This window comes from Saccoglossus kowalevskii, chromosome 17, assembly GCF_978046115.1.
Source record: "Saccoglossus kowalevskii chromosome 17, keSacKowa6.1, whole genome shotgun sequence".
NCBI classification, from domain to species: Eukaryota; Metazoa; Hemichordata; class Enteropneusta; family Harrimaniidae; genus Saccoglossus; species Saccoglossus kowalevskii.
Genome location: NC_140657.1, coordinates 13011390 through 13075328, shown reverse-complemented (window position 1 = coordinate 13075328; position 63939 = coordinate 13011390). Strand labels below are relative to the sequence as shown.

Sequence of the window (63939 nt, the reverse complement as noted above, 5' to 3'; positions counted from 1 at the left end):
CACATGACTTGTGGTTTGTTAATTTATGACCCCCTTGGCCTTAAATTGTTCTGCTTTTGGGGATTCCGGGATTATAATGGTATTAAATAGAGCGATAAGCATTATACCCACTCCAATCTGGTCATCGCGAACACTTGAATCCGAGTCCTTAACTTATCTAAAATAACCATGCCTGTCAAATTTTAAAATATAATATATCACCATATTGAAAACATGTTGCTGAATCGAAAAATTAATATTCCGATGCTGGTTCAAATAAATGAACTTTAAACACCGCAAAGTACTTTTACCTATACCGAAATTAGAAAGTATTTTTCCCGCCAATTTGTTTGCTGGAATTGATCGTCTGAGGAGCATGTGGATGTCGTATTTCATGCCCGGGGGAATAACATGCGATAAGAAGAGATCGTTCACAAATGATGGCTGTTATGGAACCAACCAACTGGGTTTGTGTACAAAACACAAGTGAAAATTGAGCAGAATTGGTGTAAAGAATACTGAAAGCTGAACGAAGTGAATTCACACGCCCAACTGCACAGATGAATGAAAGCAGCCTGAAATCACTCATCACCCCCTTTGCTTAGTGGACTGTTCCAAACAGGCAAAACAAAATACGATACACCAAACAAGGCAGGAAGGTGAAAACATTTCTGACAATTTACAGAACACGGCCGGGCTTGATGTATAAAACTGGATCAGACGACGATTCCCAATTATAAAAGCAGATGGGTTTTACGTGACATGTCAATAAATGACTTCATATGAACGATTATTCCCTCGAACAATAGATTTTAGAGAAAATTAAAAAAAATACAATCATCTTCGTTAACGTGGCTCTATTGCACGTCAATCTCAGATAACGATGCATAGTCAGGATTGTTGCAGCGACCAGTTTATTTACTTTATCGTGGCATGTTGAGATGTGTTCACGTCGACCCCGAGAATTGATATCATCAACTTGTCTCTACCTCCGTCCCAAAATGGCCCAAAATATCCAGTAGTTGATGCGGAAAGTACGACTTTTCAGCACTTATCTCAGAAAATGTTAAAATAATACCCTGTAGGGGACGACTGTGAAATATACAATAGGGGCAACTTTCGCCCAGAGGGTTACCATACAAACGTGACCTTTGTATAAAAAGACATCGACTTTGCCAGTGTAAGATATGTGCGCTATTTCTCAAAATACAACTTATAATGACTCTTTCAAATGTCAATAAATTCATTCCCGAACGAGCCAGACATATGGTAATGAGGTCATTCAGTAAGTCGTGACATTGGAGGTACGGTCAATATCTAATTACCGTACACAAATGTATACATTGGAGTAAACAAATGTGCAATAAATAACAAATAAACACACACGCGTCACTCTTTGGGTGATTTGACGTCAGTGACAGTTGTCCTCCGTGGGTCTACAACGTCTTCATTTCTACTTCAACAAACAAGATTATTTTCTTCATCTCTCGTATGTTTTTGTTCTCGAAACTTGAACTCCCGAAACCCGGGGTATTTATCTTACCCTTTTTGCTGATGGTGCACTTTTTCTTAACATTTGAAAACAATGTAATTGGGAAATGAATCATGATTATATAATCATTGATATCAGAGAAAAAAAGTAGCAGCAATTGTTTGTACTGAATTTCACATAGATTTAGAGTTAAAATATCGTCTTATCTACAAAAACCCGATGCTGATATTAGGACACCCTAACTTGTTTGACTTTAATCGTACATCACTATTCTTCGGTTAAGTTTCGACCGCCCAGGCTTTTGACACAAGTCATGATTTAAATCACGGAAAAAAAATGAAGCTCAAGATCATATTTGTAAGTCAAATAGATATTTAATTATTGGAATCACCGCCCAATAATAGGTTATATTCGACTTTGATGTCTAGATTATGGGAGCATGAAATGTAACACTTGTTGTTGATTCGCAGGTGTAATGAACCATGTATAACGACTTATCTGTATCACAATGTTTTTGAATTTGCTTGTCATGTACATGGGATAGCCTTCTCCACGTCCTTGTTAAACATGACCGTCAATCTAATCGTATTTGCAGGGTGAATGATGTGGGTGTTCTTTGTTTCTTTTTTTAAATAAAGAATTGTCTTATAAATAAATAAATAAATAAATAAATAAATAAATAAATAAATAAATAAATAAATAAATAAATAAATAAATAAATAAATAAATAAATAAATCAGAATAATATAATGAGGCTGATATAGAGAACGTTTAACCCTAGAAAGTACCCGGATGTTTGTACTTTATGGTTCGATTTATTGAAATCATTTTATTTAACCATGAACAAAGATTATATAAAAATAATCAAAAAGTATAATGATGCTAAAGTACATATGACACTAGAAGGAGAACAAAGATTTCTTATTTCCATAATAGTAATCAAAGTATTAGCTTCATGGCGGTGCTACAGATCAGCAACGCCACATGTAGTAGACGTAATAGCATGTCGTCAACCTTATGCCCTCCAATCGACTGACAAATTTAAAATACTTCTGATATGGTAAATGTAAAACCTCAGTATGTGAATTGACACACAGTTTCTCGACTCAAATTGTGAACATTTTTTTGTTAATTCACATGCGCTGTATACCTTGCATGGTACGAATGTTAAGCCCCACGCAGTGCGACGACTGCATCGCTTTAAACACATGCAAATCAAAAGCCTTTTAATGATACATGACCGTGAATCAAGCGAAGTTGGGATGTTATATATCGGTTGGTTCATAATATTTTTTTAACTTGATGTCTAATATTCAAACAGCCTAATCCTTCGAGAACGTGACGTGATACAAATTATCTATAACGAGTTTTAAAAATGTGCATTCAGGTAACAAGAGAACATCTATACACTTGTGGGTTGTCTCAAGTTAGAGCGACAAAACAATTGGGTACATTATTTGTACCTGATTGAAGTGGGTCATAAAAAAACGAGACAAAAACGAAGTCATAGATTTATGGTCGCCAAAATCAAGTACATGCATAATCTGCACGGTTGAATTAAATGAATAGAGCATTTTGAAATTCAGGTATTTGGGTAATATATGCTGGCCTGCATCTCCGTGCATTACATCTACGGAACTTTGCAAGTTAGTAGCAGTGCTATGAACTGAATCATAATTTATATATATATATATATATATATGTGTGTGTATCTTACGTGGGGCTCTGTATATTCACTGTGAGGAACGACTGCGAGAATTCTGTGTGAACTGGTCACTTTTAAACAGTTTACGTGCCTGTTTTTTCGATCTCATTTTTGTTGGGGAGAAAAAGATATTCATACGTATCAATCAGTGAGAATGGAAGTTCTGTATTGTATCGTCACGGTGTTAATACCGTCACTGAACCATTCTCACCAGGAACATGTTGGAAACATGTTTTCTTGGTGAGAATTCAGTAGCAGGATTGTATTTCACCAACAAGTAGTGGAAATGAAAACACATTTGCGTCAACTGCTACAGAGTGTCTAGTTAAGGCCAAAATGAACTTTAGGCGGAAATGGCCGCGGAGATCTCGTTGAGAGTGAGAGTGCCACGAGACTTGTGTTTGCACCTCGAATAATGTTTTACTTTTTCTCATCATACTGTTAACCTAACCCATCGCGTCCACTCTTCCAAATACCTTGAATACATTTTAGAAAAAACCTAGGGTTTGATATGCCGGACTGATACATTCAGGGTGGGTAGTCAAGTAGATAATGTTTTTCTTGCCATTACATGCCATTACTTTCACATCTATGTTGATGCTGTTTACAGTTTGGTTTTAACAAATGGACAAGTAACTCTTGTAAATATTTTTAACTTATTATTTTAACAACTTAACTTAATGTGTAAAATAGCCTTTCTTTACGAGTATTTACATTGTCGTATATGGGAGTTTAAAGCGGGAGGGTCGCCACCTGCGCACGCGCGGGAATTAAGTCCCAAGCGACGATAACAACACACGCTAAAAACCCAAAGGCTCATGGTTAGACGCTTGTTTGGAAACAATGACACGCTACGGCCATCTGACGCATGCGCAGGTGACGACTCCCCCGCTTTAATTACAGTATCTATCTGCAAGCTATATTCTAGTCGACATGCTTTTCTCTATTCCTGGCATCACATGACATGCTGCAACACAAGATCAATGTGTATCTTATGTTTACAGATCAAGTTGTCATAACAGCGAAGATCGGGTGTACTAATATTTTGGGACTTCAACAGATCTAGAAGAAATATTTATACATAAAGGAAGGAGAAAGAGATGTGGTTGATTACACGCAATTCACAACAATTGAACGAACTCCTGTTTTTATTCATATCGAATTTTTTTTGCATATCGATCAGAGATTGTGTGTGAGGGGTGGCTTGGAATTAAGTATAACACGATTTCAGATTCAAATATCCCTTGGATAGATCGGTAACATTGCTTAAAATTTCTCCAAATGGCTCTACACAACGTGCAAAACACACAGTACAAAACTCGATAGCGACGTTGAAGAGAAAACAGAATACATTTTGTCAACCATTATCAATAACAAACATGAACTAATGCCGGCTTTGAATTATGTTACAGCTTAGAAACCAATATTGACTAATAAGTACAATACAACATTAGAAAACTACGGCATCAACATTTATGGGAACATATACTCCTAACCCATCATTACATCATACACATTACATCATTACTTCATTGCCGTTTTGAAATTCTAGAAAGTATATACGTTTAGTAATTCGTCCTGTATACATGTATTGGAATCGAATATCGACGTTGATGTCCCCTCTACTGCATCTCACCCCGGTATTGTATCAGTACAATATTTACAATATTTTTTTCCAACTTGAATTAGTTAGAACTTGTACATCTTCACGCTAATTATGATGTCCTTATGTTCGCATAGGTTGTGGTGAGTGTTATTTACCACTCCACACTCATTCATAACAATGAACCTTGATACAATGTAAGGTCCCATCACCCGTAGTACAAACAAGTTACTCGGGAATTCACACCTTTGAAATTAAACTGACTAAGCGTCAGAATAAAGATAAGTTAAAAACACTACAAATTCTTTCTGAGCAAAAAGTTTTATAAAAAAGGAGGTGACTGAACTTGTTTCCATGGGAACAGTGACTGCGATTTCTCCATGACGTAAATCCATTTTTAAATAAGCCAGTCAAAACAAATAACTACAAGTATTTTGCAAAGTCTCTTCTCGCGGGATTATACCACGGGATTTGACTGCATTCTGTTAATTATCAAACTTATAAAATAGTCTCCACACCGTAAAATAGCCAATGGTACAACCCCTACTATGAAGACGAAGATATTTATAAACACACCACGTGTGTATCATGCTAAAATGTCGTCTACACACCGTGGAGTTATGACAGAGGGGACTTGATTGCTTGGCGATCCGGTGTGTGTTGTTGTAAACAATATTACTCCTTTGTGCATTTTTGTTTTATAGCTTTGTATATTTTGATGACATAAGGTGACTGAAGTCCCAATTGACCACGTCTTTGGTGGTCTGTGCTGCGTATTTAAATAAAATGACCGATGGCGAATACCTAGTATATTGTCATGGGGTGAGTTTTACAAAGATATGAAGTAGATATCAATGGATTGGAAATTGTTAATTTAAAAGCAGTACAAATATTTTAACCGATTTCGTACGGAAGTTAAAATTCCCAAATCCAACCGATACCTGATAATGTAATTAATGTAATGAACTGTAGTAATGCATGGACTGTTATGTAAAGATCCGAATGTGATGTGATGTACTGTAATGTGATGTGATGTGATGTGATGTGATGAACTGTACTAATGCATAAACTGTTATGTAAAGATCCGAATGTGATGTGATGTGTTGTGATGTGTTGTGATGTATGTGATGTGATGTGATGTGATGTGATGTGATGTGATGTGATGTGATGTGATGTGATGTGATGTGATGTGATGTAATGCAATGTACTGTAATGTAATGCAATGCAATGCAATAAACTACTAATGCATAAACTGTTATGTAAAGATCCGAATGTGATGTGATGTAATGTGAAGTGATGTAATGTATAGTTTTTAGACAAAAAAGTCACGAAACTATAAAGTGTTTTAAACATGGTCATATCAAAATCATGCGCGTCATATTTGACGTGTAAAACATTAAAGGTTTCCATGATGACGCAGGCGGTTAATATTAGAACTTCATATCTTGAGCGTATTTGTTTGTATAAAATCCATTTGAAAAACCTTCCACGATGTTTGTGTTTTTAGGTCACCCTGTTATTCAATTCTATACAGGAAATGGTATGTAGCTGACGTTTTATTAAAACATTGTTTTGACATTTTTTCAGTTTAGACTAAAAACATTGTTGTTGTCTACGATGCGTTCTAAATTTATAATAATTTCAATATTTTTTTTTTTTTGTGAATCACGGAGAAAACAATAACAATTGACAATGAGTATTTGTTATTAGAAGCTTATATTACAGTGGGTAAATTGAATAACAAGAAAAACTGACACCAGAACGATGGATAGACTATGATCTGTTGTTTGTATAAAGTAGTCAGAAAAATTAGCGATGGAATGTTTCTTGGGAATAGAAGACATAACCTAAACCAGTGCTTGGCCAAACTACTTCCCAGTGAGGCACGCTATATTCGGCATACCAGTGCGTTCCAAGAGCAGTGTTTATAAACGAAAGCGGTGAGTGTTTGGTATATTGGTGTAGGGCAGCACTGTTTATTGGGTTCTTAACAATATGTTTTTGGTCTTGGGATTTTAATTTTATACCGACAGTATATGGTGTAGCGCTATAGGTTTCAGTAAACGTTTACTAAAATAACTAGAATGTAATCCCATGTTAACCAATGATCAATGAATGGTCCATTGTTGTTTGCGTTTTATGTGAGAAATAAAACATTGTTCTACAGTGTATAACAATTGGGTGGAAAAGTTCAAAAACTCGAATCGTGGTCGAAATCCCATATACAGTTGTATAGGTTAAATTGAAATTTATGTGAAAGAAAGTGATTGCATGGTAGATTTAGAATGACAATATCTGTGGGTGATTTTCCTAGTGAAATGTTACTAAGTACGACTTTTTTTATACACTCGTCCGCTAAATCGCCGCGATGGTTTCATTTGTCTGGCAAGTTTTCCCAGTAAAGGCATCAGTGTCCTGACGATTGAGTGTCATGGCAACGTATCCATTTCTCGACGATTAGGTTTCATGTCTCGGGTCTCGGAGGAGCAGTAAGTAATCGACAATCCAAACGTTTCCCAGGAACCGAGAAACTAATTACATACAAATAACACGAGATGATGACCATGTGGCCAGCGTTGACAAGATACATCAGCAGATGGACAGGATTCACGGGAGATACCGGTGCCAAAGGATTTAGAAGACACAGTCATCACAGGGGTGCACATAAATCACCAAACTAGATGACATCACACGAGGGAGAACGTTTCCGCGGCTCTGGTCATGTCACGCTATTGTTAGGGAAAGGAATGCCCTAGTAATTACTTTACGAAGTGAGATCCTTTCCAGATTCTCTGGAGATCATACCAACTGTCTATTTCGTGTTGGGCAATTATACATCACCCACAAACCAAGAAAATGCCAGTAACATGAGTGTCGTCGTACACGAACTTAGACACGGCCAATAATTTTAAATGAAATGAGCAAAAATAACACAATACAAAATATATCATATCACGTGGTCCGTGTTAATGCAAATACAAGCACAGTTTTCCAGCTGTTGTACCCCTGCATATCCTGACGTTGTACCCTATGTATAAACGCTTCCTTCGTAGAATATGTATTTTATAATGTAGTAACTTCTTGAATGCATACCGTGGGTTTAATGAAACTGGTTTGTCGAAGCCATTCTTACTTTTGGGGGTGTCAATCGTTGATTAATAACAAATAATTATAAATAAAATATACAGGGGCGGAACACTGGCGACACAGTGGCGAAACCTTAAAAAAACATGTTTGAAAATGCATCCGTTTTGTTCAATGTGATTACAGCATACATTTCCGCGTAAAAGAAATGTCAAGCGATGATTGTTAAACCGGGCGCCTGGACTGGGCGTTTCCATTAGTATGGTTTTCGATTTCTCTGCTAAGTGACCTGATTTAAGTCCAGTAGTGAACGTGTTTACTGATTGCAGATTTTATCCCTAAATGAACAAATCCCATGTTTTTACTTAATTCGTTAAATGTGTAGTTTTGTTACGAACTCAAGCATGTCTCCAGGGTACGAAGGGTGGTATCACTGGCGGTAAATCTCAGTCAACCTGAATGGGAGCGCGTCCCCGGAATGTTTGTATGGACATATGTTGGGATATTGTGCAACTATACACAGTATGCGACGCATTGGCTTGTGGGCGTTACTCCGGCTACGGATGACGTCTTGGTGTATAGAAGCAACTGTGCTAGAGGTGCGGACCGTTGTGGTGTATGTCCGGATGGGCGCGGGGGTGCGATTGAATGTCTGTTTTAGTTAGAATCATGGTAACACTCAGAGCGATGAAACTGGTAGAACCCTGTCCACTGACAATTTACACACGTAACAATAGTGCTTCGAAGTTGTTGTATTGCTATGTTTTAACAACTTACTATATACAGTAAGCCAATTGCTGCTAGACTCCATGCGAAAGACTGTTAAATTACGTTCTCGTTAAATAACTTATGGCTCGATCACCTCCGATTTCAAAATGAGTCATTGTACTTTAAAGCGCGGTGGTCGTCGCGCAGCGCGCGTTCGAATTTCATGTAAATAAACAATGTATTTTACACGCGTTGTATACGTCACTATGAGTCCCATATCGAACGGGACGCAGCACGGCGACTGCCGCCCTTTAAACAAGGAGCGAATGAAGAACGCCGAAAATCATATGGAGGGGCGGGGGTTCTGGTGTTTGGTTGCGATTAGCCGATTGTTTTACCTTTTTACACTGTTCTCCAGCGCAGTTGGCATGTTGGAGAAGTCACTTTGCCCCGTATATTAACGATAAAATGTGTTACAATTTCTCCCAAATATTGACATCACGTGTCGAGGTCGATACACTTTCCATATTTTTTTTTCTCAGCAACTCGTGAGCAATACCAACCAGGTGTTACTAATTATACGGCTACAGTAACGGCTTAGAAGGGGACGGTTTGTTTTGTCTACAACACAAGTATACAACGGAGAAGAAACGAGTTTTGCCATGGCGAAGGGTGTTAGATTCTCCATATGCGCGTGTTCTGACTGCACATTTTCATTTGTGGATGCCGTATAAAATTCCATTCCCATGCATATGTTGCCAAATTTCTGTTCCCTCTGCAAAATTAGCGTTGTAGTCTCACGGTCAACCACGTTATTGGCATTTTCGATGAGGCGTCATGTTGATATTGCTGCCTCGCTTTAAAACAAGTTGTGTTCTAATGACGATTTGAACGAAGGAAGAGTTGGAATGAAACCCTAATAATAAATGGCCAGCCAGGTATATAACACTGTGGCGTTTCTTTTGAACCACGGACAGTGATTTCGACATTTTTACCCGAAGGTTGAAGACTTCTAAATAATTAATTGCTTTTGTAGTGTCGGATTTGCTATAGATGTGCCCGGTGTTTTACTTCGCTTCAAGTAAACTGTCGGTGATTCTTTTTAAAGAGATCGTACTTTGCCAAATCACATATAAATATTGTTTTGTTTAGAAAAGGGATTACGAAGTAATTTCAAAGAGTTTTCAAGACGCGAAGCGTAAGAAATTATAAGGATTACACACCGCTATGGGCCAGATGAAGGAGCGCTTGAAAGACCATCATTTGTTCGATGAAAGTCTTGCCTCGCAGCCCTCTGCTACTTTCTCCGCGCACAAATGAGTTTAGCATACACGGACCATTATGACTATTGTTGATATTCCCCACTAATATGCCACTAGGCTCAATTAAATGGCGTTCATCCGAAACACTGTATTTTCCCTTCAAATCTTGAATTTCCGATGTTTGTACTGTGGTAAAGTGGCTGTTCTGTTTTTTCAAAAACAACACAGACAAAGGGGTCTATTTTACTCCGGTACGACGGGGACACTGAGAAGCTGTTGTTCCACGCACACTTCGCAGTCGCGGCCCTGAATCGGACACGCACGACGTGTGCTGCATAGGAAATCAGCGGGTACCTCACCCCGAGTCATCTACAAGAATTCGTGAAACAAAATGTATCAGTATGATTATTCCTAATTAATTGTAAATTATCTATATGACACACGAGGTTACGTTTTACAATTTGCTACAAATATTCAAAAAACGAAAAATATATTATTTTCTTACAGTGTCTTTGGTTCTTGTACTGAATTTGTTTGAAAATTTTAAGTTTAAGAAAATTTTCAAGATATTTAGATATAGTGTAAGTAAAACAGTGCGAAATAGGGGGTCACAATATATAGCATGATTCGAACAAGAAAATGGAAAATGGCAAAAGTTTGAGTCAACGCCAATAACTTAGAGGAGATCAAGGCCAGTAAACGTCATGGAATGGTCTGATGATCAACACTAAGTCATTTGTGTCATCATAAAAAGTTTTTATATGGCAATAAATTCTCTTATTGTTTGTCAGTTTCAGAGTTTGTGTGAAATAAGAAAGCAATCAAGGAATAAACATGTTATAGTGTTGTGCAATTACCGTGTAACGTGTGACACCTGGGTACAGACCCATGGCCAGTGAATGTGTTAGTTTGCGTAGGCTGACAATCACGGTGCTGTCAGCCTAAGGTGGGACTAGTCTTTCTACGTTAACATTAAATATAGTTTGGACACAATGAAGAGAGTGAAATTATGATTCAAATGTTGAAAAAAATTCAATTATTTATGAGTCTTAACTTTTTTGCTAAAAAGTTTAAGTTATATTGAAAAGCTTGGTGGTAAAAAGCAATCCCCAGGCGCCCCCTCCAACTTCAGCCCACAAACAAATGACACATCACGTCAGTAGGAGTGCGCCCCCCCCTTACCGAATTTCTGGATCCGCCGGTCCGAGTGTTCCCTCTATGCATATACATACTATTGCACCACTACCCAGCATTTATTGAGTAAAAATGTTTGTAGTAGAATGTAAATTCAGATATGATTTTTAATCTAGTGTATAGATTGGATGCATTGTTGTCAATTTTGCCGTTGTTGTATTCCGCAACGTGTTTTTAATTTGGTACATTGAGATCAAAGTACAGATTAATTAATCTGTGGCTTGATTTGTAGAAAACTCAATTTTGACAATTATGGCGGGTAAATATTTGATCATTCATGACCACCAACATACACGTACTATATATTCTACGATATACATCACTGCCATTTTCTGAGTCATCTTGTACACTTTCTGTTATATGTTTCCAGTACATGTTGGTTTGCAGAGGGAAGGCAAGGGGCGATAGCTGGTACAGGTTACAGGAAATGATAAAAACGGCATTTTACGTTTTCACGGGAAATAAAATAAAAGTTCCATTTAGGCCACACCGACTTAATTGTATGGATGACATCCACGCGCGCTTTAGTTTTCGCCTTTTCTCAAAAAAAAAAATCTCCGACGACGAGACTCCACAGATCGGTTTTCTGTCCGGAACTTGCCGACTCATATTGTCGCAAAGCGTCGGCTTGTCGTAAAACTCTTTTTGGACTATCTAAAAACGTTCCAATTTTGTCGTAAATGATCTTCTGCACATGCGTATTGCGTTGCCGGGAATACGTGAGCATAACAGTTCAGAGGAAAAACTGAGGGATTGTTGTAGACTGGTACGTAATTGACGTCGGCCAGGGAGATATGACGTTTACACAGCTATACGAGAGATTGGTTAAAGCTAACCCCTACTGTGTAGAGAGGAGCAAGCAAGGACATTACTGTATCATTGCAATGTTTTGTTAGTCATTGTCATAAAGTAGTGATTGAAGGTACTTCATCATGACTACATGTACTAGAGTTTGTCTGAAATGGTTATACCTGTGACAGTAATACAGTACGAGATGTGTATATCAACATGTGCCTCCTACAAATAAAGACTTCTTGTTGTTTTTTGATACATTGTGTTCTGTGGTCCAATTCGTAATAGCAGCTCCGTAGTCCTGTGGTTTTAGCAGGGTTTTTTTTTTGGCAGGATTTTTTTTCGCCCTCTCGCATTAGTTTTGGGGTCTCCAGAGGATGTCATCCATAAAATTAAATCAGTGTGGCCTTACAGTAAAAAAATAGGTTTTTACACTTTACAGATAAAGCAAATTCCTAATTACATTTCACATTTTTATAATATTTTTGATAATTTGTGTTTAAGAATCAACATTGGAAATTGAGTATGAATTACGACATTTCATTTGAAAAAATGCTTTATACGCTTACACAAAATAAGATCTTTGTACAAATTACGGAATAATAAAATAGCTGATTACATTTTTATCCGTGTCTACGAATTTACGTTTTTATTTAATGACAAATTTTCACTGGGTTTAAATTTCGCTGATTTACCATTTCAATCATATTCAGTGAGTTTTAAATTCATGGTTTTATCATTTAGATAATGTGTTCTATGCTAAATTTCACATATTCACTGGGTTTAAATTTAGCGCATTTTCCAGTCAGCGAAATAAGCAAAATTAAAACCCAGTGAATAATTAATCCTTTTACAGTACCCCATTGCCGACCATCTTTACATAGAGGGCGCTAGCATGCGTACTCTGCACCACAACAGCACTGTACATTGACATCACAGAGTTAAGAAAACTTCGCGACGCATAAATCACTGAACCCAACTTTAAAGAAACAGTGACCAGAGTGCACGCGCGTGTGTGAGTGTCGCAATCGTGTGGTCTGCAATGCTACACTAAACATTGACACGTTCGCCAACCCCTGGCGGCAACGGCAAAGTTTCTTACACCGGGGTCCTACATGTAAAACAGCACGACATCGACAATAAATCACAAGTCAGTTATTCAAACACGCACGTTCGACACTAACCACTGTATGTAAAATAAATCAAGGCGAATTGCAATAGACAGTAGTGACCCTGGAGTAACCTTTAACTTCGTATAAATTTGAAATCTTCCAGCAAGATTTCACGTCAGACTGAGTTGACACTGCGGCCATTAACAGATGCCACGAGCTTGAACTTACGAAGAAGAGTCAAGATATTCGACTCGGTTCAGGCGTTCAGTTTCATTCATTGGGTACCGGGTAACGGTGAAGACGGTGTTGAAATGGGGGAAATTGAAACAAATGGTTACAACTGTGGCTGTTAATAAAAAGTATATATTTACAAGAATGAGCAGTAAAATTAGGCAACCACGATTTAGCCATATAAAAAGTGGACAAACAGTACTACCGAAGAATGGGCATAAATTGTAACAAACACACTATTTGAGAAATCAAGAAATAATTTCCTAGAAAAAATCCTCCATCATGATGAAATATTTAAGTATAGAAATCCATGTAATTTCCAGCATAGAGACATCCATTATGATCAAGATAAAGAATTGGCTAACGGTATTTAAAATACATCTAGTGCTTTTCGTCCGAATGCTTCATTGCAGAACTTGACATTTTATCTTTGGTCGGACTCCTCGTAGTCGTACTGCTTGCTATACTTATGAGATATATATTTATATACGTGTTCAACGAGAAAAGAACAGTCAAACAAACATTTAAAATCAGTCTTATTTGATTTGAATCAAGACGATTGTTGTTTGAGTTTATAGCGTACACGTTTTTTTTTTGTTGACTTCAGTGTGTATTGATTTTACTACACTCAATATTGAAAACAATGTACACAAACTTGTTTACAATTGACAACTAAAAGTACGTGCGACATTATCTTTGTGCTTTTCTATCTACTGTGAAAGTATCATATCTCGAAATGATGTTCTATGACCTGAAATGAATCATAGTAATGTTAGCTATATGTCTAAAAAAAAGTCACTTAATCTAGCGATTGTGTTTAATGTGATTTAATTGCTAAACTCACGTGTATTATTAATTTGGCACAAACTCTCACTTAAATATATTTCGAGGTGAAACAAACATGTGCGTGCATTTTAAATTGGACTTCATTGGACTATTGAACTATTCGTGAAGTATAGCATGTCAGACCATAGACCCATCTGTCACAGTAAGATCCAGACATCCCAGGGCAATCAGCCACTCAATACGACAAGGATACTGAGGACAAGAAAAGCACATGGGACCAACAGTTCTACGCCCCCTCTGATTGGATGTTATATTCCTGGCAAGCGGGGCAGTGTGTTCTTTTTCTTCACTTCATGAGGCAAATGGTAAGACGCATCCACTATCTTCCTTGTAAGTGTACTCGATGCTCCTCTTGTCCATACTCAAGGTCCCGTCCAAATTGAATGAATTTGCATTTCAGTTTATATAAGTGAGTTAAATTGCGCACTTTGTACACCTAGAGAATGCGCCGTGTAAAGGTATCTCACCTTCCGTTTCTCCATGCTATATATATATATATATATATATATATATATATATATATATATATATATATATATATATATATATAATTATTATTTCCTAACGCCACAAATAATGGATGAATTTGGTCACCTTAAAAACTTCAGTAAAGATTAATACGCGTTTATGGCAATGTTTTATAATCATTGATATATCCAATGGCAGTCAAACAAACGCACACTTTGCACAATCCGAAATTCAAATTTAAAATTTAGTTATGTAGCTTATATAGTATTTGTTTTCGACGTGTAGAATATATTAAGACGCAAGCACGTTTTGGGTGAGGGGGAGGGGCTAGCAAAATATATCACCTATCCTAACAGTTTAACTGATCGAAAAAATGACACGAACGATCCGAATTATATATCGTAACACCATTCGTATGTATTACGTTTCCGGTCACCACTGCACGATTACCAGCATATCGTTAGTCTTCTAGCAGCAATACCGATGACTGTACTCCGAATTAAAAAACTCACTTATTTTTTATTTCCCCATTTGGCATATGCTATCGCTCATTTTTTGTGACCATTGCAGACAAACACTCGTAAGAGTCCCACGACCAGGGTGGGCCATAACACCGTAAAAACCCATAGGTTTTTCAATTTAACACTTTTTACAAGTATTCGACCTAAACATATCATATAATTTTAGGAGACGAATCTGTTATAGATCGCCACCATTATAATCTGAGTCGGATTTGCCAGTGGGAACACGTACGACATGCAATATCTGTTCCTATTAGGAAATGCTTAAGGGATGAAGATTTCCAGTATGTTGCACAATTAGGCCGCGTCTACATAAATCATCGTATTTACGGTCACTCTGACAACGTGATGACAGCGAAGTGTCGGTAGATGTAAAGACTTGCAACGCGTTCAGGTCTCGGGAGGAAGGAAGTGTGTGCAAGCAATACATCACCCACTGATCATCGAAATAACTTACCAAAGTCACTTTTAGAAAAACTTTAAAGGGTAAATTGCTCTATGGATACTAAATACTTTTCATTACCACGATGACCCACTTCTTTTTAATGCCATTTTTACCATTTTCTTCAATGCTGAGAAGGTTGTCTGTTGTACCAAAAATTAGGGACCACATGGCAGGGCTGTGTGGCCATCTTTCTATCATAATGGCAATGCATTCCGATAGACCCAGTTGAACAGGAGCACCTTATGAGAGAAGTAGATGTCACCTGCGTACAGTGGCTAAAGCGCGGCTCCGCAGTCCCAGGGATTGTACCAGTGCGCCATGGGAAATGTAATTTGCATGGTACGGCCAGTTGTGTACTTGATGTTTGTTTCGCATCAGAGAGGTTTTTTTTTTACATTTGACTAGCTATCTACCATTAATGTAATATCCTTTTTTTTTGCTTTTAAAACTAAATTCTTGAAAACAACAAAAAACAGTTCAGTTTAGATCTTTATTTACTAATTCAAGACCATCGGCCCATAAAAGTATTTACATGTACAAGAAGAATATTTAAATAAAATCACATATCTCGTTTCTAGGAAAACACCAAAAAATGCTGCGCTATAAATGCAAACAAGCAAGCAGCTTCTCTCAACTCAAATACTACCAAGAACAAAATACATAGATGTTCATTGGTCAAATAATTCAAGGGTGTCCCCTGGCCAATCACAACGTCACTCTCTTGGGCACCTTTCGACGATCCCTATTGATCCATTGAGTCGGTGCGTATAAAAAGGCAGACTTCGATACGTCGAAATGTCACCAACTCACTGATTGGTCAGACTATTGGGTTGGATAGCCAATCAGGTACACTTTTGTAAATAGCTTCGCATTAACTGATTATTGGTGGTGGCACAATTCACTGAACACCGTAAATTATTACGTTTTACGTTTTGTCCTTTGACATAAAATGCTGGCGACGCCAACACTTTTACAATGACTTGGCAGGTATACGAAAGAAAATTCAGCCACTATTCACAAGATTTCAATCTCTCATCACTGAAAAGTGTCCCACGGTGCCGACATTTCTGCATGTCATCGACATAGCCCCTATAATATCGAAGGCATGTTGACAATGTTTCAAATAGTTTGGAGTCATTTTAACAGCTGTTATTCGACCTATACACGCACTTCATTCCAACTTTTACGAAAGAGTTTCAGTGTGGCCGTGTACAGTCACTGTCAGTGCCGCGTTATGGGTCCCATGTGACAGTACAGCACTGGCATTATAAATTGTTTGTTTCGAACACGGGTTGTATGGCTGTGGTGCGTTACGGTACATGCGTACTCATAAATGAAAACACTCACTATTTGTTCATTTTGTGTTCCCGGTCAATAAGGATATTGACTTAACGATTAGGAGGTCATCGGCCGATTTTTGAGAAAATAATATTTGTATTTTGGCATCTTCGCCAGCCAAGGACCATTTATTTGGCCGAAGCCTCAACAATCAAATGACTCAATTTAACTGCAGTGAAATACAGCTTATCCTAACACGATCACGCACGGGTTCGTGGGCCGGTTATGAATGACCGGCTTTATACATTTTTCAATAATCATTTTTTTATAGTTAAACAAACTAAACATACCAAAAAGTCAATCAAGACAATCATTTTTATGGGTAATTAATTACAATCAGCGATTAAATGACATTTTTCTGTGTATATTCCATTTAAACTGTAAAGATAAAGGTAAAGGCAAAGTAGCAGGAAGTTCAAATAAAAACAAAGGCACTGTTGAATTAATTCCATGTTGGCGCTATACTTGTGACGTGGGACTGAGCACACGCAATACTCCATATAGTTGTTAAAGTGCCTGAGAAATGCCTACTATCAACTTTTGTTTTTAAGCCCTGACTATCAGTTTCTCTTGAAATACTGTAAATATAATTTCTGAAGACTAGTTTGTTTTGAATTTCAACCCTAAAAGCCGGTGCCCCTTGGCACCAGGGGCGGTGGGTATTTATTTATTTAGCTCCGCTGTCGACTTTGTCGAGCCACCGCCGGTGTTGAGGGACGGTGGTCGAGCGGAGCTTATCATATGAGTGATTGTCCGTCGTCGTCCGTCGTCCGTGTCAATGTTTTGTTTTTTCGACTTCTTCTTGAAAACTACAAGCCTGAATGCTTTGATACTTGGTGTATATGTACTTTGGGTAGACCTCTCTTAGGTTTGTTCATTTCGTGATGATATCTTCAATTCTCTAACTTCGGTGAATATTTTTGTCATTTTTGGTAAAAAGTGATATTTTAGACTTCTTGTCGGAAACCGCAAGTCCAATTGCTTTGATATTACATATTTAGGTACTACATGTGGACCTTTCTCAGATTTGTTCATTTTGTAATGATATCTTTAATTATCTAATTTTGGTGAATATTTTTGTCATTTTTGGTAAAAAGTGATATTTTCAACTTCTTGTTAAAAACCGCAAGTCCAATTGATTCGATATTACATATATAGGTACTACATGTGGACCTCTCTCAGATTTGTTCATTTTGTAATGATATCTTTAATTCTCTAATTTTGATGAATATTTTTGTCATTTTCGGTAAAAAGTGATATTTTCAACTTCTTGTTAAAAACCGCAAGTCCAATTGATTCGATATTACATATATAGGTACTACATGTGGACCTCTCTCAGATTTATTCATTTTGTAATGATATCTTTAATTATCTAATTTTGGTGAATATTTTTGTCATTTTTGGTAAAAAGTAATATTTTCGACTTGTTAAAAACCTCAAGTCTGATTGCTTTGATATTACACATATGTAGGTACATGTGGACCTCTTTCAGTTTTGTTAATTTCGTGGTGAAATCTTCAATGATTATTTTGATCATTTTCTAATGTTATCTTCTGTTCTTGAAATTGAAATGTGCATTGCTAACAGCGGAGCTATCTCAGCCGACAGGCTGCTTGTTCAATTTTATTCTTACCCACGTAGCATCATGTGGAGCTTCGCTTCCCACTAGGTCCACTCCCCTGACTTTTATGCCTATGATGTGGGCTCCCCATCCTACTTTCAGGGCGTATATGATCAGTGGAGTCGATGGGTCGATAGGAGCTACCCATATTATATTGGTAAATTCTGACCACCACTTAAGAGTGGTCGGGCTCTTTAGGGTCCATCCTCAACAGAGTCTTGCACCACTGGGATTAGAGTACTAACACCTGAGCCTACTGCTTGGTCACAAGAAAGTCATTAGTGTTCCGAGCTGTACAGTTGATCTGGAGCATATGTAGACTGCTAGGTCTCTGATGTTGAAGCACTGGGACATGGCTGACTGCCGGGTGGAGGTGGGGGGTACTTGCAAAAAATACTGACAGGGGTGTGTAGTTGGTTGTTTGAAACCCCTACCCCTTATCAGACAGAAATAAATTCTATTGCCTACCCCCTTTCAGACAAACTGTGGAAATTTGACACCCGGGGATAGACTTTGATGATTGAAATGAAGTTACAGAAGGAAAAAATCAGCTTTATTCTCCTGATTGTTGGATCACTCGAGCTCTAGAGACAGGCTTTGAAAAATATGGCCCTCTTTTCAGACAGAAATAATGAAAAAAGTATACCCCTTTTCAGACAGACAGGGTAAAATAACATACCCCTTTTCAGACTGAAGTGGTGAATTTGGGACCCCTTTTGGTGGCACATATACATATAGTACTTTAATGCGAGTACCCCCCTCAAACAACCAGCTACACCCTGACTGCATCTGAACAAGCATTAAAATCCATATCGATCTGGTGAACCAGCACATTCAGATATGCATCCTGCAGATCAAGATAATCAAGCTGTGACGTACATAGGCTGGAGTTACCATTTTCAAGTGATCTGTGGGTTTAATCAGATGGAGCATAGGCGAGTATTGAGAGGGGTGAAAGTTTGACACCACTGTGACTGTGCCCTTCGCCACAAGTATCACGGGTAAGCTTCGCAGAGCTTTTGGCATATTAACAATTAACATTAACAAATTCTAAGATTAGCACGCTTTTGTTCTGTGATGTCCTCTCTTCCTACAAAGTTCTGCATTATATGATTGGAAACTTCTTCTAATGCATTATTGAATACAGCCTTTTGAGTCGATAACAACAGCCTGGCTTAAAGTAGAATAAATCGCCCATAAATCTTATCAAACATATAGGACAGCGCCCTCAAACATATTTAAGTATTATCAACCAATTCTTGATTTCGAAATCCAACAATTTATGCAATTCCCATGGCTAGGTAGTCTCCTCTTGTCACATGGCTCTGGATTACAATATTCTGGTTTGTCACCAGTAATTAGGCAGTATTGTCCTGCTTATGTGTAGACTATAATAGTGATATAGCCTCGGTCAGAACCTGTAGGGGTAGATGATCGTTACTGGGATGTAGAATTCATTGACCACCTCTCATAACTTTTTTTGTACTCCTAAAAGCCTTGATTGTTAATGACAATTTGCTTGTCCTCCTACACTGTTTATTGCCTCCGCAACCTGCTATATGAAGACCTTAGCTGTTGGTATTTACTCTGATCTGGGCGTAGCAAAAACTTCATGTACCTCCATCAATGTTAGACTCGCTTAAATCTGTGGCTTGACGACTGAGCTGTATTTTATCAGGCATCGCCGAGCAGGTTCAATTTGTAGACTTATGGATAACGCAACGTCTGATATTTAGTATGTAACTCGTCAAACAACGTTTATTGTCAACTGAATAAAGTTTAGAACAATCCAAAAAAATTACACTCTTGAGGTCGTGAAAACTTCAAAAGAAGAACGTAATCAAACAGTGATAAAGTTGATGCACTGAAACTCATATGCAGCCTCTTTCTGGTACCGGTCTCAGATTGGTCATATTTATCGGTAATATTTAGCGTTCTTGCTGCATCCAGCAACAAAATCTACATAGCTTGGTTGATTGCCAACGTCACTGCTTCTGAAAGCTCTTAGAAGACGCAATATTTGTATTGTTATGTGGCAGACACAATAGCTGAACCCATAGTTCTTATTCAAGTCATCTAGAATTTGCATGCTACCAGGTTACTCCTCACCACAATAATAGAACCAGAATATGAATTACCCACTTGCGACCAATAGAGTCTGTCCAAGTCTTGTTTATCTTGCCTAATTGCACTCTTACATTACTATTTCTCAACTCCCGAATAAACTTGTAATTTCTTCATGTCGATATGCCAAACTAGGTGTAGCACGCACAAGCAGACTCAATTTCATTACAGCCAAATACCAGGGCTCTTGATATTGACATAGAACACTGGGAGGACCTTGCAAACGACAGATCCAACTGGAGATGTACACTGTCCAGGCAACTAAAATCAGGTGAAACCAGACTGATGAGCACAGCGGAAGAAAAGCGAATCTTGCGAAAAGAACTCTGTAACAGACCTGAGTCAGTTTACAGATGTGTCGTATGTGGCAGGGACTGTCATTCTCGTATAGGAATGTTTAGCCACAGTCGACGCTGTAGGGCTGATGTCAATTAGGATTTTACCATGGTCAATATTGACAGACCGAGGCTGAAACCCAACAGGCAAACCCGATTTATGGATACCCCCTTCGTAACTCTTAATGCCTCATGCACAAATGCCCTCTCAGTAGAACACTTCAATCACTGTGACAAGTCTTGTGTAAGTTTGAGCACTCTCTCCTCTTTCTCAGTATCGATAGTGTGAGAACTCCTGTTTTCTCCAGATGCAAAATTTGTACTTTTTAGACAGATTATCAGACATGTGACGCAATTCTGTTACTGGAAGGGGATTCCAATTTGGACAATCCATATACAGATTTATAGTTAAGCATGAACAAAATATGCATATAAATTGATAGCACCATAACACAGACTATTTTCAAACAAACACTACAAAATTTAGTATAACAATCTTTCAAGCTTACATGTATTTACAGACATCTCTAATTCCTAGCAAATAGCTAGCTCATCAAAGAATATTAAACCTGGAGTTAGGGGGCAATGTGCCACCCAGGTGGTTTTTATTGCTAGCTGAGGGTGCTAATTTCCCAAACTGAGGCCAAACTCAGATGGTTAGCGCATTGAGTTTATCCCCTGCTCAACATAGGATAATAGTAAGGTAAGTATATGACTGAAAAACGATATGTGTACCCAAACAAGTTTTCAAGTTGTGAGCAATTATATAAACACCACTTTACAAAGTGGTGTTTATTTAATTGCTCACAACTTGAGCAATTTTGAGCAGAATTGTTGACATGATATATATGCAATGGACAGCTCCTAATAGATGGCATGTCAACCATTAGTATATACGCTGCTTCCTATTTTAAATTCATGAAAATCTTTAAATTGAAATGACTGTTTAAGGTTTATTTTAAAAATCAATTCTTGTAAGTTGTTCAAAAATTCGATGAAAATGTCTGTAATTTGGATAATACATCATGTCCATAATTTTATATCATGTTTTGCACACTTTCCTGCTACATACAAACTGACATCCAGTGATCGTATGTCGTGTCAATATCTTGGTAATTTTTTATGCCATCATTGCCACCAGAAGCTGACAGAGAAACTGAAATCCAGTGATCGTATGAATGGTAGCGTCAATATCTTGGTTATCATTGCCACCAGAAACTGACAGAGAAACTGACATCCAGTGATCGTATGAACTGTAGCGTCAATATCTTGGTTATCATTGCCACCAGAAACTGACAGAGAAACTGACATCCAGTGATCGTATGTACGGTAGTGTCAATATCTTGGTTATCATTGCCACCAGAAACTGACAGAGAAACTGACATCCAGTGATCGTATGAACGGTAGTGTCATTATCTTGGTTATCATTGCCACCAGAAACTGACAGAGAAACTGACATCCAGTGATCGTATGAACGGTAGCGTCAATATCTTGGTTATCATTGCCACCAGAAACTGACAGAGAAACTGACATCCAGTGATAGTATGAGCGGTAGCGTCAATATCTTGGTTATCATTGCCACCAGAAACTGACAGAGAAACTGACATCCAGTGATCGTATGAACGGTAGCGTCAATATCTTGGTTATCATTGCCACCAGAAACTGACAGAGAAACTGACATCCAGTGATCGTATGAATGGTAGCGTCAATATCTTGGTTATCATTGCCACCAGAAACTGACAGAGAAACTGACATCCAGTGATCGTATGAACGGTAGCGTCAATATCTTGGTTATCATTGCCACCAGAAACTGACAGAGAAACTGACATCCAGTGATCGTATGAACGGTAGCGTCAATATCTTGGGTATCATTGCCACCAGAAACTGACAGAGAAACTGACATCCAGTGATCGTATGTAGTGCCAATATTTTGGTGGTATGTATAACATTTCGCCGGGCTGTAATATGCAATCCATATATGGTGTTGTGGCAAATAACGGGAATCGATGCAAATCAGGGTTTTCGGCATCAACCTACAAATAAAAATTAGATAACATAATTTTCAAATCTATAAATTATTTTAATTTCTGCATGAGAACTTGGAGGGTCCCAAATACCTAACACAACTCAACAGTCCAGTGTGCATTTCAGACTAATCTTGAAGTAAAACGCCTTGCATAAAATACTTATTAGTGCATAATTGGTCATCAAATAGTTTCCTGTATGCGACTGACTCCCTGAGATGGTGAAACCTCAAGCACAACCAAATCTACCGAACTGCTGAGTGGCGTTCAGTTCTTGGAAATAATATTCTGCTGCATATATCTTGCACCACAACTCTTACAATTATTATAATACACAAATTATTTCACATGCCAAGGACTTCAAACATAATTTTTCTAAAAATATAACTTTAATATTCTCTTGATATCTACTGGTAAAACACAACAGCTGTCTCAGCTCTTCGGTACACTCAATACTCACCTGGCTTGTGTTATCCAGTAGACGTCCTCCGTGAGGATACAGTCCTTCACTTACATTACTGGAGTAAAGTCTGATATATTTACAACCAACAACCTGACACAGACAATTGTGCTTTGGATCATGATGTAATGGAGATACGGTTCCCATTGGTCCAAACCATGCATTGATATCAATCTCATCTTCATCACCAAGGCAACAGTAGTCCGGGATACAAATGTCCTTCTTTAATTCGGGTATCTGAAAATGGAATATATATGTAGAGTGCCCTGTAATGTCAATGACAAAAAACTGTTTTTCTTTTTAACACTGCAATATAAGATACATTGTAGTACCCAGTATTGAATTGGATAAGGCTATTAGTTATAAGCCTGCGAACGTTTTAATCACATTCAACCAATTCTGCAACTAAAACGTTTGCATTAGCACTGACCTGATCAAACAGTTGGTGTTGAGCCAAATAGCCTATGGTGTCCTCATTGTAATTCTATTAAGAGGAAAGAACACACCTATATTAACATAGTGAAACTATGGTTACCCTACTATTGTAACATTGCATAAAAAAAAGTTGCTGGTCAAAAAAGAAGTTGCTGTTTTCTAAAAAAGGGGTGCAGAAATTTCGCAGGTTTAAACAATTCACCAACTGAGGGTGCTGTGCAGTGGCGAAATAAATGGTGTGCACGCTGACCAGTGTTAAAGCGGGGCAGTCGTAACCTGCGGATGCGTCAGATGGCCATAGCCTGTCATTGTTTACAAACAAGCTTCCACACATGAGCCTTTGCGTTTTAAGCATGTGTTGTTATCATCACTTGGACTCGTGCGCAGGTGACGACCCTCTCGCTTTAAACTTGTAATATTTCTATTCTGGTCATCCATTGGTTCTTACCTACAATACGTGTGCACTATGCAGTTTATTCAGATGTTATACGACAGAAAGTGATGGCCATAAACAATATGTATGTGCAGTTCTGATGACAATATCCATTCAAACTACCAAACTCAAAGTGTGTCTAATTCAAGATGCATATGAGTATGCTTACCTTGCGTTCGATGTAACGATCTATAAATTCTGATATCGTCATTAATTTTTGCGACCAACTCTCATCTGTGTAACGTGCACCAAGCTCCACGGGTACTGTACGAGAACCGGCAATCCGACGAATGTAATCTATACTACAAATAGAAAAACTTGTTGTAAAATTGATGGCCTATTTGATTATCTGCTTATTTGTGATTACGCAAAAAAATGAAATTCTTCATTTTGTATCAGCTACAAATTTGAAAAAGTAAATGACATTAATAAAACACACAGAAATTCAGCAGGTGAAGGTGCAGTGTTTTCCCTAGAAAGTAATGTTATGGCTGCAGCTAATTTGCATACTAATTAACATAATGAACAGCCATATTTTTTTTTAACTAAATCTGATAAACTGTATACAGTGACACATTAGGTAATTAAAATGGGATACATCAACAAAAATATATGCTATTTAATAAATATTCTATTAATTTGTTACAAGCATATAAAATTCATACAAAATATAATTACTATGAAATCATTAAGGTTTAAAGCACAAGAATTGGAATTACTCCAACCCATCCCCCGCCCCAACCAACACAATCCTTTGTTTTTAATCATTCATTTAACTGTTATTGGTAATCTGCATACTACGTGTCCATATGGCTGCCGTCACTATCCATCCTCGTCAATGTCTATTCCACATTTAAAATAAAAGTTATTTGTGCTTGCTGTATTCCTGTTTTAATGAAAACCAACTCTAAGACCAGAGAGACACATTTCTATACTGTAAAATATTTTATTTCGCTTGGAATTTATTTTCGCTATTTTCACTGAATGATTCAGTGAAAATAAAATCCAGTGAATATACCCTTTTTCCTATATTTTACATTCAACTTGTCAAATCAGTGATAATAAATTTCATACATATGATAACACCCAAAAAGTCTTTTCAGCGAAAATTAATTCCAGCTAAAATAAAGTAATTTACAGTATAGAAATGTGTCTCTCTGGTCTTAGAGTTAGTTTTCATTTACCAATAAACTTTGATGTGTCTAATCAGCAATGGTCAAAGATGGATGTTGTCATCTAATTTTTTTGACACTGCTTCTTCAACACCATATTTACTTCCGAAAACTAATTTAAAAGTGATGATATATTTATTGATACTGAATAACTTAAACTTAAATGCCAGGAATTCCAGCATAGTGTATTGCTGTATTTATTTGTTATCTGTTCAACTTACACATAGGCAACACAAACCAAACTTTACACTTCCTAAGTCAGCTAGCAAATGTCAATGACGCTTTTTTGTTTGGTTTAATGTTCTAATTAAAAATAATAAATGATGTGAGGATATGAGGAGAATACCGCAAAGTATGCACAAAGACGGTACAGTGATCGTATTGACTGATGCAGAGCTATACTACAGTCATTCAAATTTTATGTATCTCCTTCCTGCTTGTAGTAATAAATGAGCAATTATAGCTCAAATTAGCAACAACAAACGTTTTGTACTGTGCAAAGATTTGGTTTAGTGACGGTATTGTATATACATGTATTTCATGTGCTATAGTGCTTCTTCATCCAAAATAGACAAAGGGAAGTATTCAAATAGAACATCAGTAACCTGGATTTTGTCAATGTTGGTGATGGCGTAGTTTAAGAAAGAATTTATGTTTGAATGAGTGCTGATATGTTCTGGAATGAGTGCCAATATGGCATTTTACGGAATGACAAATTCATTGTTTTCAGTGCTGAGGATGCATCATAATATAAAGATCAGTTAAGATTGTAGTAAACTATGACAGAGTAGCAGTCCTGATACTCTAAAATGAGAATTTTTAAAAGCCATGAAAATTATTTTTATGAAAAACATTTACAGTATCTCGGATGACCCTTAAAGAAGTAATTTCCATTGGTGCAGAGAAGCTCATTTAGGTAATACCTAATGCGTCTTATCCTCAATCATGACTTATTCACGCCAAATATAGATCACAGCAAATATATTCAAAATGCTAACTAATTGTCAGAAGACACATTTTGAATATCACATGTTTTATTGTCGCTACAGTTTGGAGCCAAATGTTTAAATTGTAAAACGTATTTAAGTTACAGGGAATTTGTCATGATGGGTCAAAGGACACACAGACAGATGTAACTGTATTGGTGGTATTCATCTGCTATGGCATTTTGATTGGTCAAGTTGTTTTTAATTTGAAATTTAGAAAATGTTTGTAAATATTTCTTAAAAAAAAACATTCATGGCTTTACCCAACAATGTAGAGACTTATTTTAAAAATTTATTCAATATACAACTCATCTTTTATTATGCCAGTCAGCTAAATTTCTTGGCAGTTAAGCTTTCTTGTCATAATGTTTGTTATGAGATATCATATGCAACATTATTAAATGGTAAGTAAATTATTTCACTGAATAAAATATATTTAGTTACCAAGAACCTTTTTTGGTTTCTCACCTCCATTTCCTTGTACTGCTTGCTGGCCAATGTTCCATGGCACCTTGAATAATAACAGGCACTCCTTTGGTCATGTACTCCCTAAACGTTTCTAATGAAGGATTGACACATCTGTTGACAGCATTGTCTTTGTTGATCGTTGGAATGTTACAAAGTTTGGGTTTCTTCCCTGGATGTGGTTGTAGCTGTAGATGAAATGAATGCAATTACTATCTCAAGCAAGGCTTAAATCACAGTCCCTCTCTTGAAACGGTCATTGTATTAGGTGTGAATTGGCCTCCTTCCCTGGCAAAGGCGCATTGCGGGGTTGGGCAAAGCATTGTCACGTGATCAGTACGCAGCCGGCCACTACTTTTACATGGTCAGTGTTATGTGTTTTTTAACAACTTAGTTGTTTATTCCATAATTCGTGCTTTTTTACATAATTTTATAATCAGGATATCTGTATAAGGTCATATTTTAGCGAGCGAGTAGTTCTCCAATTCATCTGTTTTACCAGCAGCGACACATTTTCGCAACAAATTTTCATACTTTTACCCAGATTTTTGTCGTTTTTGATTTTGGGGTGATTGAAATGAACTCTATTTTATTTACCATACTTCTCGGCGCGAAACCAATATTTGTCTTCGATTTTGACATTTTATGATCGAAACATATCAATAAAAATTGGTGGGCTGATTTGTTATTTGTCACACCGCATTTTATTAATGTTAAATTGAGCGACTTTTATGGATGCTTTTTAGATCGTAAATGCAAATGACGACGTTTTGAAATGACAATGTACTCAATTCTGTGCTAAAACAATCATTTATATACAAACATTGAAGCATTGTTATATACTTTTGTATAGAATAAAGTCATTAGTTGTATAGTTGACTTGAACTGTTATGAACCCCCAGGAATCAGAAATATCACAGGTTTTTCGATCGATCACGTTAACATGAACGACGCCATTTTGTTTAGCGATGTCAGCATGTTGGCACGTGAAGCTTTTTTCCTATTAAAACTAGAAGATGAATATAATTCCCGATATTAATCTTTACATTGTAGGAACTGGATGTTTATGAGTTGGTAGGCTGGTTTTGATGCGCATCACCTTAAAAAAACTCAAATTTCATAGTGATAATTTTGTTTACATGTTTGTTTACGTTGTGGTTGCCCGGATTTGAAGTCAAAGTGAAGTCATACAATGAGGTATCGCTTTGCATGACGGTAAATTTTCCGATTTTAATGAATATTTTGACGGTAACGTAATCCGTCTGACTTCCTGACTCCCTCGGCCCGGGTGTGAACGGTTTGTTTACCCGCACTGCGGTTCGAGACAAAAGAACGATAGTCGTTTCCAGACCGGGGATAGAGGGACTGTAGAGGGACTGTGCTTAAATATAATTCAAAACAAGAACCTGATGTATTAGATTATTTTACACTTTTAACTCATAAACGCCATCATGTTTTCCCACCAAAGCATCAATAATTCTTGAAAATAACAACGATGATGAAGTCTGTCACAAAGTGGCATATCCGAGCTGATGCTTTTGAGAGCACTATAAGATAAGATAATTCTTTATTACAACCTTATAGAATGAATTACATATCTATTTTGGTTTATAAAGTGTAATAAAGGTGTTAAAATAAACATATCAAGTTAGATATCTAAAATCTACTACAATACAGTTACATGTAATAATGTAAAAAAAATATTAATGACCCATTAGGGGGTTTTCTCTAATGGTATTTGCTGTTTTTATAAAAAAAGTTTTTATCACAAAGTGACACAAAGACACAGTCAAAGTAGTGATGAATTTCAAAATATCATTCCTCTCTGCCTTTCACCGTGTTTCACATACTGTCTAACATTCTAAAGTTATGTTATCAATTATATCAAAAGTAGAGGCCAACTATGTAATTCATATTTTATTGGTACATGATTTTTCTTAGCTTGTACATTTTTCAACAGAAAGATCCATTTAACACCTTATTTTCACCTCATAATTGTTATTTTTGTTTACATTGCCAAAGTAGTATTTTGTTTTCTGCATCCTTGTACATGTATGCACAGGTTTTGAAAATTATTAAATTAGAAAAACTCATTATGTTTTCTTGATAAAAATGCAACTATGGAAAAACTTGCAATTATATATGTAATGCAAACTTGAACAAAAACGATAATCAATGTTATTGTCAGCATGTGAAATACTACGGGTAGTACATTACTAGCTAACTATTTGTTGTAACTATAGTACTGATAATATACACGCATCACAAGTTTCAATGTATGATGAAATAAAAATGAGCTTGAAGGGCGATAGTCAACACACCACGCACGCGCTCAGGTCAAACCTCATACTTGTGATTTCCATTAGAAGAGCGCATTGGATTGTGGGAATATCAATGTTTATCAACACAAATGTCGCACATGCGCAGCGCGCTGACTACCGCCTTTTAAATATGTCATTAGAGATTAGTTTAGGTAGACATGTATTATCCTTATACAAAGTCTCAAATTGAGAAACATGTTTCAAAAACTCATATTCAGCTGTATTAAAGTCAGAAAAAAAATTGATATCCATATCGTCTAAAAATTCTGATATTACATATTTACAGTTTGTAAATACTGATCATCAGCTTTCATTCAAATTCAAATATTTAATAATGACTAGCTAGAAAGCTCCACATTGTCCACGCCCATAATGCACACACAAGCCTCGTTGGACACAAAGTGACAGGGCTAAAGTCACGAAAAATGCAACGTGAAAACTAAGAATTGAGTAGTCATCATTTCGTTGAATTCAGTCACATGATGGGAACTGTAGGAAAACATGATACACAATGCACACTATTATGAAATATTACACATAAAATAATCAGTGATTATAGCCCCTCAAGATGGTGAAGTTTTTGACAATTCGCCCAGGCCCCTCGGTAAGTTGTTGTCTTGGACAGTGAACCTTGAGGTTTGCTTAAAGCAGGGGAGTCGTCATCTGCGCATGCGTCAGATGGCCATAGCGTGTCATTGTTTACAAACAAATGTCTACCCATGAGCCTTTGCGTTTTAGCATGTGTTGTTATCATCGCTTGGGACTCAATTCCCGTGTGTGCGCAGGTGACCACCCTTTTGCTTTAACCAAACTGGATTTCAATAAATGGCACCCTCTAGAGACCTGAACCTAACACTGCAGCCATCTTTTCTTGTTTGCAAGTGATTTAATGTACGATGTTGGTATATAGCACATATGCTGTGCTTTCACTGTCCACACATTGATACTAGCTTTTACATATTGGCATTAACAACACAGGAAATGTTTACTAGTCTCAGAAATCAGAGAAAAAAAAAATGCCGCTATAATATCAAGAATTTATGTTTATAAGGGGCTGTCAAATCAGCACATTTACCTCATCAATTTTTTTATCCTTTTCGTCTTTTTCTTTTTCCTTTCCATCACATTGCAGTTGATGAATTATTGTTGCTAAGCGACTGAGGATATTATCCAAGATGGGTGCCCCCATCAGTAACCCCATGTCGCATGTTCTGATCGCTACCTACATGAGATACAACACAGGCAGCTGGTTATGGCTTGACTATCAAGGGTGAAGATTTTTTTTTTTCTTCCTGAGAGCATTTCTTATCATTATTTTTTTTCCTCTTAAGTTGGGAGTTGAATTCATTTTTCTTTGATTTCGGCCCACATTTTTACCCTTTTAATAGTACCCCTACCTCTAACCCTCAACCCAAACCCCCGCCGATTCAATTGCATATGCGCCCTCTAATTAATTACAGCAATATTTAAGAGGGAGCGCTGGAGGGTAGGGGTAGAGTTACGGTTGTCATGGACGGTATCTAGTACGTCCATGCGGTTATATAGTGGTGAGGGTACAAAAGAAACTCTTTCCGAAGGATTTTTGCAAAAGACAATTTCATGTGGGTGAAGAAAAAAATCATGACTATAACTATAAAAGACATATATTAGAAGAATTCAATTTTTTTTTACCTCATACTTGACGCGCGTTGGCTTAAGCGTGTCACTCTTCTGTGCACAAGTGGTTTCATTTTCAAACGGTTCTCCGGCCAGAACTGCCATGCACTTCAAAAGTGAAGCGTACGAGTACAGATGACGCCACTTAATATCCACATCTTTCCAGTGACCTGTGTTTAATTTCTCCCATGTATATGAGATAATATCCTCCGCGTACTGCAAGCAACTGCTAACGTTTCCCGAGAAAATCAAATCAATGCATTCATGGAGTTGACACGAAACGGCAGTTCGAATTTTAAGATCAAGTTTCAAGTTTTCTAATTGTAACTCAGTTTTGGAATTCGGAACGATGCTTCTAATGGTCGATGGCAAACTGTCCATGCTCTTTCTACGCAATAAATTTTCCAGTGACCAATATTTAATAAATATATATATATATATATATACAAAATACGGATGTAAACAAATTACTACACCTCTCTTCTTGTGCGAGCAGACATCTTGTTTTTCTAAAATGTGAGGGCGCTGTTCTACCCACACGCCCTTTCAATCATCATTACAGGTATTATACTAGTATCACATTAAAGGCGTCGTTTGACAGCAAGATCCCACCACGTTTTGCATCGAATATTGACAAAAGCTTGAGTGGTATAGTTTTTAGAATTAAAAACACCCATTTTTTTCAGCCAGTTTTCTCAAAAACCATATTTTGTACTGAGTAAACAAATCTTGATAAATTCGTCACCATTATTCAATAGGGCAAATGCCGTCAAACAATCTAAAGACACAGAAAATAATTTATAACTGATCGTGACCTTAGGTAGGTGTACTAAACTTTATAATCAAATAATTTTCACTTTTCTTGCTTCCCAAACAATGAACGAATGAATTTTAATGTTATCTAACGATGTTAGAAACCAGTCCTCATGTGTGATATAATCCATTCCTTACTCAAGATGTACATGGTATGGCTTATTGATATCTGCTGGAAACTTATTCACCAGGACAGTATACAGACTGAACCAAATCTATAAAAGTATGTGTAAATGCCTAGAAAACTGTGTGATGTACCATATGTATTACTCAACAGTGCTGCATAGATTTTATGGCAACAAGTGAAGTAACTCAACTAGACATTGGGCGAGAACTCATCAGTAATGCACAAGATGATACTGCTGTCATATGCAAAAACAAAAAATTTCCATGCCATCTTCAATAAGTTTGACATTGCACTGAGTAAGACTGACAGTGCATTGTATAAGAACAAAATTAATTTTCAGCTGAATAACAATAATACGTTCTACAAATATTTGCATGATCGCGATTCCCTAGGACCCCAGTAAATGTCACTGCAACTCCCTAGGACTCCAGTAAAAATGTCTGTGACTCCCTATGACCCCAGAGAAGCCCGCTGCAACTCCCTAGGCCTGCAGTGAAAAATTTCTGCAACTCCCTATGACCCCAGAGAAGCCCGCTGCAACTCCCTAGAACTGCAGTGAAAAGTTTCTGTGACTCTCTATGACCCCCCCCCCCCGAGAAGCCTGCTGCAACTCCCTCGCACTCCAGTGAAAAATTTCTGTGACTCCCTATGACCCCAGAGAAGTTCACTGCAACTCCCTAGGACCCCAGTGGAAGTTAGTGAGACTCCCTAGGACATAGTGAAAGTTGCTGTGACTCCCTAGGACTCCAGTGAAAATTGTTGTGAATCCCGAGTCCCACTGAAAGTTGCGATTCCCTGTAGAATTCCCACTGCTAGAAAATATCTTTGCATCCCACACAAAATTAAAGCTACACAAAATAGTAGGTGTTACATTGGAAGCCATATACTACAGAGTGGACTATTTTAATAGACAAATCAACTACATTACGTTACAATGTATAAATAAGAAAAAAAAAACATGTTGATGAATGCTATAATTTTGTTGTGCTAATTTTGAACAAATGACCATCCATCCATCCAAATACATTAGTCAACCTATACATCAAAACAATCTGCTAATTTATATATCAATTGTACATTTGTGGATTTGCCGATGAAGCGATATAATATGTATTTCGAAACTTGTCATAATGCATGGGTCCCATGCTACACAAAATTTGAGCACAAACATTTCTGATGACTGTCACCCTTTAAGTATTGTTGTCTATTTTATTTCAGCTGGAATTATGTTTAAGCTGAAAACATTTTTGATACATTTTTGTTGGATTTCAATTCATTAATTTACATGAAAATAAAACAACTTACAGTAATCAGTGTATTAAAATCCAGAAAATAAAATGTTGTGACAAGTTATCTATGACTTGGAGTATAGACATCAGCATATATGAATGTCATTTCTCCTTTTGTCTCAATTTACAATGTATCGTTAGTTGCAAATTCAGATAAGTACATGTCTGATTTTATCATTACTGTGGAAAGTAGACTCCCTAACTAATTGAAAATAACAACTAGGAAGCATGGTTGTTGTGCAATGCACATTGAATTTTTCTATATTGACCTGGATGCAGATATAGGAAACTTGTCAAAACTGAACACCTTTTCTAGTCCCTTGTCCTGAGACTTGTTAATATAATACATTCTTATACACTGAACAGCACTCTGTAAAATGAACAATTCTTTCAGTATTTTGTGTTCAGCATGCACACTGTAATCTAATATCATCAACTGGGTGGTGCTATGGTAACCATGATGTATTCACATTGGTTTCTATTCACAAAGATAACTTTTATTTTCCTCTTGACAATACTAGGCTGATATTTGTTGATGTCAAATAAATAAAACATTTATTGTTTAGAACTATTTTTATTCTCTTGAACTGCTGACCTCATGTTCGTACTTGGAACTTGCCGGCTTTTGTTAAATACTTTACTCCTTTGAATGGCTTGTATTTCTGGAAATATAAAAAAAGAAATTGTGTTTATTTATACATATTTACAGAAGTCATACACCTGACACAGAACATATCTCAAGATTTGTGGTAAGTTGTGAATTTGTGAAGATTTAAATTTATTTTTCATTCAGATCATCACACACAGAGCGTAATTATAGAAAAACAATGCTCTTATTGGAGGCATGCATGAGAAATGAAACAGGCTTGAATCATTTCACATAGAACATAGATGCTCTTATCATGCGTTGGCCATTTATACAAGCCTCACTTGAGCACTGGCTAACCATACATATTGTATCATTGCAGGGAGCTTGAAAGCAAGGCCTAGAACACAAATAAGTCAGCATATAATAAAAGCAAATAGAATAAATAACAAGTGGAACCCACAGATTCTTATCACCTTTTCCAATTCTCAGTAACTCAAATGCAGCTATATTTATTTGAATTAGCAGTCTTTTTAACTTTCACTGTCAGCCCATTTGAAGTTTTACAGTTAACAAAGTGGTGCACATTATTTTGCTGTGAAGGGCTTGTAAATTGCGATTATAATAATCAATTGTAATGCAAGAGTTGTTTTACTCAAAAATAATTAACCTAAATATGCACAACAGTATGTATGAATCAGCAGTTTAAACATGCAGATATGTTAACTGGCAACTTGATGTTTCTTACCTCACCATACATGTCCAGCCTATTGACTTTTAACCCTGATATCGCCAGCTGCTGTATTGTGAACTGAACCTACAAAACCATGAGATCATAATACGATTACCAGGGGTACACTCTTTATAGTAAAATCAACAGGGATTGGCATTGAATTCCACAGGTGTGTTAGATTGGCGTTGAATTGCAAAAGAATTTATCCTTGTATGGGTATGGTGTTCTTTCACTCAGGATCCAAGCCACCACAGTCATTGTGTCTTGCCGTGCTGTGATTATTATTACTCAATACAGAATACTTACTGTGATAGATGGGTTAGCTTCGGGTGGTGGAGATCCACTCTGTAGATTCATCTGTTGACAAAATGACATCATTTGTTGTTATTGATGACAAATACAAATTAAACTTGATCCAAACATTGCAGTGTTAAGGCAGTTCAACTGGTCAGCAGAAAACTTGTCTGGCTACTTCATCCATTTGCTTGTACAATAGGATTGTTTTATAAACGTTCGCTATTGACTGTAAACTATATCAGCTGAATGATATATTACATATATTAATAAATTTATTTCAAATAAGATACAACCAAAAAAAAAAAAACTATTTTTCACTATAAATCTCCATGTAACATATAGTTATTTTGATTGATGGTTACACTACTAGTAAGAGAATATTTGATTAAAAGTTGATATATTGTAAATGCAATTGATATTTGTTGCCTATCACAGTAGAGCCAGACATTGTGCCCAGGTATCAGAATTTATCCACACTGTGTAGTAGCACCATAGAATTGCACTGACAGCACACCCCATTAAGATATTTTCAAATTATTATAAAAAATTAGGTAATTTATATTGAAGGATTTAAACACGGAATAAAACTGATTTGTACAACATCCCAGCAATTCTTGCGTATCAGTGGAACACATAAATTGAAATTAATTAAAATTAGTGAACATTGTTATAATATATACAAAATTGTTCAATATAACAAGATGTTTTTGACAAATATTAAATTTTACTGCTCTGTTCACATCTATCATCTGAGAAACAACTGGTTATATTGTATAAATACCAAAGGGTACAACTACCTACTTCAATTATTTAATGGTGCATTGTGGGACACTACAATTACATTACCTACTTCCATTATTTAATGGTGCATTGTGGGACACTACAATTACATTACCTACTTCCATTATTTAATGGTACATTGTGGGACACTACAATTACATTACCTACTTCCATTATTTAATGGTGCATTGTGGGACACTACAATTACATTACCTACTTCCATTATTTAATGGTGCATTGTGGGACACTACAATTACATTACCTACTTCAATTATTTAATGGTGCATTGTGGGACACTACAATTACATTACCTACTTCCATTATTTAATGGTGCATTGTGGGACACTACAATTACATTACCTACTTCCATTATTTAATGATGCATTGTGGGACACTACAATTACATTACCTACTTCCATTATTTAATGGTGCATTGTGGGACACTACAATTACATTACCTACTTCCATTATTTAATGGTGCATTGTGGGACACTACAATTACATTACCTACTTCCATTATTTAATGGTGCATTGTGGGACACTACAATTACATTACCTACTTCCATTATTTAATGGTGCATTGTGGGACACTACAATTACATTACCTACTTCCATTATTTAATGGTGCATTGTGGGACACTACAATTACCTACTTCCATTATTTAATGGTGCATTGTGGGATATATACATCAACACCATTATATGATCAACGCAACAAAAAAAAAAAAAACGTCATCCACTACTTACTGAACCCTTGATGCTTGGTAGCTTTTGTGGATTAATTTTACCGACTTCCCACGTCAGTGTTTTATTGACGGGATCAAACGTATGGTTTCCTTGCGTAGCTGTCAGGTTGACGTTCAATACAACTTTCGGCAGTTCAGCTTTAATCACCACGTTATCAACCTATAGGACAACAATTAAAATTAGCTAGATTATACATTATTATAGAAAATTACATATAAATAATGGTGTATGAATAAATCTTTTAGTATGCATTTCAGAATGTTTTATATCTCACTAAACATTCACATATACTTTGACGTATTCTTATAATAAACTCTCCAAATATGTGCAGTTCTTGTGGGTGAATTATTCAAAAGTACAATCCCATATTAACAGGTTTCTACTTGATTTTGGACTACACCTTTACAAAGTTTTTGCTACTTTATTTGCTCTGTAGATAATAAAATAAAACATTCATATTGCCCCTGACTAGTACGATAAGGTTATAAAAAATTATGCATCTTGTCAGCATGCAGTCTTAATTCACCACTGCACAGCGCCCTCTGTTGACGAACCGATTAAACTTTCAAAATCTATGGGAATATATTAGCCAAAAAAAAATACCTTACCACTCCATTTATTTTTCACAATGCCTAATATTTTCCATTCTCTTAAATTTTGGGTTTGTTTTTTTAAAAATGTTACCAGTCAAAAATTGCATCCAATTTTAAATAAGTCACATTCCAAAACTGGGCAGCCAAAATATGTTGTTTTTTTTTGTATTTCTTAAATTCTTATCGCAGTCTACTTGAAAAGATCAAATAAATCATATCGATAGTAACGAATAATGTTTGGAAAACAAATCATAGTGAATGTACATTTGTGGAGACAAGATTTCAAGAATTGTATATCTCCAGAGATAATGAAGACTTACCGTTTTTCCCATAGTTTGTTTTGGTCCTACAGTCAGGTCAAACCTACCACCACTGTCTTTAAACGACATCTGTGGTCTGACATAAATTGGTATGGCAACCATGCTGCAATTGAAAACAATGTACAAAACGTAGAGATTATCAGCATTTGGAAAGCAGATTTATAGAAATTATTGTTTTCAGATTTTATTTATTATTTTCTTTATTTTTCTTTATTGTAGGATGTTTTGAAATTTAGTTGGATTCTTTTCCAATGGTAAAAAAATTGGGGCTCCCATATAAGGAATTTGGGGTTCCATATAAGAACCTGGGGCTCCCATATAAGAATTGAAGTCACATAATCTTGATTCAAAATGGCTGCCACAGGGAGGCATTTTCAAACTACAAGGTTTAATAATCACAAGATATTTGTTTCCATAGTAACTATCATGTGTTTGTATTTATTCAATTATTCAATAGAACCTAGTGTGCAATGTAATGTAATTCACAAGTGGCATCCATTGATGCAATTAAAATTATCTGACAAATATTATTCATGTCAACAGAAACTAAAATAGTGACATATGTATTTCATAATTATTTATATATCAATATTGTGGCATTGAAAGCATTTAGCAATGCTTTGATTTAGCAATAAATTTCCTGGGGATTTACTTATTGAATAACCATAACACAATAAGGGCTTTAAAAGAGGGGGTTGATGTGTTGCATGCGTTAAATAACATTACATGGTTACATCAGTCTTATTTTCAGTAAAATCTTGTAATTGAACAAATGCTATTAGAATATAAAAAGAACACATGCAGTAGAATTTAAGATCCACTAATCAAGTTTCTCACCTTTGTGAACCTATATGATATGACGTCAATCGAAAATTACCATCTGGTGGTACAAACGATATAATACGCTCAGACTGAAATGAAATGAAACAAATAAACTATATATATACATGTACAGCATAGAGACCATACTACAAGTTGAGAATAACTGACTTGCTTGCGAGAACATCTTTATATCACATAGCAATCTTGGGGTCAACTAGGCCCAGTTCAAACACATTAACATGTGATCCGTAGACAAGGTTTTCCCCCAATGATGCGTTGACTATAAATTACTGATCATCACCATGATAACACTATAATACATTGTTCCCATGCCTACCTCCCATCTTTTGTATCTAACACAGGGATGAAAACTGACATCATCCAACAAGCGATGATTCATAAAAGACATCGTCAAATCAGGCATTCCAGACAATTTAATACAGCAATCAATGTAGCCTTGTATTTCAGCAAACACCAGTGAACCCTGAAACAAAAGAAGACAATATCAGTAAATAAACGTGACATATCAACAGTTTTTAGTAAATACACCAAATTTCAATACAAGAGTCATCTAATACATCTACCAGTACTATATCGGGAAAAATATTCACTGTGTTTAATTTTAGCGGATCTGATGTAAGGGAGATATCTACCACTGGGGTAGGTTTTAAATTCACTGCTCTGTAAAAGAAACCAATAGATTCTATCATTAAAGTGACTACCGGTATTCACTGGGGGTTTATTGAGTACATTCAATAGCAATAGTTGGGATATCTAGTGTTTGCAAACTGTCTATAGTGTTTATAAACAACTAATTAGTATGTATTACATGACATGAGTATTTGATAAGCATTTGTTACAACAGATATGCAAATAAGTGAAATGTATTATGGTACCCCAGTACATGTATTTATTAACACAAAACATAGACCCTCTAGAGGGTCTATGCACAAAATGACTCTACAGTGTAGCGATTGCGTTTATTGGAATTTTTTTCAATGAATGTAATACTAAGACTAAATGAGGTTAGCTAAACCAAATGAACACACATGTTGTAAAATGCTACAATGTTCACAGTATTAAACTCACTATTATTACAAATGAAGCTTATATCTCTTCAATCTTACCGATTTGTCAATGATGGCATCTACTTCCTCAATAACATCGAAATAAGCCTCGTTATTTGTATATTTCACACCACTGCGCCTCCATGGTACATTAGACAGCTGGCCCGTGGGAAGCTGATCACTCACGCTACAAGAACGAAATTAACATCACATGAACGTAGAAAAAAATATTGGTAACATAAATGGAAGAAAAATGGTCACTGAAATTGTTATCATCTAGTCTTCACACATTGTTCATATTTGACCTGTTTGTCATAGCATTTTATTATTAGATCAGCTCTAATGATAATATAATAGATTTTAAAATCACAATAAATGCTACACAGTGTCATCATACATCTCTCCCTTCGAAGGTTAAAGTAAACTTTTGTCACTCTTTGATCAGTTTTATTTTTTCTCACATTTTTTGTCTGTATTGTTTTTGACCAGATAATCAGCTTTACGTATTGTCTACAGGTTTTGATTCATATTTGTGGAGAAGAAATAACAACAAATCTATTCAAAATTAATTTTTAAAAGGTGACCTAAAACATCTAAACGGGGCATTCAATAATTTGAAGGTTTTTTTTGAGACATGTTTTGTAGTGGATGACCTTGAAGAAGATTCTAGTTGAGAATTTATTTGAGATTTGATAACAATCATGTAGAAACTTACTTTGTGCCACCTATGACTGAGTTAACGACTGTGCGGATAATATTAGGTGGTCGGATAAGTTCTTTTAAGATGTTGGATTCTGTTGCCAATGGGAAACCATTGTCTAGCATCTCTTCAAGTAGCTATGAAAGTAAAACAGAGTAACAATATATCAATATTTGTTGACAGAACTAGCAGAGAGCTCCATTTTGAAGACTGGACAAAGTTATCACATGGTCTTGTAGAAAACTTTCAAGCACAAAAATATACATTTATGACAAAACAATTATTGAAATATTGCAAAAAAATATGTTTTGGAAAATCATTAAATGCACACAGAATCGCACTGACACATGAAATTAAAGGCATCTGTACAGGCTTTTCGGGCACATTTTAATATATACGAATGTCTTTATCAAATTCAAATCAGGAGCATGTTAACTAACACAAAGTACAACTACCCCTTGTAATACATTTCTAGTTATAGAACACAACAAAGTCAGCTTTGATTTGTGTTTTCAAAAAGTACGCATTGGCGATATATAACAATTAGTTGTTTGATTTCATTAATGTATGACGGTAAATTATGTTGTTTAAAACATGCAAGTTATTACACTGACTTTGTCCTGTGGTACTGGTAACTGAGTCATATTGTCCAAGTTATTTTTTATGGTATTTATACTGTGGAATTTCTTTTGCATGTGGTTGTTTTGATACTAAAACAAGGTGATGATTTGTATATTTGCTTAACACATCTTTAATCATGCCTTGTGCATAAATGTATCCTGTAAAATCTATATTAGAAGCGGCATCCCTAATAGAAGTCGCACCCATTTTTTCTGAACAATTGAGAACGAAAAAATCACAATTACGCGTATGTGTAAAGGTCACTAATAGAAGCTGCATCCCTCTGTTGCATTGTACCATTTTAATAGAAGCCGAGGCTTCTAATACAGAGTTTACAGTAGATGTTTATGTTCAAAGACACAAACTGTTTTGACATGTTGCCATCAAAGCTAGTGTGATCTCTATGTTTATAGAATATTCACACTTGTAGAAGTGCATGTACATTACATTGTCATAATGCCAATAATAATTCATCATCGCACAAAACAGATTCAAGAAAGTTAAACATCTCACCTCATAAACAATGACAAAATTATCCTTGATTATAGTTTCATTGCATTCTGAGAAGTAATCTTCAAATGTCTCCACAACTCGATGTAGAAACTCAATAACGAACAGTGGAGGAACTGAAAAATAATCCATGATATACAAAGTGATTCTAATAACTGCAAACTTATGAAAACTTATTTACATATACCATAAAGTGCAATTCATCTACAATTTTTAAGACAGCGACCTTTGGAGTATTTGCTACAGAAGCAAACACATGAAAATATATTTCCCCCCCAAAAGCAGAAAATAAAAAAAGACTCATGACAACCGGGAAAGGAGACCTTTGTTTTGTTTCACCAATAAACATAATTTTTATTTGTCAGTGCCACAACATGTTTTTATTCACACTAGATACAAGACTGGCATACAAAACTGGCATACATTCAAGTTGAAGTCATAGTTGGGGTGGAATGTGATATTCAGTTTGTGGCATGTTGTGTATTTATGAATATTTAAGATGAAATCTAACAGCAGTATTGTTGCTATGTGTTTGTTAACATGATTACCATACTGCTCCATTCCTTGTGCGTGCACTGTAATATTCATGTAATAACCTGATAATGTTTGTACCTTCGGTTGTCACCACAGCAACAAAATAAAGCTGGTTTCTATAGATACTTATAAGGTAGTGATGAGGTGTGTTGATAACGGGTGGCACATCATCTGGAGAGGCAGCCTGTAAACAACATATGAATATATAACACAGGTGAAATAAAATACCAGAATGGAAAAAAAATACCAGGTTGAAGATTATTAGTTGCTCTTTCAAATTTTGTCAAAGCCTTACATATATTTTACCTATATCTGTGGAATAAATCAAGAAAACTACACAAATTGACGCCATTTATGAATAATTAACAGTTGGCCCGAACGCACGGCACAGTTGAAGGTGTGGCCTGTTCAGAATGCGTCAACAACCAATCATAAGACTGGTTACGAACCACATCGAGGTTACGACTCGGTTAGCCTCACTCAACTGGTTCTTAACCAGTCTTGTGATTGGTTCTTGAAAAATGCTGCATCTCTCACCCCCTTGGTCATTGTCGCCGATTTTTTGTCGCCGGATTGATTGTCGTTCCAAATGTAGGTTCCCCGCGCACCTCTAAATAAAAATAACCCGTCTAACCGCTGGGCTAAATTAATGATATCGCTAATAAAAATATGTGAGTGTATACATGGCGAAAGCCGGGTATACTCTGACAAAAAATAGACTTGTCATTCTTGCAAGGGTTCCCTTGCAAGTAACATCTATGATGGGCGGAGAAATATAGACTTGTCTGTTTGCCTAAAAACAACAACAACAACATAAATTATAAACATTGTAAACTCGTATTTCAACCTAAATTATTATATGGCATGTGGGGTGGCACTTATATTTTTGGCGAAACTGGCTTGAGTGGTATATTTAAAAATCTGAGTGTTACATCATTCAATCTTTATAATGGAGTAACTACTGATATGACTTCCAGACTGTGACAGATTCAATGAGAAGCTCTTTTACTTGGTAAAACATGTATCGGTAATAATCTTTTGACTTTTTCCCTTTTGGTTGACCAAGTCAACTCATATCACTATTCACACAAAAAAAACAAACATTTTTTTTTGTTTTTTCAAACATTTGCTTAAGAGCACAGCCAATAGAAAATTACATTTGTATGTTCATTTAGTCTATAACAAGTTATAAAAAAAAAACTAACACAAAAAAAAACTTAAATTACTGAAAAAAGTGATAAAAGACATTTCAAAGACTGAGAAATATAATATAATATAATATCGGTAACTTACTTTTTCTTGGGCTTCAAAGAAATAATCACATACTGATTTATTAATGACACTCTTCCAGTGTTTTTCCATAAAAATATCCCTATATGTGGACAAGATAAAATGATGACAATTAAATATTTGTGATAAAAACCAATGAGATAAATACTGGAAGAACTTAGAGATCATGGAGGTCATGAAAGTGGTTGCTTAGATACCCCATATCCTGAATTTCTCTCATTCAGTCACAGGTCTTGGAATTGGACGCCCCCTTGTTTATGACCTGTACTGATGTGGAATTGGACGCCCCCTTGTTTATGACCTGTACCGATGTGGAATTGGACGTCACCTTGTTTATGACCTGCACTGATGTGGAATTGGACGTCACCTTGTTTATGACCTGCACTGATGTGGAATTGGACGTCACCTTGTTTATGACCTGTACTGATGTGGAATTGGACGTCACCTTGTTTATGACCTGTACTGATGTGGAATTGGACGTCACCTTGTTTATGACCTGTACTGATGTGGAATTGGACGTCACCTTGTTTATGACCTGCACTGATGTGGAATTGGACGTCACCTTGTTTATGACCTGTACTGATGTGGAATTGGACGTCACCTTGTTTATGACCTGTACTGATGTGGAATTGGACGTCACCTTGTTTATGACCTGCACTGATGTGGAATTGGACGTCACCTTGTTTATGACCTGCACTGATGTGGAATTGGACGTCACCTTGTTTATGACCTGCACTGATGTGGAATTGGACGTCACCTTGTTTATGACCTGTACTGATGTGGAATTGGACGTCACCTTGTTTATGACCTGCACTGATGTGGAATTGGACGTCACCTTGTTTATGACCTGTACTGATGTGGAATTGGACGTCACCTTGTTTATGACCTGTACTGATGTGGAATTGGACGTCACCTTGTTTATGACCTGCACTGATGTGGAATGCAATACGAAAGTTTATGGAATAAATCACAGTATCTAAAAATACATACAAAACAGGAGTGTGGAATTTCAGTTATTTGTTACAATTGAATTTCACTTTAAGAACTATAATGATACAGAGTTTAAGAACACCTTGAGCAGCTCTAAAAAATGTTCAAATTGTCTGCTCTGGGCTTACATGTAGATATTCAGCAAACACACTGACATTAACTACTGTAGTTGCTTTGTTAGTAAATGTATGTGCTTATAAATTACAGCTGAGTATATTAGATGTTCGTATTTTAAAGTTTCATTATCGTATATATTTTGTTTGTAGCTTTGACATATGTTGTATGTGGCATAAAGGAGCAATTAATAAAGTTATTCACCAGGATCAGAGTTTTTTGCAAATAGCTGAATATTATTGAGCATTTCTATGAATTTGATTGTGATTGAGTTTGAGTTTCAGAATCTGAGGGTGTCATAAAGTCCATTAATTCAAGACTCTGTATTCAATGATTTTAATTCAGCATTCTTAACAAATCCAAATGTTTGTGAACAGCTGATTTTGGTTAATGGCTAAATTTACTATATGTTAACATTGAACTTGACAATTTAGGAAGTACTCGGTCAAAACACCAGACTACACACTAACTGTGCCCAGCTACAAACATACCAATATATATAGGATTTACAAAACAATTTACAAAACTTGTCACCAGCTTTTTTAGTGTAACCATCAATCAAAATAATTATCTACAGCTCTGGTTAATTAAGACCTCAATTAAGATTTCCCCTGAAATTTTGATTAGAAGGCTCAATTAAGTAGGAGTCCAACTCATATTATTTTAAACATAGTATTTAGAAAGGTATGTGGTTAATGAGTCATTATTGATGACTGCCTGTAGTCACCTTCTATTTGGAAACCCCTGTAAGTTTAATGACTCATCATACAATCAATACTATTTTTCGGTTTTGTGTGCTTCTAATAGATCAAATACAGATATAGGAAATGCATATGTTCTTGCTGTACATGTACAGGTACATGTAGACTACTGTAGGTAGCAGCTTAATGATGTTTTGTGTTGTTTCCAACATAATATATACTGTAAACAACTTTGATTACGAACGAGATAAATTCGTGAGTCAGTGAAAATCACTAAATTTTGTAGTAGTGAACATTTCTCTGTGATAGTGACAAACTTTGTGACATTTTGTCTTAACAAATGCCATAAAATCATCATATTGTGAAAAAATTCTTAGAAGCAAAAATTAAGCGTACACAAACATAAGTATATAACATTCCAGCAAATAATCCACTAGCATGTGTCATTGTGATAATGTAAAAAAATACAGACTCAAACCCTGGTTCATGAAAGCCTAATATATGGGGTAAGATAGAACCAAGTCAACCAACAGCTACCAGGACAAAGCATAGGCCAAGTTAAAAAAGATAAAATAATAATTTAATTTAATCAACAATAATTTTACTCAAATTTACAGTGGCCTGAGATACAATGAATGGATTTCATCCTAATAAAACATACATATTAGCTCGGACTGTTAACAGACAATTTTAAAAGAAATGTAAAAAAATAAATTTACGTTTCAGAACTGCAGCGAGGTACTTTATCTGCGGACAATTCTCTCATATAACCAACGACGAAACTCAATGACAATGTTTTGGTCATTTATTGCTCAACTAGACAACACTAAATACACTCCTAGTCTATTCTGTTTGTTAACAAGATAATATATAGTAGGTTAATGTGATTATCGATTTGGACATTTTTCTTTAGTTCCCAGTCCAGAAAAAGCAAACGAAAACCTACAAATACAATGAACAACAGCTGGTACTGTGTAAATCTCGGCAACTGCCCATTTTCGGGAGTGGGGGCTTGCCGATATCATGTGAAAAAATAAATAATGACAGGATATGAAACTGTAAATGATGTACTTGTAACTAAGATATTTTTTTCGTGGAAATCAGGAAGTGATTAATCTGTGAAATAGAGAATGATTGAAACAGCGGCGATCGACGCCCACAAAACATCCGTAAGGAGAACACATACCAGTCAATAACACTTTATTTATTTACTGGAAACCGATAATAACATATTTCATTTACTTACCCCGAATTATTTATAATAAATAAGCTATTAATCATGATTCTATATACCAATTTCAGACATCTAATATTACAATATTACGTTGACTTTCACCGATTGCCAGCTAAAACCGGAAATGCGCACTGAGCATGCGCGATAACCTTGCACGACCTCTATCGGCCAAAAACGTTTTTATTTTGTTTTTTTCTATTGATGTTGCGTTCGGTGAAAACAACAACGACATGTATTTCTGTTAAAGATGGGATCACATGAGTAAAACTGTTCTAGCCAACCTGTAATGTTTACGTCCATTGAAATTATACCATAACTAATACGGTTCAACTGAAAAACTTCGTGCAATGATCACAAAGAGTTGTAGATTTTGTTTTCTGAAAATCAAATATTTGTTCACGTACCCTTCTTCGGCATTACCTATTTGTGATATACCTTTTCATTATTCTAATTAAATTTGACATACCCCTCTAGCCAGTTTTGCAAAATATAAACATCACCCCCTACAGATACCATATAATAATTTATGTTGAAAAATAAGTCCTATATAGAAGAAGAGTTTACCATACCTGATTTAATTTCTGTTATCTATTTGACAAATTCAACAAAATTATTGTTTGTTCGTTATTATAATCACTACTGAGTAATAATCAAGAATTGCAACACTTCAAAAACAGTAAGTTATTCTCTTGTGAAATACAGCATCATGATCGCATTGTGCTAGCCTGACCATTTGTGTCACACGCAACGTAATATTACCGTAATTGGTATAGTACAGGTGTGATGGTTCAAATACCAAAATGGCAACAGTAACATAAAGACTTCCCTGGCGGCGATGATAACATACGAACACGGAGTCAACAGATGAGGTTTCAACTGGTACTGGTATTATTATACTCTGCAAACATCAAGTACAATAACTCGATAAAACTCCAAACCTCCAATAACTAGAGATACTTAAACTCCAACACAATTCAACGAGATCTCCGATCTGACCTCAGTGCTGAACAACTCCCCTATATATACCCACACTGTCTATAAATAGACCATTACATCAGCATACATAATGAGTCTGGAACTTACTACAAATTTCTAGAATGTTCCATTACCTTCTATTGCCTTCTACAGTGCCCTATTACCTATTCAACCAACTTCTAAAAATTCCACCCAGACACAGTACGGTTCTAGAACATTCTCAGTCACACGGAAGTGGTAAACAAGTCGTATGCGACAATTTGTTACTATGTAAATGCATTCGTGTTTGTTTTTATTTGAACTTCTTTTAGAATATACTTATTGATAATACCTCTGCCATAGACGCATGTATAAGGATGACACATTTTAACACTCATAATTTAAATCAGTATGTTTATTAGTAATTACATTATAGCATTATCAATACCAGTGGATTTTATGACGTCATGGCAGCAGATTATTCGCGATAATGTATCCCATTATTGAGCATCTAGGCCCTGTGCCATGGATATGAATACAATGTTGTTTTCGAAAACGAATAAGGGAGAAACTATAGAAGAAGAAGTTAAATTGTTGGATAACAACTATTTTTTGGACGCTTTTCAGTGACAGCAAATCCACTGGTATTATCAACGCTACAAGATAAATAACAATAATGAACGACCCGCCAACCCATAATGGAAGAAAGCTCAATTTATGCGACATATATGTACCACAGGGAACCCAGGAATTAGAATCATCTGTACGCACTCCCTATGAGCGGTGGGGGGGGGGGGTATCGGCCGGTATCTAGTGTAAGAAATAGACAAGGGATGAAGGCTCTAGCGAGCTCATATTTTTTAAACTGGAAAAAACAGACGAACAGAATAAAAAATAAAATCTATAAAAAATACCAGGGAGAAGAATATTAGTTGGTCTTTCAAATTTCGCCAAAGCCTTGCCTATATTTTACTTTTATATATCTGCAGAATAAATAAAAAAAAAACTACTCAAACTCCAGCCAGTTTTGTGCGACACAGGGGTTTTTACTGTATGTTCGATAGTGCCATTTTATCCATAAACTTCCGACATCATGGAATGTAATGATTGTCCACCAGTGACTACTGGATAGCTTTATTTCTGAATCTCAACGTAGCTGGCAGTATTACATAAAAGGTGTTACGTACAAAGTACATACTAGCGTCAATGTAACATGTAATACAATATTGACTTGTTTATTATTTAGCTATTTAGTTTTTAGAAAAGTGTTTGACTTAAGGTAGCGGGACTATTATTTGCATACTTGTTTTCATCTTCTATTTGTGACTAAATGGCTCCAAATAGACCCGGGAAAGTATATATTTTTAGAATCGCCGGACTTCAAGCTTTTCACAAGTGTAATTTGCATGCCCGTATCTGCATTCTGCGACGCGTTACTCAATCAAAGGTGAAAAATTACTTTTTCTGTCAAAAAAAAAATTACGCATTTATGCTGGCGATAAGAAGTATTTTTTTCACTTTTCCTAGTTGTTCAATAGTCTGGTAAATTGAATGTGTCTGGTTAGTTTTATTCAAGCAACGTGTTTTAAAAAATAGTGTCCTGAATTTCAATTACTGTTTTAGTCGCATTGCCCCCAACTCAAACCACAACTCGTTGGTAAATAATCGATGAAATAGTTTGTCTGGACACATTCAAGTTCCTCTCATTGTCACCTTAAAGCTGTGAAAATTTGGTGTTAATCCGACGACAATAAGTATACGTTATTTTTTGTTAAAGACCTTGTATTTTGAAAAACATAAACTCCTAGAAAACGTCCATGAAGTAACAGCAAAGATTTTCAAGCTTGTTTATCGGCACAATCAATTTGTTTTCCCATCAAGGTCTGTTTTACCATGTGTAGGGACATCCAAATGTGTAAGGCTATTGGAAACCAAAAAATAAAGGAATGGGATAGCTATAATTGGATAAATTCGGCATATGAAAACACCAAAATCAATGATTTTTTTCAGTGGCTGTGTGACCTTGTGTCTGACACATTCATATGCAAATGACTAATCTGTGAAACAAACAGGGGCGGAGACAAACCACTCAAACGTTTGGAAACACTCATTGTGTGTCAGATAGCTACTGATAACACATCCTAACATTGCTTTGTCTTGAATTTATCTTTGAAACTTATAGGCACACAGATTAAACCTGTGTTGTTGATTTTGGAAAACACTACTGAGGCTGCCTTGCTTCCCTTCAGAAAATCTACATTTTAACCAACTTACATGACATTCTATGTTATATTGACTTTATCATATGAAAGTTTATGGTGCATTTCATCAATTAATAAATAAATGTGAAAATCGTAATTTTCAACACAAATAATAGTCTCGCTACCTTAATTGTTTGGCCGACTTTGGTTTGTTTTTGGGGAAACGAAATTTCCAGATTAAGGGAAGTACAGATTTCGTCAGAAACTACCATGATTCATGAAACTACGGGTAACTCCTCGCATGTTATCGCGACAATCGTGAAAATGCCCCTTGTATCGTTACAGTTGGCATGAGAGGGAGTTCCTGTTGACGTGGCATTGATGACTACAGCGGCATTGAACACTTCCTGTAGTACGTAAGCAAAATTAATAGTATAAAAGAACATTGCACTCTAAAATCTTTCACCATATCAAATCGTAGAATGGAACACGGATATTCAACTGATATATTCAGACGTAGTTCGATTGAAAACAAGTACAAATGTAAACACTGTGGACAGATTTTAAGGCGACCAATACAGACATATTGCGGACACCGATTCTGTAAAACCTGCTTCGATCTAATACTCTTAAGGTAATTTTAAATTTTACGATAATGTTATATTAATTATTGGCTGGTCATTGTTGCCAAGAATTACCGCGATTTTATGAAATGACATCTCCAATTATATATACATGTATGTATACAACTCATTGTTATTCATGAATAAATGTGACAATACTCTTTAAAGAGTTTTCATATAAATATGAAATACCCATCTATCACCAAATAGTGTTATTTCCTGTTTTCTCTCTAACAGACAGAAACCCCCGGTTTGTAATGCCTGCAAGGAAGAAGGGAACTACTCTATTCTTAGTACAGGGGAAGTAAGTAATGAGTTAGTTACCTATGACCAATATTAAAGGCACACATTTCGCACTAATTTTGTATTTGCAATGATTATACCACGTGGTCCATGTTATCACTGCCATTCGAACCAACACCGGTGTCACCACAGGGATTATGAAAAAAATAATATTATCAAAAAAATATACTAATATTTTATTTAGGAGGAGTAGTCCTGTATAATGAACTATTTTCCTTGCCGACAACCTTAGCCTTCGCCGCGCCTGTTTACAAAATGGGATACTTCGCTCATCAGTGATCTTCATCAATAATATGATAAGATTTGTATTCGGAATGTCCAATAATAACAACAACGACAAGAGAAACAACATACAGAACAACAAAACATTCAGAACTAAAACAAAATCAATAATGTTTACTTGGTAAATGCCCCGCGCACAGTGGGAAAAGGCAATGACAAACTAAATTTTTAATATTTTGCTTAAAAATTACAATTTTCCTACTCCCTTTATTTGGTTGTGGTGTCACCCTCTAACTGGCCGGCAATACCATACTTAATATGTAATTTATATTTGATAGTGCCATCAAGATAAAGCTATACAACGAGAGCTGAGTAAATATGAAGTTCATTGTCAAAATGAAGGATGTGACTGGACTGGAATATTCAAAGAATACGACCAGGTAAGAGTATTTGGCTTAGGTCCAAGGTCATCCAAATCACCATCAGCAATATAAACACACCTATACCCTTTAAGGGTTAACAGGATATATCGAAGGTTAATGACAATTTATAATCATGTTATTCCAGTATATCAAAGCAGGCCGACCAGAATTCTAGGTCATGAAACCGACGTAATTGAAAAATGGACGGATAGTTTATTCATAACAATTTAATTTCACATCATCGTATCATCACGACGTAGATAGTGATACACCAATATCAAATATATTTACGTTTATTATTCCAATCACAGACACATGTTGATGAGTGTCCCGGCCAGGTGATACATTGTATAAAGTGTGGATGTGAGGTACAATTCAGAAGAGATGCTCTTGCACATCATTTACGTACAGAGTGTGACATGAGAGTCGTACAGTGTGATTACTGTGATGTTCAACTTCCATATAAGGAAATTAAGGTAAATTGAATATATAATTCTCGCATTACATCATCATTGCATTGCTGCACACGATTGTTTTATAATGACCGGCAAATGCGTGATCCATGAGCTACAAAACATTGCTTGGATACATTTAGTAAAATTAGGACAATTAGTAGTAAAATTTCAGTGGGAAATATTACTTGATATAATAATATGAGGTTATTACAGTACAGCTGGAGTATCGGCCGACGCGCAGCGGAGTTCTGTCTGAGTGCATACTTTGAGATATTCTCGTAACAAACCTTGTTATTATACATCTTTTCCTTCCAAGAATACATCATGGGAATGCCGAAATCAAAAATGTTTAGAACAGAATCAGGAAACTTCTTTGTTTGGATTCCGGTCAAACCCCGATGGCAGCCTTATTTGTTTTTAGTATAAGTGGACGCTTACGCTCGTAATCATTCCATATTTGGAATTCGCATTTCCTTATGGTAGAAAGAAAATACCCCGTAAAATACCGCAAAATTACCACACGCTGTAACTTATGGCGTTACGATGACAAATGTATAGGATGGGATCATATTATGATAGTAACTCGTACTCACGAATGAAAATAAATATATTATATACTTAATTTGTATTCATGTTTAATCATTTCAGATGCATACTGGAGAATGTGACGAGGTGCCATTGGAATGCCCAAATTGTCATAAAAAGAACATACGAAGAGGAGAAGTATGGTTCATTTCTATATTTTTTACTAAACATGAATTTTGTTATTCAATATTGACACGGCTTGTTTACTCATACTTAAAATGCAACGATAATTTATCAATGTGATTCATTTTAATCATTACAGCTTAAATTACACCTTGATGCAAATAATGGAGACTGTAGCAAGAGAATTGTTTCATGTGAATTCGAGAAAGTTGGATGTGATAAAAAGGTACGTCGACATCTATATAATAGACATCAATCCATCATCATGACCAGGAAAGACTGAACTGCTGCGCTACTGTAAGCCGCATACCCCGTGTCCTGGTATATACTAGTAATAACAAGTACCGTAGACAATATACCAGTACTGGCGTGAACAGGGACACATGCTGGAAATAGTATAGGAAAACACACATGATTCGCTGATTCATTACACTATTACTAGGATGTTCAGACAACTTATATGACTATATACTGTAACAAACATAGTGCATTAATTTTTCCAGGTGGACCACGAGAAGCTGGAAGAACACCATCACGAATACACAGTTCATCATCTACAATTGCTGTTTCACTACCTGATACCATTTCTAGCCATGATACAGGACGTAAAAGTCAAATTCAGTAGCGTTACGAACATTGAAAAAACGGTCGAAAAGCAGCAAAATGGGATCGAGAGTTTGACGACCAGCGTACATGACCTGGAAACTCAGGTAAAGAAACGCTTGACAGAGTCAGAGAGAACGGCTGAGCATCCAAATGGGCTTCTAGAGACAGAACTCATCCAAGAGCAAGGCAAGAAAATCGAAGACATGGGCAACAAGACAAAACTTTTACACACTAAGGTCACGACATACGAAGGTATTGTAGGTGTTTTGAGTAACGAAGTTGAAAAAGAAGCTGACAAACTGAAAGAGGTAGAAATGGGTTTGAAAAGAGAAAGAGAACGTTCAGAAGCGTTAGAGCGAAAGATCAAATCACAAGATAGAATTATTGCAATGAAAGATGTAGCACTTGCGGAACAAGATTTACGAATTCAGTCTTTAGAGATGGCGTCTTACGATGGAGTTTTAGTGTGGAAAATAACAGATTTTGCACGAAAACAATGCGACGCAGTTTCACAGAGAACCACCTCGATATACTCCCCTTGTTTCTTTACCAGTCGTCATGGTTACAAGATGTGCGCTCGTATTTACCTTAATGGGGATGGCATGGGAAAGGGTAACCACGTTTCTCTGTTCTTTGTAATTATGAGAGGAACTTTTGACGGACTTTTAAGATGGCCATTTCGGCAGAAGGTCACGCTAATGTGGATAGATCAAAATCACCGAGAGCACGTGATCGATGCGTTCAGACCTGACCCAACATCAAACTCATTTAAACGACCCAGCCAAGATATGAATATCGCAAGTGGGTGTCCTCTGTTTATGCCTCTTGCACAAATTCATAGTCCACGACATGCATACGTCAAAGACGACGTGGCGTACATCAAGATCATTGTTGACAATAGTGACATTGATTAACATTAGTGTGGGTTTATGAGGGGCTGACCATTAGACAATCTGTAGTGATGGTTTTAAAATACAAAAAAAATCTATACTAAACTGAAAAAAGTTACCTAAATAAACTATATTTCTTTGACATTTTTTTTTTTCAACACAGCCCAAGTTCCGAATAGTCATTACAGAATTTGAACAAAACATTATCTGGGTTTAAATCTAAACAAAATAAGCAATCCGTTCTTTAATATTCAGTTTATTATTATCAAATTTTGCATTAATTCTGGAAAATCATTTGGACAATTACATATTTTTGAAATCAGATGCTATTGAAAAGCGTATTGTAAAACCTATCCATTGCCATTATTGAAATGCCATTCTTTTTAAATTCCATAATATTGGTTACGTTGAAAATAGTGTGTAAATATTTTTACAATTTGCTATTTTTGTGTATATACTTATTTATTTTATCGTTTTTATCAATATTGTCAAGTACCATTCTGGAACATGGTTAATCAAGGAATCTAAAACCCATACAATAAAACATATAACAGTTATTGATGATTACAAAGTGATTCTACGTGGGTTCCACTGACTATACAAAAAAATGTGATGGATTAATTGACTTTAGATCGATGGCAATACATACCATAATATTTATTTTACACATATTGTTTGAAAAGAAAAGAATTTTGTGTGTTTACAATGTGCTTAATTGTCATGAAAATACGTTTTAATAATTCCCGAAAACACTTTTCTAAAAAAGCACTACTCTTTTTATTATAAAACACTTGCTTTTTTTTTATCAAACCAATACATTTTAATGAAAAACATGAAAGTGCCTCCAATATTAACAGTGTTATTTTATTTATTTATTTATTTTATTGTTAAGATACATTACCAACTATCTGGTCTTTCAAAGAATTATAGTAAAAACTAATTTTGAAAACTATCTCTTATTTTCTGTAATAAATGTATTTTCCTATGCAACGACGAACTTTAAACACTGCAATAACCTTCTGATGAGTAATCATTAGAAGTTCCATGGTAAACAGTGGCGGTGAATTACTAGTAAATGGGAATACACTTGGTATAAATAAACAATTAAAAACGAAACGTGTTGTGTTTCTGTTATTCGATAATTGGTATTGTTGGTTTACGTTTACAGTATTTAGTGAGGCGCTTCAAGAATAGTCGAAACTTCACGTCGGAACAATATAACAGAATATAAAACTTAGCAAGTTAACACGTGTATTGTTGAATATGATTTAAAAAATAGCCATCATGCACATTCTTTGGATCATTATGTCTCACAAATATCCCACTCGTATCACACAATGACAATTTTAATTAATTAAATAATTAAGTATTGTTCATTGTTGTTTTAGTTCTTCGTCCTAATGAGATTCATCTTTCAACTTTTTATTTACTTCCTGTTTTTTTAGAGTATGGCCCCTGTAAATGTAAATTCCTTTAACTTCTCGTTCTCTGCCTCATTAAACGTTGATCTCCATGATCATGTGCAGAATTTGTCTTCACTATGTCTCAATATTTTGCGGCCTTCTTTCTTTTTAACCCACAACAATCTTCGCATCTAAATAGCACAATATTCCCCCGCTTTATTCGTATCGTCAACTTTATCACAATCTCCTTCGAAAAAAAAAAATCACACAAATTTCTCCTCTTCTTCCTTAACACTATGTTCGATATCTTTTAATTTGCAGTGTTTTTCTTATAGTCCACTTTACCAACAGGTAGCTACAAATCTTTTAGTTCCTTCTCGAATTTGTTATTTGTTATGGCAACCCATTTAGAGCATTCGGCAATTTAAGGCACATCTATTACACTTCCCATACAATCAGTGAATCTTACTGTGGACATCGCTGGCATTCGTGTGCAATTACACTTCCCTTGAAACGTCATTGCCTTTATTATGGTGGCAGAGTTCAGATAACTCACACTGTAATAACCTTTAACCGCTCATAACAAATGTGTTCGTGTACCGAGTACCATTTCAAATGACACTCCCGGGTTTACGTACGTAATAGTGTTTCATACCATAACAAGCACGTCAGGGGACACGTATACGTAGGAGTGGTTTAGGCTATGTACGTATATAGGGTCAACAAACTGTCCTCCTCATTGTGGTGCAGTCAGGTCGATTTGGAAATATGCCAAATTGTTTATTTCACACACATACAGTTAGCTACAACACAATGATTCGTATCATGTTCTGCGATCTCATCGATCAGATCCGACGCTCACCCAGGAATTGACAAAAAATACAAACTAGGAAAATGTTATTACACTACCATAGGAAAATATGTTTGGAAACAGTGACAAATATACCCCTTATCTCAATGAAAAAATGATTGTTTATCATGTTCAAACAATTAGTGACGATTTATAACATTTTCAGGAGGGGTTGCCCTGGGGACAGAGATAACGTGACTAGAATTTGGTAAAGATGTCAACCCAGACGCCATGGAAACAGTAATTTTCGTAATGATTTTACATTCATTGCTCAACAAATTATGATTTGATTATCATACAGTTTTCTGGAAGGGTTCCCTAGAAAGATTGATACATTGGGAAGAATTTGCTGGAAATTGCCCATTGCCATGAAAACATCATTTTGATAATGACTTTTCATTTATATCTCAAACTTATTGGCGATTCACATAAATTATTCAAAAGGGGTTGCCCTTCATACAAGGACTAAGAATTTAGATTTACTCAGAAAGTTACCCTTACCAAAATTCATTAGGCAAATAAATTTACACAATTTATGTATATTTTTGTGTGTACAAGAAGTAACCCATATTTGGAACACTTTTGTATACAAAAAATCGATAAAGTGCAATTCAGAAAATGATTTTTAAAAAAATTGAAAATTTAAAGTTCTACTTCATGAGTCTGGTGGGTTTCATTTTTCCCAATGTACGTCATAATACTCAATAGCTGGTATTTGTATTTACTTATTATTACATTTATATTTTGTACATTTTATGTACACATAAATTGTACTGTTTAACGAGATGCGAAATCAATAACTTATACAGTTTGTGTCGACATTATACTTTTTTTTTCTTATATGATTCAACATGCATTCTGTGGGGGTTTCCCCGATTCTAAGTCATAATGTATATGTTTATTAATCATTTGTGGAAACCTTGTACATTTCTAGTGTACAATAAATATACAATAATAGATTTGCATAAAGTTTGTATACAAACAATGTACTGCTGTTTGTATTGTATGCATGAATTTTGTATACATATGATGTACAAAATTCAATAAAAGTATACTTTTTGTACAGAATATGTATACAATTAATATACTATTGAGGCGTACAATTTAGTAAGGGTATGGATAGATTCATTTAATTAAATCATATTTATATATCATATAATTTATGGTGTAAAAAATATTAGGTTCGGTAGGAAAACAGTCGAAGTCAATCGTTTCAACGTAATCTTTGTTCAAGTTGTTGAATGATTTAGATAGTACACAAATTGGCGATGCGAAGTAATTTTACCTATTATGTTTCTCTGCACGAACGATGTGGTGTACTGACGCAATTTTCCAGGAATGTCTGAATATACACGATTTGACCTGCAACAACGCCCTACCAGGTCATGTCAATTAATCAATAAGAACGGTGGTGTACTGACGCAATTTTCCAGGAATGTCTGAATATGCACGATTTGACCTGCAACAACGCCCTACCAGGTCAAGTCAATTAATCAATAAGAACGGTGTGGTGTACTGACGCAATTTTCCAGGAATGTCTGAATATGCACGATTTGATATGCAACAACGCCCTACCAGGTCAAGTCAATTAATCAATAAGAACGGTGTGGTGTACTGACGCAATTTTCCAGGAATGTCTGAATATGCACGATTTGACCTGCAACAACGCCCTAACAGGTCAAGTCAATTAATCAATAAAAACGATGTGGTGTACTGACGCAATTTTCCAGGAATGTCTGAATATGCACGATTTGACCTGCAACAACGCCCTAACAGGTCAAGTCAATTAATCAATAAGAACGATGTGGTGTACTGACGCAATTTTCCAGGAATGTCTGAATATGCACGATTTGACCTGCAACAACGCCCTAACAGGTCAAGTCAATTAATCAATAAGAACGATGTGGTGTGCTTACGCAATTTTCCAGGAATGTCTGAATATGCACGATTTGACCTGCATCAACGCCTTTACCAGGTCAAGTCAATTAATCAATAAGAACGATGTGGTGTACTGACGCAATTTTTCTAGAATGTCTGAATATGCACGATTTGACCTGCAACAACGCCCTCTGACCTAACAGGTCAAGTCAATTAATCAATAAGAACGATGTGGTGTACTGACGCAATTTTCCAGGAATGTCTGAATATGCACGATTTGACCTGCAACAACGCCCTCTGATCTAACAGGTCAAGTCAATTAATCAATAAGAACGATGTGGTGTACTGACGCAATTTTCCTAGAATGTCTGAATATGCACGATTTGACCTGCAACAACACCCTCTGACCTAACAGATCAAGTCAATTAATCAATAAGAACGATGTGGTATACTTACGCAATTTTCCTGGAATGTCTGAATATTGATGATTACATTTTCAAATATGACCTGTTTGAACCGATTTCGACGAAAACACGGCAAGATTTTAAAAAACAACTTGTGATTCACAATTTGAAAATTAAAATGCTAGTGTTGTACTGAAGGGATTTTTCGAATATTATTATTTTTTTCACTACGCTATGCAAAAGTAAATTACCGATGTTTAAAAATGATTTCGACAAAAATGGCGAGATTTGAAAAAAATGGTTATTAAAAATTGTTAAAGGATAAACTGAGTGTGGTAAAATATTTAACGCAAAATAAAACAAGGTTCAATGACCGGGTGTTGAGGGTTTAATTTGGTATGTTTTCTGGGAAGGGTGGACGCTTGGTCGAACGTGACATTTGAACCCCCGAAATTGGGGAGGGGGGCTGAGTCAGGCATGTGCTAAGTCGGACGACTACGATAACTGAAAATCATGTTTTGTATTTTTGAGGAGGGGGTGTTCCAGCAAGTTTACCAATCTTATTCGCGAATATTTATAAATACACGGCACCTCTCCCTAGATTGTAAGGTAGTTGTAAAAACACCAAAAGGACTATGACATTTGTTTTCACCCTCGAAAAACCTTCGAACCATCTTAAACTATAATATAGTGTCATTGGAAACTTGAATATTCCTGTAATGGGCACAAGTGTGAGTGTATAAGCACTCCTTTACCCCTCCCTATAATCTAGTCTATTTAAGTTATAATTCATAACTCGCCTGTTATATTGTATAGCGTGTATCTTTTTGTAACTACATGGGTATCTCACATGTGTATCTCACATGAGTATCTCTGGCACGCCTCCCCCTAAATCCGAGCGTGGGTAGTGCTTTGAACATTGATTATTTATTCTGTAGACATTTTTTTTTTCGTTTCACGAAGTGTCTTGAAATAATATTCTACTTTTTAATTGGACGCATTTTGAAGACAAATTGCAGATACAAATTCAAAAAAAAAAGTAACGGTATTTACTGCTTATTATAATGTACATACTAAAAGAGCCTCTGTGGGGTTACGTACATACTTGAAAATATAGATCATTTTTGGTGTGCTTATCTTCTAAGTCTTCTCTTCTATCCAGCAGTTCTGTTGTCGGGATTAAAGAGATAGTCTAGTAGGAAATGGGGGTCCCCATGCACCCCAATGATATATTTTTTTAACTTATATTTTTTGAATCCTCAGGATGTCTAGTACAGGAATTTTGATGTTCCCATTGCCAAATTTTGTCCCATGACGTCACTAGGTGGTCATTTTGACGGCCATCTTGGATTTTTACAGAAAACAATATCGGTTCAACTATTGAACTAGTCATCCTACAGAAACAAACAAATACGTTTTTCCATTTAATTTGGACATGGGAAATTCAAAGAGAATGTTATTTGTATGATTTAAAAAATAAATAAAACCATTTAAACCTGCAATAACTATTTTAAACTGTGTATAATTTTCAATAAAAAGTCCGCATCGTAACATATATTCAACCTGACCAGTAACAATGATAAACATGTCATTTAAGTATATGCACATCAGATTCACACATTTCACTGTCACGCAATCAAATGCGATCAACGTGTAGAGTGCGCGTATGTGCATGCATCGATGTACACATGTAATTTCGCGCACGCATTGATGCACACATGAATTATCGCACACCCAGGCTGTGAGTTGACGATTTTGTGCGTCCAAAGTTCGTGAGTTTTTGTCGAAATAAGGCATGTTTGTGTTCTCAGTACATTAGTTTTCCAATTTTGGTGTAATAAACCTTTCCATGTATTTAAAGTGGTATAATTTTGCTTTGTCAACCAAGGCGATCATAGCCTCTTTCATTGGGTCAACAAAACTGAATTGTCACCTCTATTGCAGTAACCATTTATTTCTGTAATACAGAGGATATTTTTTTAGGATTCACACTACCTATTAATCCACAGGCACACAAGTCTGGTGCTGGTTGTGATAAAATCAGGTAATACAGATATATATAGATTGGATTGTATAACCAAATTAGTAACATTTATACCAAATTGCATGGTATTTCAAAGCAGTATTTTTTTTCTGTCTTCAGAGTTTGGTGTGGTGTAAAATATATAGTAATCGGTGGTGGTGCTTGTGAACTAAACAATCTTAGCTAGTATAGAACAATAGTGTAGTGGTAGACAAACATGCCTGAATCAAGTAAGCATAAGTAAGTAGTGGTAGTGTGTCTAAAGATGTACACAAGCGTCCTCATGTAAGATGCATTTTGCATTTCATCATGGATATTTCACACTATTTAGTACAATTAAAGGATCTGCAACAGACAAGCTAGCTCAGCTGCATGATATTCGTGACAAACGACTTTGTGAACCCAGAGATTCAACAAATAGAATGGATGATATATGCAGTAACATTCCAAGAAGTCTTGTCACAGAGGCGGCTACCATAACATCACTAAAATCAAAGATCGTCTGAAGAGTTCTAATATGCCATCTAATGAGGCGTCAACATCACGTTCTCCCCGAAAACCATCTTCTGTCATGTACATGTTCCCTCCAGAATGTATCTTTTGTGGAAAGCAGGAAGTTAAAGTATCAGGAAAAACTGAGCAGTATAGTAAATTCTCTGTATTTAAGGACAAGAGTGGAACCCTCTATGAACCAACCTGGAAACAGATAGAGTCTAGAGCACTAGAAGTGGGGAATATCAGTCTCCATCGGATGGTTCAAGGTGAAGACTTGTTTGCACGAGAGGCAAATTCCCACCAGTCATGTCGCAAGTCATTCAATTTGCAGTATGTTAATCACATGCGTGATAAATCCCAATCCTCTCGCTATGTGTACAACACAGACCAAGGTCGCATTGCTGATGCTCATCTCAAGTCTTTCAATACTGTACTTGGTTTCATCAAGGACTTTATAGTTGGAAAAACGGAGGTTGTGCAGCTAACATCACTGCGTCTTCTTTACATACAATAGTTGGAAAGACATGGGTTTGCTATTCCAGCTTATAGGAGTGAGAAGCTAAAGGCTCGTCTTGAGAACCATGACATTCATAAATCAATTGCCTTTGCAAAGGTCAATCTAGACAAAGGCTGTATCACCTATAACCTGGTGTACAGTACCAACATGTCTGTTGCAGATGCAGTGACATATGCATATAAGCTTGGATCAAAAGACAAGTACCATGAAGTGGCCGAGCTTCTTCGTACTAAAATCAATCAAGCATTCAATCAGTTACAACCACTTCTTTGGCCTCCTACAGCAGATGATCCTGAGTTGCACTCACCAGATGCACTTCTTCCCGCTGAGTTAGTCAAGTTTCTTAATATCATGATCTCTGGTGATGCTGACATGGGTATATGTGAGAAGACTAGACGTATAGTGCTTTCAATTGGCCAGGTATGTAATATTAAGTCTGACACGTCTTAATAATAATGTTCTCGATAATTTTTAAATAGTTTTGAGTCATTCCAGTTTCTCTTATTTTTGTTTTCTTTTTGCAGGATATCTGTCGAGCTGTAACAAAAGGAGAGTGGAAGTTATCAAAACACATCCTTCTGTACACCACCATATGATACATGTACCGCAGTAGACAGCTCACTACTATTCTCAACAGACTAGGTCACTGTGAGACATATGACTTCAGCTTGGAACTTGAGACTGCACTAACTCATGCTATTGATGAGGTTTCCACTTCGCTCACTCCAAAAATAATCACTGGTGAAGGGAATGATATGTTTCATCTTGAGTGGAACAACATGAACAAAATAACAACAAACATGCATGGCCCTAATGTCATAAACAGTGCTGGTGGAATCATGATACAGGAGGTGAAACCAGGATTAGATGTAACCAGCCAAGATCGAATACTTCCTCTACTTCAATGAAGCATGATACGCTCACTGAAGGTTGACACTCCTGAAACACTGGTACCAATCCACATCTATAGTCGAGTGAGACCAAAATTTCCTGATGGAGTTGTGTTTACTCAACCCATGGTAAATAAAGAAGTGTACTTGAAGTGTATTCAAGAGTATCGAACCTGGTTATTTGCATGGGTGGATGGAAGCAGTGGAGAAAAACAACTCAATCCAGGATTTGGTGGTTTTATATCAGCAACTGGTGTCAAGCCTTCCAAAAATTCAACCATCGATTACTTCACCCCAATTAATCAACCCTTCACCGAGTACTCTGTCATTAAGGAGCTGCTAAAGAGGTCTGAGGAGGCTACCATGGAGGTGGAACAGGAGTCCTCAACACATTCGACCTTGGAGGTTGCATGAAGGCACTACCACTAATTTGGAAGTTTCCAGATGAATACAAGAAACACATTGTCACAATAGGGCCATTCCACACTGGGATGAATTACATGGGCATGGTAACTGGTCGCAAGTGTAGAGGCTCAGGATACTCTGAAATACTAATTGAGGCTGAACTCATCACAAGTGGCTGCCTAGTTAGTGTGTTGAAAGGGAAGGCATACGCCAAAGCTCTCTTTTGTCTGAAAACTGTCAGTGAAGCCATGGAACGATTGTTGATTGAGAAATTCATTGAAGAAGAAGAAATTGAGATAACCAATCCTGCAGCTCTACTCAATCTTGTCCAGTCATGTAGTCGTGAGACCCTCAACCTTGCTTTGCAGGACCCCTCTACTCTCATCGTCCTTGAGAAGTATGTTGCCTATGACAACTTGGCTCTCTCTGGTAGGGGAGGATGAAAATGAGGATGAAAAGCTGACAAATAAATCAAAAGTGGATCTTTCCAGTAGGGACAATCTTGTTCCACATGTTGCATGTGTAAATTATCGGTCCCCCAAACCATATGATCCAGGACAGGGCTGGGCAGAATGAGAAAGGTATCTTGAAGCCGTTGTAGTCATGTGGTCCGATCCTCCCTTCTTCTCTAATTGACTTGCTGGTGAAAACTGTAGATAACGACCAGGAAAAAGAAGAAGAGGAGCAAGAGATTGATTATGAAGATTTTTTAAGTGATGACGACTAAATGATGACATTACCAAAACCTGTAGCGAAAAAAAATATATCATTTTTCAGTCAACTTTTATGTCAACTGAACTACGCTTTTGTACTTTTCACTAACTTTAGTTTACAGATATACTGGTGAATAAATATTGCTTTGTATGCATAATATTGTGTACTTATGTTTACTACTTATGCTAATTGACCAAAAAAGATATTTTGGCTTTCGAACATTTATACTGCTTCAATATTAAAAATAACATTCTCATTGAACTCCCCATGTCCAAATTATATGGATAAATGCATTTGTTTGTCTCTCTGGGATGTTTGGTTCAAAAGTTCTACCGATCATTGATTTCTGTAAAAAATCCAAGATGGCTGCCAAAATGGCTGCCTAGTGACGTCATGGGACACAATTTCACAGTGGGAACATCAAAATACCTGTACTAGCCAACCTGACGATTCCAAAAATATAAGTTAAAAAAATATATCATTGGGGTGCATGGGGACCCATATTTCCTACTCAACTAAGATGTTTGAAGTAGTTAAGGGACGACGTCAAAAGATCGATGTCAGATAAAAAACTTAATTCCTTTAGTTATTTTCCAAACCCCCAACTCCCACTGAAACTATACAAATGCACCTCATTTGACGCACATTTTACACTCGGACCAAACCATTTCTCGTCTTGGATGTGTGTTTTTTTTTCATTTTCTGTTATTTCTGTCCATGATTGGATAGAAAAAAAACGAACTAAAAATACTTTAATATTTTTTTTGACTTCATTAAAAAATAAAATCGTTTTTGTAGGATGGAAACTTTTTGAGGTCAACTCCCCCAAACTGAAGCAGATAAGTTTTTTATCCGACATCGATCTTTTGACGTCGTCCCTAAAGTCGTACTATAGGTACGACCATGAGGGCGCTGTTCATATTTGATGGGATGACGTCATATGGGGTTGGATGACAATGGAAACCCGTGCATACATGAGCATAAATGATGACGTCACAATAGGAATCTGTGCATACATTAGCATAAATGATCTTACATGGCCGTGAAGGGGGTCATTTGAATGAGGATGACGTCACAATGGGATACTGTGAATACATTTGCATACGAGGTCGTAACGAAGTCATCGTGAATAAATTTGCATAAATTACCATCATTTTTTCATTTTTTTAATTATTTTTTAATTGGACGAGCATTGACGTCACGAAAGATTTTTCTGAATGTATCGCAGAGAACGCTCACATACACACAAACACGCTAATAAATAAACGTCATTTTGAAAACTAACTGAGTTGATTA

The 63939-nt window shown here is 36.1% G+C and overlaps 3 protein-coding genes across 5 annotated transcripts; 1 reads left to right on the top strand and 2 right to left on the bottom strand.

The window, feature by feature from the left end:
- Positions 1 to 21296: 21296 nt before the first annotated feature.
- LOC100372959 (bifunctional peptidase and arginyl-hydroxylase JMJD5-like) lies at positions 21297 to 31296 on the bottom strand. Its single transcript, XM_006813197.3, has 7 exons — positions 30828 to 31296; positions 30232 to 30378; positions 26839 to 27023; positions 24382 to 24514; positions 23775 to 23828; positions 23345 to 23581; positions 21297 to 22893 (listed from the first exon to the last, which is right to left on the bottom strand). Exons 1-7 carry the CDS (start codon positions 31191 to 31193, stop codon positions 22729 to 22731), a joined length of 1287 nt encoding a protein of 428 aa, XP_006813260.2. The 5' UTR covers positions 31194 to 31296; the 3' UTR covers positions 21297 to 22728.
- Positions 31297 to 32639: 1343 nt separating this feature from the next.
- LOC100373103 (AP-3 complex subunit mu-1) lies at positions 32640 to 46657 on the bottom strand. 3 transcript variants are annotated; one of them, XM_085491762.1, is made up of 13 exons: positions 46440 to 46657; positions 42645 to 42723; positions 41430 to 41535; positions 40821 to 40933; positions 39702 to 39823; positions 39047 to 39173; positions 38257 to 38403; positions 37935 to 38008; positions 37098 to 37200; positions 36185 to 36343; positions 34667 to 34717; positions 34376 to 34444; positions 32640 to 33703 (listed from the first exon to the last, which is right to left on the bottom strand). In XM_085491762.1, the coding sequence occupies exons 2-13, from the start codon at positions 42711 to 42713 to the stop codon at positions 33638 to 33640; spliced, it is 1206 nt and encodes a 401-aa protein (XP_085347888.1). In that variant the 5' UTR covers positions 42714 to 42723; positions 46440 to 46657; the 3' UTR covers positions 32640 to 33637. The 3 variants fall into 3 exon arrangements, with proteins under 3 accessions (XP_085347888.1, XP_085347887.1, XP_002732152.1); XM_085491761.1 differs by lacking the exon at positions 46440 to 46657 and adding an exon at positions 46250 to 46423; XM_002732106.4 differs by lacking the exon at positions 46440 to 46657 and adding an exon at positions 45693 to 45819.
- Positions 46658 to 49305: 2648 nt separating this feature from the next.
- Positions 49306 to 54592, top strand: LOC100373552 (TNF receptor-associated factor 2-like). Its single transcript, XM_085491848.1, has 7 exons — positions 49306 to 49469; positions 49696 to 49762; positions 50322 to 50423; positions 50717 to 50881; positions 51509 to 51583; positions 51708 to 51794; positions 52072 to 54592. The coding sequence occupies exons 1-7, from the start codon at positions 49318 to 49320 to the stop codon at positions 53086 to 53088; spliced, it is 1665 nt and encodes a 554-aa protein (XP_085347974.1). The 5' UTR covers positions 49306 to 49317; the 3' UTR covers positions 53089 to 54592.
- Positions 54593 to 63939: the final 9347 nt, after the last annotated feature.

Coding starts and splice junctions, on each gene's coding strand:
- LOC100373552 (XM_085491848.1), top strand. CDS start 49,318: ATGGAACACGGATATTCAACTGATATATTCAGACGTAGTTCGATTGAA. Junction 50,424..50,716: donor TATTCAAAGAATACGACCAG/GTAAGAGTATTT, acceptor TTCCAATCACAG/ACACATGTTGATGAGTGTCC. Junction 51,584..51,707: donor AGAACATACGAAGAGGAGAA/GTATGGTTCATT, acceptor TAATCATTACAG/CTTAAATTACACCTTGATGC.
- LOC100372959 (XM_006813197.3), bottom strand. CDS start 31,193: ATGGACAGTTTGCCATCGACCATTAGAAGCATCGTTCCGAATTCCAAA. Junction 27,024..30,231: donor AGGATAAAAAAATTGATGAG/GTAAATGTGCTG, acceptor TTTCATCTACAG/CTACAACCACATCCAGGGAA. Junction 24,515..26,838: donor AGCAGTACAAGGAAATGGAG/GTGAGAAACCAA, acceptor TTCTATTTGTAG/TATAGATTACATTCGTCGGA.
- LOC100373103 (XM_002732106.4), bottom strand. CDS start 45,727: ATGATTAATAGCTTATTTATTATAAATAATTCGGG. Junction 42,724..45,692: donor TTTATTATAAATAATTCGGG/GTAAGTAAATGA, acceptor GTCCACATATAG/GGATATTTTTATGGAAAAAC. Junction 38,404..39,046: donor ATGCCATCATTGACAAATCG/GTAAGATTGAAG, acceptor CTTTTGTTTCAG/GGTTCACTGGTGTTTGCTGA.